The sequence below is a fragment of the Anopheles coustani genome, chromosome 2, assembly GCF_943734705.1.
Source record: "Anopheles coustani chromosome 2, idAnoCousDA_361_x.2, whole genome shotgun sequence".
In the NCBI taxonomy this organism is placed as follows: Eukaryota; Metazoa; Arthropoda; class Insecta; order Diptera; family Culicidae; genus Anopheles; species Anopheles coustani.
The window spans coordinates 64,355,818-64,416,765 of NC_071289.1; the positions used below are offsets into that span (position 1 = coordinate 64,355,818).

The 60,948-nt window shown below is 45.6% G+C and overlaps 2 protein-coding genes across 2 annotated transcripts in view; one reads left to right on the top strand and one right to left on the bottom strand.

Annotated features, from left to right (window-relative positions):
- LOC131266427 (RING finger protein 212B-like) overlaps nt 1–980 on the top strand; it is a 1,919-nt gene extending 939 nt beyond the window's left edge. Inside the window, exons 4-6 of the mRNA XM_058268945.1 lie at nt 1–178; nt 244–414; nt 478–980. The exon at nt 1–178 is cut by the window's left edge and continues 128 nt beyond it. Coding sequence (XP_058124928.1) covers nt 1–178; nt 244–414; nt 478–720 — 592 coding nt within the window. The 3' untranslated portion in view covers nt 721–980. The remainder of the gene's footprint in view (nt 179–243; nt 415–477) is intronic.
- A 1,317-nt stretch (nt 981–2,297) lies between these two features.
- On the bottom strand, nt 2,298–59,929 carry LOC131264831 (uncharacterized). Its single transcript, XM_058267097.1, has 11 exons — nt 59,734–59,929; nt 56,754–57,789; nt 28,359–28,471; nt 13,232–13,383; nt 11,288–11,437; nt 6,690–6,860; nt 6,421–6,600; nt 4,270–6,318; nt 4,068–4,190; nt 3,849–3,984; nt 2,298–3,766 (listed from the first exon to the last, which is right to left on the bottom strand). The coding sequence occupies exons 1-11, from the start codon at nt 59,927–59,929 to the stop codon at nt 2,751–2,753; spliced, it is 5,322 nt and encodes a 1,773-aa protein (XP_058123080.1). The 3' UTR covers nt 2,298–2,750.
- Between the last annotated feature and the right edge of the window lie 1,019 nt (nt 59,930–60,948).

The window sequence follows — 60,948 nt, forward strand, 5'->3', positions numbered from 1 at the left end:
CCCGGCATATGGGACTCCCCGGGCGATCCGGGCACCCATTGTCCGTCAGCCTCCAACGTCACTGTCCATTCGTGCGAGCGAACGGGACAGTCGTAGTCAGCTGTTGACACCGACTTCCGGTAGGGATAGGCCATCGATACTCGGGAGTGGTGGATTCGTCCGTGCCTCCGGAATTAGTGTGAGTAGTTATTTGTTTTAGTTTAATAGAGCTAAACTTAACATTGTCATCTCCACGCGCACCAGGCATACCCAACCCCTCTTCATCACAGTACCAGCACGCCGAAGTATGGCCAACCAATTACACCCGGCAGTGAGATAGCACACAACAAGTTCATTGCCGGCATGCAAACCTCTGTTTCGAGCATAAGTTCCCAGCTCAGCGATGATTTTTTACCTGCCCCCGGTAGTAGTAGTGTGAGTATTTTCTAACTTGAATTTTGATCGGTTTGGCAATGTTATCATATCCGCCCGCACCAGGTGTACCAGACGTACCCTCATCCCAGCACCGGTGCTGTGTCGAGGTGTGCCCCATCGAAAGTACCTGGTAGTGGCACGTTTCCAAACGACTCGGGCATTTCCGGCATGCGAACCCCTGCATCCACCGTTGGCTCTAGGTTCAGCGGAAGCCGAGGCCCATCGTTTCCAATGACGCCTACCCTCGCTAAGCGACCGCACCTTTTCCACTACGAACAGATGCCATCCAAAATCGCACGTCGCTGAGGCAGCCATGCGGAAGAGATAAGCAATCCGGCATGTTCCAATTACCGAATCGTTAGTTGTTTTACGCTGAACTAAATTAAGCAATCTAAAAACACAAAGGGAAGTGAATGACACATTTAAGGGGTTTTCTGTATATAACCATAGAGTTGTTTATCTCTTTATTGTGATTTTTAGGCTTAGGCTACCTCTTAAATCCTTCCGCTAGGCAACAAACTATTGTGACATTGTAAAATATACATCTTGGCTATGCTCGCACAACACTCTTTGTTTTCCTTTACCTCCTTCTGTCTCTACAGCTCTCTGAACACTTCGTTTATGCATGTTGCGTCTACTAACCGTTCCCATCATTACCTTTTTCCTGCTTTCCTTCTTTCACAATGGTGTTACTTTGTCGTTGGCCCCTACTCCGCCACAGGACCAAAATCATCCCGAACTAAATGTTTATCGTTCTTCAATGTCTTCTCTGCGGGGTTTTTGTTTTAACGTTGAAAAATGAATCTATTCCCCTCCAAACAGTTCCTTCATGGTTTCCATGCTCAAGACGAGCGGGGATTCTGGTTTCTAGTTTTCCGGTTAAATGTGCTGAAGCGAAATGTGTAATTATTTTCAACGGTCCAGGGTGATATGCACGCAAGGAGCGCGGAAAAATGTCATTGGGTGTGCGAAGTGGAAAATCCCTACAGTGCACAAAGTGAATCATGAAACGAATGTGGGAAGACAGAAAAGATTACTATCAAAATATGAGAAAATTAAGAGTCTATAGTGCGGGATAGGAAGTTATATTTGAATGAATGTACGATAGAACGCATTGTGTAGGAGCGTTTCAAGAATCAAGAAAACAAATAATAGAGGTTTTCCCGAGATTTCCACACCTTCATCGACAATGCCTACCGTAAAGAAATGACGTTGAAGAATTTATGGACTTTCTGCAGCGGTGACAAAACCAATATTTTTCTCTACAAAAAAAGTGAAATCCGTTTCTACATTCGGTCCAAGAGTGATGAAGTTCCGTGAAGAAGTAGCAGATGGTTAGTTTAGCAGCAACAGTCAATAGTAATGGGGTGATAGTAGTAGAAGCAGTAGTGTGTGGTAGTAGCAATTTGTTTTACTTCATTTTTTTAATTGTTCAAGATCACATCCGTTTCCCTTCGTTACAGTCCATCAGTTTGTGTGTGTTTTTTTTACTCATCTAACATTGTTGTTTTGCCTTTGGAAAAATTATACCTTTTCTTTCTAAATATGATCCTTCCGTAGGAATCGAACACAAGTAAGAACACCTAAAACGTAAGGGAAAAAATTATGTGTGTTGATTAATATCTAACAAGTCTGGTACTTAAATGTGCATAGTTTTCTTTCTACAATGGGTTTTTCGCTCTCTCTCTATTTCCTTTCTTTTTCTTCTTTATCGCGCAATATCTTTTTTCCTCTGGAAGCTTTAGGCTACTCCGAACTGAACATCAAAATAAAGTCATCAATAACAGACGGCATAATCGTGCTCGCTCACTCTCTCTTTACATACTACACACCTTATCGCAAGGATATACCTAAACAAAACAAAAAAAAAAAAATGAAAGAAGAAACACCATTCAAACATGTAGCAAGCAGGAATAGGAGTAGAAGGAATTACTCATTTTATCCCTCCTAAAGTTAACAAAAAAACGAATTAATTTCAAGTTCTTTAAATTCCTCCTCTTTTCTCTCTCTCCCTCTCTTTTGCTACTCTGCTGCTGCTCCTTCCGTCATGTCTGTCTGTGTCTTACTTTTTCGGTGGTCGATAGAATGAATGTTTTAGCTTTCTGCTCTTCATTACTCCTTTCGGTCCTTTCCTCTTGTTATGTTACTTTTCTTGAATTCCTATTGTTTTTCTAGGCGATTATACGAATTGCTAACGTTCACTTTTTCCCCTCGCTTCGCTGATCGTCAAACCCAGTTGGTAGCAGAAATCATCGAGCAGCAGAGCCTCCTACTTCTGTACGTGCACCCACCACTTTAATGAGTGCGCTCTGTTTGTTTTGTGCCCTCTATTCCTACTACTTCTTGCCTTTGGAACGCCTTCGGAAGAAGTTATCCTTCATCTTGGGCGATGTGGTGGTGGTCGTTGGAGTGGTGTTGGTGGTGGTGATGGCGGCGGTGCTGCTAATGCTGGTGTCCGTTATGCCATCTCCAGCAGTTTTCTTGCCCTTCGCCGTTGTTGGTGAAGCACCATCGCCACTTTCTCCATTGACGACGAGGTGTTCGGGAAAATCTTGTGCACTTCCGGCCGATGGAACCACCTGGCTGCTGCTGCTGGTGGTGGTGTTGGGCGACGACGTCGTGCTGTTACTGCTACTACTGTTGCCATTGTTACCGTCTTCTACTTCCGCGGACCTTTGCTCGTTGTTCGTAACGGACACCTCCGCCTCGTGCTGCTTCTTCTCTCCTTCTGAGGGACTGGACAGTGCCGGCACTGGAAGCGTACCGACCGATGGCGTTGAGGCAGCTGACGATTCCATCTCGGAGCAGTAGGCAGCATCATCGTCGGTGGACATGGAAGAGGTCGGTTGTTCGATTGCCTCCTCACCGCACTCCTCTTCATCGTCACCGTCGTCGTCGCCTTCTTCCTCCACTTCGTGCTCTTCCTCGGTATCATCTCGAGCCGTTTCGACGAGATGCACCTCCTGATCGTGCTGTTCTTCCTGGTTGCCACCATCGTTGCGCTTGAGGATGCGCATCACGCCGGCCAACTGAACGTGGTGATCGTCCAGCGCGAGGGAAGACATGGCCGATCCGAGGTAACCGCTCGTGACCTCCGCGTAGGACAGGTGCGACGAAACGGGCTCGGAAGAGAACGATGACGAGGACGATCCAACAGCAGTTCCTCCTCCATCGGCACCACCACCACCGCCAAAGGCAGCATTAAAACCACCACTGGCTGCAGCGGCCGCCTCGGCCGCCATCTCTTCCTCCATGCTCTGGTAGCCGTCCACATGCCCCCGCACGTCACAGTCCTTATCGTTGCGCAGCTTCTGCAGCGCTGGTTCCAATTGCGGATCGTTAGCAAATTTCGCTGTGGAAAAGAAAAGCATTTATGAGAACTGGATTTTAAAATCCTTGCAACAAGGGTCGACAGGGTAAAACATTATACTTACGATGAGGGGCAATTGTTTGCTTGAGGCACTTGGCGACTTGTATTCTAACGTTCGGCACCGAATCGCTGGCCAATTTGAGTACATTGTTGAACACATGTTTGCGGAAGATTTTTACCTCGACACGATCAGTCTCGAGCTGAAGGGAACAAAGAGTAGCAATCAATAAAATATGTCTTCTATTCCGTAAAGAAAATTAGCATGCTGGTTATCGATTCTTACCATTTTTCCGGCCGCTATCACATACGTCTGCCGGCGACGCCAGTCGCTGTAGAAGGCAAAGTGTTTGTTGAGGAACTCAAACACCTTATCATTTTGCTGAAACTCATGGCTACATTCCACAAACTACAGGAAGAATAAGAAGATATTAGTGACGGTTTTCGTAGTTCGTAGGGTTGTTGTTGTTTGGGGAAATCGCACTTACCGCATCAATACCCGCCTTGCGGACGCTATCGTACTTGTCTAGCATTAGGCGCAGCGAAAGCCCGGTCAGGAAGAGCAGACAATTTTCCTTCCGGATCTTCGTGTGCATGCGCGCCAGCTCGACGATCTGCTGGCCAGCCAGCTCACGGAATCGCCAGTTCATCATGCTGAGCGGAGGCTGTAGGCACATGCCGAGGTGGTTCATCAGCGTCTCGTGCTCACAGCTATCGATCACCTTCAGGAACTCGGCCAGCGTGCGCACCACCTCGAACTTGATGTCGTCCGAGTCGAGCAGAAACTCGGTGTACGACTGGACGAGGTCGCGCGTCGCCTGCTCGCGACCAATGATCAGCGCCACCTTGCTGATCGAGGCAGCCATCGTGCGCCGCACCGAGTCCTGTACGTCGGCGCACAGGTCGAAGAAATAGCGGCTGAGGATGGGCCAGAACTTGTCGCCGAACGTTAGCACCACCGCCGGGAAGTTGTACGCGCAGTCGAGGCACAGCTCCTTATTGACGTTCTTCATGTGCAGGAAGTCCTCCAGCAGGTTCCACTCGACCTCCTCGTTCTCCCAGCGGATCATCGTTTTGAGCTGCTCGGCCGCTCGGATGCGCTCCACTGTGGTCATGGTCGGTGTGGCAGTGCTGCTACTGCTACCGCCCGCACCACCGGACGTACCACCGCCGCCGCCTCCACCACTGCCGGCTGAATTGGATCCACCACCAGAACTGTTAGTAACCGCTGGCCCGCCGCTTCCACCGGACGAAGATGAAGACCCTGCGGCGGCGGCCATCGATGACGACTGCGTTTTCGGCATCAACAGATCGTCGTACATGTAGAGTAGCTTGTTTTCCGATTCGTTGTTGTTGATACTGCCATAGCTTGAATCACTATCGTTCTGGTTCTCGTTGTCCTCCACTACCATGGCCGAAGAGGACGAGGAACTGCTGTTGGCTGCGCCTGCACGTTGCGTGAGGTTATTGTTGCGGGTATCATCCTCCTCCAACCGAACGCCACCACTGCCGCCACCGGTCGATCCGGCGGCTTTCTGTGTTGCATCACCACCATCAGCCGACGACGAACGGTTGTTGTTATTGCTTGCATCCGTACCACTTCCATCCGCAGCATCCGTGTCGATAAACTCCAAATCGAGAGCCAGCCCCGGACTGATGTACCAGAACTGGTGCGAATTGAAGCACTCGTCGATCGTGTTTTCATCCTCCTCGGTCGACTCCATGATAAAGTCCGGCCCGGCGCCGTTGGCTGCCGCCGCGTCGTGCTTTGGGTTGTCGCTATCGAAGATCACATCGCTCGTGCCAGGGTCATCGTCCGGCCCGCCCAGGCCGGCATTTTCCATACCCAGGCTCAGGTCGGGCAGGTGGTGCGACGCGAAATTATCATCCTCCGAGTCCCAGTGGCCGTGGTTGTCGAACGCATCGCTGCCGCCCCCTTGATCACCCCCATCGCTGCCGGTCGGATTACCGAACGAATGTTCAAAGTTGTTCTTCAGCGGCGAGCAGTAGCGCATGAAGCGATTGAGCGGATTCTTCTCGTCGTAGCTCTGGTTGGCCCGGTACAGCGGCGACGGTGTCGGCGAGGTGGACGCAATGGACGAGCTGGACGAGAGCGACTTGTGGCGCACGTAGTAGAAGTCGGCTAGCTTCGAGATGCCGCCACCGTCGTCCGACGTCGAGCCGGTCGATTGACGCTGCACCATGTTCTCCTCGACGAACACGACCGACGACAGGTACGCCTCGACGTTGATGCTGCGGTCCTCGCTGCGCGACTTCCACGGCTCCTCGTCGGACTTGACCAGCGAGAGCAGCGCGTGCCGTTGGATCGAGTCCTTGAAGCGCTTCTCGTAGCTCGCAAAGTTCTTCAACAGCACGCTGGACGCCGGCTGGCTGCAGTAGGTTAGCTGGCGCGCGTTTTCCATCAGCTCCTCGAACGCCTCGTCCGCCGCGTTTACGATGGACAGCTCCAGGTTCTGGTTGTACGCTAGGCCGAGTATCTGCAGCGGCGCGAAGGTGGCCATGAATCGGCCCAAGTTCTGTGGGAGTAAACCAAAGTGCAAGCACCGACAAAACTGTGTAAGCTACCGACCAACTTTTGACCAACGACGAAATCTCTGCAGTGATCTTCCTTGCCCTACCTTTAATGCCGCCTTGATCACCCACAGACTAGTATCGAACATGAACTTCTTGTAGATCGGCACCAGCACCTTACGCCGCTTTTCCAGCGTGCAAAGGAGCGCGATGAACGGCATCACTTCGGCGCAAGCTTTCCGCACGGTCCATATGACGTCTTCGCACAGCTTCATGAATATTGGCAGCTGGTTAGGGGGACGGGGGGGAAAATAAGTATTGCTAACACGATGTTCACACGTTGATTTTCTACATCACATGTGTCACGAATTCTTACCAAATTTTTCTCAAACACTTCGTTGCCTAGCACCTCGCACATCACCGGAAAGGCGGTGGCGCACTCCTTGCGCACAAAGTTGATCTGGCAGGTACACATTTTCACGAAGCGGGCATACAGTAGTTCCTGGGTCTTGGCGCTTCCAACCAGCGGAGCTATCTTTACCATTAACTGTTAGACGTGTACAAAACCCAATGAAAACACACATCGCCATCGTCATTTGGAGAAACGCGAAAAAAGAAAGGAGAAAAAAAATAAAATAAAGAATTAATTGCAATCTCTCTCTCTCTCAAACTTATGCATATTTATTTAGCCTAGAATAAACATGGAATGTGTTGTGCAACGAAGAAAGACGCGCTGGATATCCAGACACATAAACTACCGGTACACGTACACGGTTTCCTAGGACGAACGCTGTCGCACACAGCCTAGCTCATCAAAGCTGGCTGTGATATGGCAATTAATAGCACCATTTCACAGCCACTTTGAGAGGGAGGACATGCCTAAATTTCGCCGTTGTTAAACTTCATTTATACATTTCCACAGTGCACCACCAATAATGATAAATTCCACATAAGTTGCTGTTATTTATTTTCATCACCCCACAAATCACTCTTACTCGCTGCGGACATAATTTCACCAATCCAACCGTATTTGCTGAAACACCGCCACCGTGACGCTCTTCAAAGCTGGCTGTGATATGGAAACCGATGGACAACGCATTTCACAGCCACTTTGAGAGGGACACAGTAACCAGCTCAATTCAACTTGAGGCTTCCCTACCCTACGGTAAATAAAATGTATACTTCCAGACGAAGCCGCAACTGTTCTATTCCATGCAGTCAAACTCGTCAAAATGGCTGTGATATGAACTTTCGCAAATCAGCACGGCACAACCATTTTTACGACCTGACCACCTGGATACACCTTAGCAGGCTGACCGGTCTCCCTTCATTTGAACACACTCATGCACATCTGTTTGTGTTACTCCTGAAACGATTAATAGTCCGTCGTGGTAGTGGTGGTGGTGAATAAAGTTTAGATTAATTGTGCACTTTTTTAAATTTTGCCATGTTCACTCTGTTCTTACAATTGTCTTTGAAAACTTTCACCCGCCTTCCGCCAGCCAAAAATTGAGGTTATAATATTTCAAAGGAAAATATAACTAGCAACAAGAAGAAGAAAAACAAACGAACAGTTAGCACCAAATATTTTAACCCCAAAATTAAACCAAGAGTACTAGAAGCTAGGACCAGATGTGTTTCATCACCCGACCGAGCTCATCAAAATGGCTGTGATATGAAAGTGAATTGCGGAAAACGAGTCCGGTTTATTTGGCGATAAACACATAGCCACAACCAATTGATGAGCCCAGTCCGTTGTGTGTTTGGTTTCGTTTGGATAGCATCCTTCCTAACAACCTTTTCGCGCGCGCTGCTCTCGATCTATCCATCTCAACACCTCTGCACAGCTTTCTGCTTCGTTCGCTCACGCGCCTAGTTCCTTTTCGCTAAACCCTGGTTGTTTTGGCCGGTTATGCTGGCACCTCTTTTTATTTCATATTCCATATCAAGATCCTGTCTTTCAATCTTATTCTATAACAAGTGATTTGATGGACATTTAATATTAATTCATGAGCAATAGAGAAAACCGTTAAAAAGAAATTTCAGTGCGGAAGGCAGCACAACAGCAGCGAACAATTACGCTTGGGCCAAAATCGGGAGACGTGTAAATGCACTTTTTGGTATTCAACGCAAATGAAAGAAATGAGGAAAAATCTACGAAAAAAAATCAACAGCCGGTGATGATTTGGTACACTTTCTTTTGTCACGTTCGTTAGGTTGCGTTTGAGTGACGCATTGCTCATCAAAGCTGGCTGTGATAGCATTTTGAAATCACGCTAAAACAACCAGGTTTGATGCCAACGCAGTTGCACTCAGTAGTAGTGTTGGCTGCAAAGTTGTTGCACTTTTATAATAAAAAAAAACACTTTGTGGAAGGCGGGAGGAATAATCGACCGGTTTAAAAGAAACGCTTAGAATATGTATTGCACTAAATTCACATGCTTAGCAAAGAAGAATGTAGAACATAATATAGTAATAAATAATACAATGTAACAAATCCTTACTATTAAAAAAGAACAACAAAAAGATATAGAAACATATAAGTAGAAAAACTAAAGTAACACCCATAAGCATCGTTAAACTATTAGTAGTAAAGAAATAACAAAACAAAACACAAATAAACATAAGAAATTGACCACCACCACCACCATAACACTTATTCGATAATATACTTAGAAGATTTTTTAGATTACATTTTAGATAACACAAGCCTTAGCTTTAACACACCACACACCACACACCACCACCGCAAATCAAATTGGATATACACACAAAAAAACACCCAAACACCAGAAGGAAGGGAAACAAGCGAAGAATAGCCGGGGGGTTGGCGTCGAAATACACACGGCCAGGTTAAACGGTATTACTATTTTGTATTTATCAACATGAAAGACAAGGTAGTGAGATCTACCAGTACAAAACTGGCGCCACAGCAGCAAGTCGGGGCGCCACTATCTCACTACCCATGTCTTTCTTGCAGACCAAATACTTGGTTGTTGCTGCTGCCCGGGAAGGCGCAATCCGATGCTACTTAGAGTTGTCAAACCATCACCAATTAAATACAGAGGCGCGCGCACACACACACACACACACATACAAAACACGCAATATCAAAGCAAGAGAGTAAGAATCCTAGAATTGATCGTAATTATGGCGGGTTGGAGGCGACTCCGTACTGAAATGAAATTGACCGACAAATCGTTTTTCCAAACGTGATCTACACTAGAGACGCTGTGTGTGTAGAGTGGATTCTACTATCAAACTACTATTATTTCAAGATCCAACTTTTATAGTTATCATTTTCAAATACTTCCACCAAATTACACTATTCATGATTACAATTCTCAAGTATAAGCAAGTTACTTGTAAAAACACTATGATAACCACAAATTGATTGACTCATGATTTGTTTCGGTAAACTAGTAAAAGGAGATTTTACAGTAACGCTAGAACACAAGTCTTCACCCCGACGACCCTGTAGAGGAAAAGTGTGCGCTAGCAATAGGATGTGGTGACATGGACAGGCATCTGACAGAGTAACACAAAAACGAACAAGAACAGAAACTAAGCTGTTATCCACCCCTCCTATGTTCACACAAATGCAAGTCCGGGACACCACCTCATGACTCCATCATCTCTCGCTGTTGTCGAGTGTTCTTGCACAACATGAAATATGTCAAATGTGTAACATCTTAACGTTGTCGAAGAACGAACGAAAAAATAAAAACGTTTCTTTAGACGACGTCGCGGCAAACGACGAAGCAGTACCCGAGAGCATTCCAGGCAGACACTCTCTATCGTCCATATCCTTGCGTTTATTACTGTTATGATCATCATTCCTTTTTTCTTTACTTGCGACATTCATGCTTCTACACACGACACAGCATAAGATGCATTCGCGCTGTCATGTTGGCAGGAAAGTCTCTTCTGCAGGGACACCATACGAACAGCAGGATTGTTCCAGTAGGAGGAGCGGAGCGGGGAGAGGTGTGAAGACAGCAGTTGCATTTGGGGCGATAACAATATCACCCGAGAACCCAATACCAAACTTCAGCTCAGGGGGCTCGTTGTGCGGAGAAAGGACATGGATGATGATGTCGGGTGGTGTCCCTTGGAGCTAGAGAATATAATGCTCTTACCAAGAGTCGTTGATTTAAAAAAAAAAAAAAGAAACTCTAGTATCGAAACCAGATGGAATGTCTATATTATCGTGGTGCAACGGAATCCCAGTGTGATGCCCCATCTGAGCTATAATCGTAGAATTGTATTGCGACTCCATTTACTGCCGACGATAAAACACGTCGTTCAGTGCGCGCACGTAAACTATTACGGTATTCCAGGGGAAATTGATATTCTTGCCGACGAAAGAGAGCGGAGCTTGAGATGAGAGAAAAAACAAAGCAAAACTAGCGCACACGGTCCTTAACATGATCCTGAAGACGCGTAACGGTACGTCCGCATTGAAGCATTGCATTAGGCAAACTTTGGGGAGATCATTTGCTTCTGTGTTAAGACTAAAAAACTAAAGCATTGGTTACCTTTGTAAAATTCTTATTAAGAGCGTTTCTAGCGTGTAGCCTTTTGATAGTTTTCGATATTTTTACCCTCCTACAACGCTTATCACCACAATGTTGCTGCTGCTGCAATGTTTCACTTCGATTCGCTTCACGAACCTGCCCGAATTAGAAGAAGACGGTTAATCACAAACACACACAGCCACACACACTTGTTTTGTTGTTGGAGTAACCACGGGAAACACACTCGGAACGATCGCGATCCGAGAAGATCCTAACAATAAACTATAAGCCAGCAACTCGATTATTAAACGTCCACAATAAGAGCACCAACACATTTGGAGCAAAGTTTAATGGAAAGGCCTTAGTCCTTAAGCTACTGGAAATGTGGGCAGAATGTCTATCTCTCTGCCCGTACGGAATTGATGATGCTGGTGGAGGAGCGCGATTGGATACTTACATGGATGTAGTTGGTGCACATGTCCATGAACTGTTCGTTGATCGGCTTGCTGACCAGCTCCTCGACGATGTTCAGCTTGATCGTGGTGTCCCGGTCCAGGTAGCCCTTCTCGATCAGATACGTCAGTGATTCGAATGTCGCTGCGCGAACCTAAAACATACAACAAAAAAGAGGAGGGAAGTTAATGAAGTGTTCATTTCCCTACAGTATGAAGAAGCACTTGCAAAGGGTGGAGGACATCATTTAGCTTTGAAGAGCGCGCTTTGGAGATGTGCTTTTCACATTTTCCATACCCCTTACGGAGATTTTCACAACTCCTCTTAAAACAAGTGGCCCTCGTGGGGGGAAAGGCTTGTGTGTGGGCGTTTCTGGCACTATGCAAATGCGCCACTTCCATTCGGTCATAAGCGTTGCATCGGGATTTAGTGTTGCGCTCTAAATGAGCATTTGGAGTTCATCGTCACTTTGTCCCCGCACGTCGGGGAACTTATAGTTGTCAAGAGACTCAACTTGACATCTACAAAAAAAAAAACAACAAGAATGCCTTCAACACGGCATCAACAATTAGTGCGCTCTCTCATTATTGTCAACTAAACATCTCCCAAGCTTTTCGTGCATTTATAATCGAGGAGTTAAGGATCGTAAGGATGTGGTGCCGGCTTCGCTTTTGCTTCCCAGCAGAATCAACAAGTCGGTGACACTGGTGTGGCGCTGTAGTATGTCGTTGTGCATAACCACAAGGCACACGTCCGGCTTTTTCACCCCCTCACGATAACACACAACACGCGTCATTGAAAAGCTTCAAAAACAACCCCGGAACACCTGTTCCTTCTACATTCTAAAATCAGTGTTCCACCCCAGTTTCGTGTAGTTATGGCGCAGCAGCGGGTGAATAGAGTTATGTAATGCAAACACACACACACACACACACACGCCCTACCGGGGAATGTCCCAGTCAGTGCTTCTGCCATTCCCACACTACACACAACAGGACACGCGCGCCAAAAAGGGGGGCTTCACATGGGGGGAGGAGGAGGGGAAACACATAAATAACCGTCACAAAACTGTAATCACAAAAGGAGCAGCACCTTCTACTACCATACGGGATTGGTGGAGGTGGAATAGCTTTTCCAGGGCCAAAATGGGCTAACGAACGAAGGAATATAATATCGACCGTAGAGTGCAGAAATTGGATGCTTCTTCGAGACCGACGACGACGACCATGGGGCTTGACTCGAGAAACTTTCCCTCGAAGCACACGGGGGGAAAAATATGCTCCCCGGTCGAATGCATACGACACACTTCACGCGACTTCTTCCGGCGACGAAGGGGCGTGAACTTCTGGTACGTGCGCGGAAAAACTAACAACGTTAACGAAACGTGATGATATCCTTTTGGCGCAATATGCGCGATTCCGCCTCGGAAAGGAGCCTTACGACAATGGAAAACCGAAGAAAAAAAACCAAACCCGTCGACGTTGATGATTTCAATGAAGACGACGACGACACACACACCACCGACGAGAAGAAATAAGGGGGGCAAAACAAAAAAAAAAAGCTCGCAAAAGGATTGCAAAACAAGGAGCTGTTGTGGGGGGGAGGGTGGTGGTGTTGGTTGTGAAACGTCATTTTTATTGGGCGTAAAAATGAGTGTTGATTACCGCGCGTCGTCCCCGGTTTTACGAGCGGTGTTGTGTGCTGGTCATGGTGGTGCCGGCTCGATTGATCCGGAGCGAGAGAACTCCACCAGGCGCGTCAAAAACCGGACGACCTAGTTCTTCTTGATTGTTATTCACACAAGAGCTTTACACCTTATAAATGTAAGCCCCCTAACGCTGAAAGCGACGTGAAGAAGGGACGATCGATCACTCGTCATTTGGTCCGGGGTACACGGTTTAATGAAACTTTATTTTTCCCTTTCAGCAACTGAGCATGCGATACTTACATTCGGCTCGTCTGTTAGGTAACGGACGATAATCTGCAGGATCTTCTCGAGGAAGGCTTTGCTGAATATGCTCTGCTGGTCCTGATCGCGGTTGAACCAGCTGGCACAGTATTTCTGCAACCAGCAGGCCAGGTACAACCGCACGGATTCATCTGCAATGGACAATGGAAAGAGAGGGTAAAAGAAGGTTAAGGTTAGCTTTACATACAACTGAAGAACCTACAAACAAAGTCCTTGGTGGACCGCTTTTCACAAGAAACCAAACCGAAATATATGCATCGTATTAAACAAGTCCAGTTGAATAGAACATTGTACGTTCGAAGGAGGACGAAAAAAAGCTTTAAACAAATCATCCCACCTTCATCTCCCCCTTCTTCTTCCAACCTTTCTCCTTATCCCTGCCTTCGCCTGCAAAAGATAACTGTGGGATGAAAGTTATCTAGTTTCGTTTCATCTCCACCGACCAGTGAGTGGGGAAGGAGGGAGGAAGCGTGCGTTAGAGGTTACTGTTTGCATTTAATTTTGAGTTAATTTTCAGAAAACTCTCCTCTCATCTTGTTAGGGTGCGGATACACACATACACACTCATACTTGGTGGTGATAGGGGTTTGGGTTTGGGAAATTAATTTCCCAGGGCGTCGTCAAATGACGAGCTTTGAAGTTAAAAGGTAGGATATGTAAAGGTATGAGAGAGGTGGTATACCTATCTTCGTAACGGGGAAATTTACGTGACTTATTCTAATTCGAACTAATAGTAAGCTTTGACGTTTGACAATGGCGCTAAAGACAAATTTTGATATTATTTATACTAGTAGCATAGGGCGCCTTCAGCAGTTCTGGGTAATTTATGAATTATTGAGTGTTTATGTAGCCTCATTTCCTTTGATCCTTCGACCACATAAATAACGATCGAGCGGGTTGTGTTGGGCCCTCTTTCCCTCAAAAGATGGTGGTAACCACCGCAAGCCTTCGGACGCACAAATTAGACACTCTTGGACACGGGCGGGTCGAGCGCAGACATCAAGAAGAAATGTCAAACTAATTCCCACAAAACCACGGTCACGTAAAAAGGTATGGACCCCCCACACACAAATACACCCAAAACCGACGACCAGTAATGGCTGGAAAGGAAGGGTAGATGAAAATTACTGAAAATCCTTACTGCAGCACCCTCCTTCTGGGAGTCTTTTAAGATGAAATTTTCCTGTTTCCCAAAATGTTCCTCATCACACAGCGTATCCACGCCCAGTTCCAACGTTGCACACAGTGGTGACATTGGGTGTGCCTTTGGTGGCGAAAAATAACATCGTGGGTAAGAAAGGGCATGCTGCTCTAGACTATGCTGCAACAGCTGTGTCGGATTCGGATGATGTACCCCCGGTATGGGAGAAGCTGATTTGCAAAAAACATATGCAACATGGACAATAGTGCCATGAACAATGTGAAAAATTTGTCAAAAGTTAAGCAAGTTTGGAAACCCCGGCTGGCTCTACGATGTGTGCGCTGTTTCGTTTGTTGTTGGCCGGGAATTGGCTAAAACAACCGCACCATAACCACCACCATCATTCCCTACCACCCATTTCGGCAAAGAAAAAGCTATCCCCCCCCCCCCCCCCCCCCCCTCTTACCGCACACTACTGCTTACAAACTCACGCCATCACCTCGCCCTTTATGGTTTAAAATAACAAATCAAAGTTTTCCACGTGAACTCGACCATTATCCTACTCTGCATCATATCATAATGTGTTCATGTTGCCCACGGCCAAAACGCCACAAGACCGCAACACGCACAACCTCCCAAACCCTCCGCTGCTATTAAATAACCCCTCCACCACTCCCGGGGGACTTCAACCGGGGGGGCCCAGCCAAACGACAAATATTTGATAAAAGTTTCAAACCACCGACCCCCAACCTACCCGATGATGCCTATTTCCAAATTTCCATCGCTTTTCCTTCCTTGCGGTGCATTGTGTGTGTGTTGTTGTATTTTGATGGGTTATATATCGCGAAACCCACATTGATGATGGATGGGCGCGGCGCGACCCACCACTATCATCATTTCGGGGAGGAGATTTGCATACAGGTTGTTGAACAAAAACAAAACCACGCTCGGGTGGACTACTCCGATACATAATATCATCAGGACGGACCTTCGATTCCCGGTTGACGCAGTTATTGAGAAAGGGAATGATCGAAAGTTATGACCTTAACATAACTATGAGGAACAAAATACTCAAATAACAAAAACATGTTAAAAGAGAAAAAATAGAGTAAAAATTTAATAATTTAGTTTGACGATAGTTAGACAGTAATGCGTTGATTACCAGGAATGATACACCTTCCAACCAGCAACCAAGTCCATTCCGCCGGAAGGCTAACATTACCAACCGCGAAAAGCTTCTCGTCCTCAAGGATCCACCGGAAGGGATTTCAAGGGGAGAGGATAGAAGCAACTCCCCACCCGAACATCTACTACTGGAGAGAAGTTGTGCAGCATCCTTCTGTCGGCGCACCAAAACACACAATCACCACTCGCGAGCATCCTTACATCCATCCACCACGAAGAATACAAAATGTTCTCACGTTTTCATCTCTTTCTCTCTCTCTCTCACAGACCATTATCCTAGTGGAAATACTGGGGAACGTACTCCTTGGTGGTGGGAGGTTTGCAGATGGGCGTGGGAGTGAACGAATCACGAGCACAACACCAATATGGTTTGTTGTGGTGAGCGCGTCCTGGAGATCTTTTCCTGCCCCAAAAAAACGTTTTTCATGGGAAAAGTTTTCCACCATCCGGAGAAAATATTGTCGGCTAAGATGATACGAGAGTTCTATTACGCCAGAGAGGAGAAAAATCGTAGAAAAATAGAGAGAGAGAGAAAGAGAGTACATATAGTAGACACTACACCCTAAATTGAGGTTATGTCACGTCCACTTCTGACAGAAGGGAGCAACCACCTACGGCATGTACGTACCTTCATCCACCCACAACAGATGGGTGAGAAAAAAAAGGGAACAATTTTCCGGCATCATCGAATGGGAAAATGTCCTTATGGTTGAAATTTCGCTCACTGCTGGGTGTGTTTACCACTGCCAGTTGATTACCTGAATTTGAAGTTGTATGCCCAAAACAGTGCTGCCGATTTGTGATGAAAGATGTGTGCACTATAAAATTTGATCACTGTTAACCCTAACTAACACTTTCGTCACTCGCTACCTGACGTCAATGTGGACGGCTTTAAGAAGAAAAAGCACCTTTGCTCACACGCCCTTAAGGATGATTCGGACACACTAGGAAAAGTAAGTCTTTCCGGTGGGAAATATATCACGACATCACCGCAAACCGGGTCTTCGAAACGATTGCCTTCAGAAGCTGCAGCTGTTGGAGCACGAATTATCTGGGATAGGTGAAATACCGCACGAGAACTGTTTGGACGCTCCTCCTTATCCTTATCACTAGAGTATCTATTGCCGCCCAAGCAGCAGCGGCCAGATGACGTCTATAGGTAGAAATAACCACTGAGAACCGATTGGACCGATGTAGATGATGGTGCTGCTACTGCTTGCTTGCGCCAGAGTTCCCGATCGGATCGGTGTGCATCTGTGTTTCTTTATAGCAACAGCTAAATACGCCATCAAGCTCTTCGCTGCGCCGCTCGACGACTACGGGGCACAAGGATAATGTGCAATGGTGTTGGTGGTGGTGGTGGTGGTTGTGGCCCCGTTGGTATGTGCTACCGAGAGCATCTACTACTTATACTCTGCAGGCACCAGCATCCATTCCATATCCCGGAACGCTTGAAGCGTATTAGAGCGAACCGTACACACCGAAAGCTGGAGGACAACGTGCACACGCCCGTGGTGTAAAGCCCAGCACATCCACAAGGATACGTGCACCCACACAAACAACAAGTCCTCCTCCACAGCTAGGATCCACCATCACCAACCAACAAGCAGCCGGGTGAGCAGCGAAAACGCGTGGTTTTAGGAGAGCTAGCGTACAAAATTGTGCTCACAAATCTCATACTCGCGGGCTTCAACACTTCAAGGATCCTTGTTCACGATTCACCCACACACACAAGGATGTGGTGTGGCCCCCGAAACGACTCCAGCTTCGCCAACGGACGAGATGGATGGTCGGATTTTAAAACGGTGTAGCCGTATAGATTCTCCCAAACCAGCGATCGGCAGTAAATTTGAGAACTTGATTACGAAACCACTCCTTGGCGCTTTTGCTCTCCAGTCGCACTCTCTGTTTGGTCATTGATAAGAGATAAGACGGGCCGGATCTGATAGTACACTCCAGGGGATCCTTATATGCTCACGAACTCCAAAAGCTTAGGTGTAATACATAATACCGTACACCACCCTGCTCTGCTGGTTGTTTTTTTTTCATGGGTGATGAACGTGAGTTTATGTATGTGCTTACGACAAGAGCCTAAAAAATCTGTACCAAGTTGTTCTCACATTGGGTGGTCGGTGTTTTAAATGATTATTCACGTTATTAATGCGAATTACATTTGGGTGCTCACTCTAAAGGAGAGGATTGAAATAAAATATAATCGTTGTTAAATACTGTCGGTCACAAAAAAAACTCATCATATAACCATTCTGGTGTGCTTTAACAACAATAGATGTCCTTTGCCCCATACTCAAACGCCAACTGTACCATCGGAAAAGCTTCAGATTCTGTCATATTCCTTGGTCTTGAAGAGGTTGACGGGGAGGACAGTGGAAAAAATTCTAATTCTTTTGCGCTGTCTCATCTTCGCTGAAGAAATTTCCAACATCGTTTCGAAGTGCATAATTTTTCTTCAGTGCTGCTCTCTGTTGTTGTTTACTCCCATAAAATTGTAGTGCCCCACACCACTGCTAACCAACGGGTCGGGCGAGTATGGAGAGAAAGAAAAGCTCTCGAGATTGATTTCACCATGACGACGACGACGATCATTTGAGCTGCCTCTGAAGACGGAGAAGCTCCGATGACAGCATCTTCGGGTGGTGGGTGCACTTCGTTAGTTCCTCTGCACGATAACCTTTCTTATTATCCGTGTGATAGTGAGGAAGAAAAAGCATCTCAACCTACAACGAGAGGACGACGTATCTTCCCGGAGAGTATTCCAAGCAATATTTGATGGATTGTTACGTAAAGGAGGAACACGACTTGTGGAAATCTTGATGAAGTTTAGAATTTTTTAGCTCCTAGAGAGCTTTTTTTATATAGCATACAAAGAATTTGTTGATGTTTTGGTTAAATGATTCAATCAAATAAATACAAATCGAAGTAAATGTAACTTGAAGAATATCACAAAAATCGAAAAGACGAGATTTTTAATTTCATTCTCAATTGAAAAAGGACATTCTCTCCATGTCTGTACAAATTACATTTTAACCTACTGCTCACCACATACCGCTCTCATTAGGACCTTAGTCGATGGATAGATGTTGAACGCTCCACAAAAAAATACTACGTGCGTACAAAAACTGGACAACATTTCGCCCGCAAATTCCCCGGTGAAAATAAGATGGTAGCTGACGCTCTTCTTCGACCCATTGCTCGGGCACATTCTCTCGCTCCAAAGCTCCACACCACCGAAGAGCACACCTTGGAATCTCAGCGCTTCCCTCCCTACCACACCACACAACCAACAAACCAGAGCACAACCGGGGTACATCGTACTCGCGAAAAGGACACAACTTCGGCCAGGATCAACAAGACGTCCGTTCCAGCAAACGGCAGCTGACGCCCACGGCGATGTAATGTAGGAGCGAAAAGGGCGCGCCTGATGATTTTGGCCAGGTCAGCAGCCATACCAGGCGACACGGCAGCAGAACGAAGCATATAGTGTTGGTGGTTTGGTGAAGACCTTGATTTTGTACTATCAATTTTAAGTGCCTTAGGTTTTTTATGAAGACACCTTTACGTATCATATCACGAACGGTCCACTACCATCTAGACATGATTATGTGGTTTCTACTAACATGTTCTGGTAATAGAAAAGATTGTGAAATGTTAGTCGCAGGAAGAAACGTGGGGAGCAACGCATTTTTCACAACAACAGTAAGGTTAATTCGGCCACGAAGGGTCCGCGCTTCGGTTACTTGAATAAGCTTTTAAGTAGGGTTGTGTCTTATGAATCTTTTGGCGAGATTTATTCATATGAATCTTTCACCTAACATTGATTCAGATGGGTTCATGAATCTTTTGGGATTCAAATCTTCAAACGAAATTTCTATGATTCTTTCATTGGTGTGGAACATGCGACCAAAACAAAAAACAAGAGTCCCTTGACCCATCTGTTGCTCATCACCTTTCATCAGTTCATGTTTCTTTGGGATTCATGAATCTTTAATCAAAAGATTCCTCAATCTTTAAAACGCAAAGTGCCATTCAGATTCATGAATGTGAATCTGAATTACACAACTCTACTTGTAAGTTATATGTCCGTATTTTAACTCAAGATGAAATTTAAAATCAGGACCATTGGGAGAGCTTATAAAACATTGTAAATAAAGCACATCCATTTTATTTAGATACAAACACTAAAACTTTGAAACAAAATCTGTACAGATTCTATAGCAATGTCATACAACTCCATGTACGGCGGGGGCAAGGAAAACGTTGTCTCCTGCAATTTACAAGGGAAACAATTACCTCTCACGTCCTGATTTGGCTTAACAGCGGCGGGTGACATTTTACCCATCTGTGTCGGTGGGTGTATGTGCACCGGTCGCGTGTAATTGTGCGCAGCCGACAACGGACATAAGCTGACGGACGGACGGGCAGCAGCAAAAACCGTAATCTTGGCGGCCCCTCGTTTTGTTCCGTTTCCCGCGCGAGGAGATTTACAGGTTCACCACAGGCGCAATACGAACGATGTTTCCTAGAAACAATCGAGGAAGGACATCCCAAGCCAAGTGTGGTGGTTGCATTGGAGGAAAAGTACAAGCGGGAGGAGACACGTTTACCGTCAATTTGACGTAAACGGCAAACAGGATTTATGGTACAATTATCAAGAAAAATGAAAATCAGCTTAACCGGAAGCCCGGTGGCCATTTAGCCCCGCGCTGTAACCCCTAGCACCTACAACACCCCGCGGCTCCGTTGGATTTCTTCATTAAAATGACAACGAGAACGCAACAACGCGGTGGTCAGCCCAGTTCATCAGGGCGCTTGAGAACGCGTCCTTGGGAATTTCCATACGAACCGCTTGATCCCCGGACTTTGACGCTTATGTTTTAGTCCCTGAGTTATTCTTCGAACGACAATGACGCGCCGTAATATCGACCGCTTAACTTGAAATATTGCCATAGAATAGAACAACTGTTTAACTGCTGTGTTTCCATACTTCCGCTTTGCTTTAAAAGTAAGAAGGAAACGTCTGTATACCAAAATTGTTATGAAAATGGAAAAGTTTAAAACTAAAGGATATAACCAAGACGTCAACCTAGTCAACGTAACGTAAAACAAACAATTCCAAAATACTATGAGCTCTCATCGGTTATATCGATCAAGATGTCCATTGACCAACTCCAACGACCCTCTCCACAGAAGACCACTCAACATTAAGCCAATGCAATATCAGCGACGGCAACAAATTTATAATTGATTATATGCTCATCCAGCCTAATTCGGGAAAGGCCCTATAAGGGACTGCCTGCACAAAAAAAAAGCTTGATATCTGATTTCTGCGAGGAGAAATGTGCTAAGCCTAGACGAGACCGATTCGGCCTTCCTACTAGGACGCCACACGTGCCCTAGACGCGAAGACCCTCGGCAGTCATCCATCGTCGGCGACATCGACTAATGACCAATTTCTATCTTCAACTCCCCCGTGGGGAGAGAACCTGGCACGAGCTTCGCCATGATAGTCTTTACCGGTGGGAGTTTGTGTGCGGGACCGAAACTCTTCCCCCATCCTAGTGCAGCGTACGTTTTGGTCGGTGCTGAGGAGGCAACCCGACAAGAGTCTGCACTATTTCCGTCCGGATCGCCGATTCCCGCCCCACCTTTTTCATTGCCTCCTCCGACTATGAAGACGTTCGCTCTTTGCAGCGACGGCGACGGCTAGAAAATAAATTAGAGGCAGAACTATTTGCGATTGGAGAGCTGCATGCAAGCAGGCACAGAAGCACCGGAATGCTTTTGGCTATTCGTGTTTCCTCCTAGCTGTCGTTTTCCGGCTTACAAGAGTAGAGCCAGGGCCTGTCAGCAATGCCTGGCGGGTGGTTGCGCTAGCCCCCAACGACCATTTACCCCCTTATAGGCGCGACACCCTAGAACTGCTTCCCGCTCTTATAGCTAAGAATGGATCGCGTGAGTAGGTGTCGCAACCAATTTGCATGAATGAAGCTTCTTCGGCTTGCCGCTGAGGAGACACACCGGAAGCCGACATTTCCACCAACGATCTCTTCTTTTCTTCCAACCCGCCTTTCCGGTCTGAAACTCTTCTGCCAAATCGGAAGTTCCGATTCGCCTTAATGGATGTGGTGGGGGGAACGGTCGTTCCTTCTTCCACCCCTGCTTCTACTTCACTCACCACCCTTTGGGTCGACGACTGAACCCCGACCGCAAAAGAAAAGTGTAAATCTAATCGTAGTAATGGCCACAACAATAAGACATCCACACTCCTCCCCCCCCCCTCAATGGTGCACTGACTTCATACGAGTTGAGTTGTCCATTCTTGTGCCACCCACCCTTCGCCTCTTCTCGTAGGTCAACATTTATGTGTCCTTTGGCTCTACACCATCCGTTCGCGGCGTATGTGCGATTTTAGTGTGTGCGTTGGGGATTGTACCTTCCTTAGAGTGTGCACAACAAATTTCATTATCCACTTTAGCGGCAGGCAGCAGCGCAGAAAGGCGCCACTATCCTCCTCCGCCTGAGAACGCTTGCGAAAAGCTTATACAGTGTGTGTGTCGTATAACTTCTGCGAACAACGAACTCCGCGCGAAAGAAGGCGCAAGAAGGCGTGGGGAACACCATGAAGCAGATTTACCGGACATCCTACTTCCGGGATCAAACGCACATTCTCCCTCACCGGGTCGCCAAATGTGCCTGCCGTTGGTGTTGTTGATGAAGGGGCTTCAAGTGTGCGGACTTTAAGAAAACTGCGACTCATAAAATCGCACACACATGGAAAAATGTGCTCGAACTAAAGCTGGAGTGTGTATGCCGTTTTAGTGGTTGTGGGCTGGAAAAGGTTCATTGTTCAGAATTAAAACTGTTCGTAAGAAGAGTATCATAAATACGTTACCAACCAAATTGATGTATTTTCAATTATCGATGTTTTACTGACCTGAAAAATAAAAAGAGAAATCCATTAAAATCTATGATGTAACTATAATGCTATATTTAAGCTAGAATAAATGTAATAGTTAAAGAATCACTCCCGCAAACTGTGAGTCACACATCGGAAGTTGACCCAAACCCCGGCCTCTGTGTTCCACTAGATGTCCACTGAAATGAAACAAAATCGTCCGCTTCCGGCAAAGGGCTTTTCACTTCTTCTGGTGAATCACTCTTCACTTTCATTTTCGTTTCCATTCTGGCGCGCGGGGAGGGGAGATGAAAGAGTCGCTCGAACAATAATTGCTCCCCAGAGAGCAGCAGCAACACACTTGTATCGATGATTAGCATGAAGTGTCTCACTACACTGCAAATACGATTGCAACTCAACACACGAGCCCTTATTTTTGTCGTTGCGGCTCTTGGGAAAGGCAAGCAAAAAAACAAACCCAATCCCATCGCACAACAGTTCAAGCGCCCACTTCCGCCCCCGGGTACTACTGGTACACAACATGCGCTAATTTTGGCCCCGTGGGTGGAGGAGATATTGGGATGGATGGTGGTGGTGTGTATCAGCTAAGCCGGGGCGAAATCATGTTGTGAATGAAATCAACACAGCATATTGGGTGGACAAACTCGCTCATTCGCTTTCCCTTCTTCTTCCCACACCGCCCCTCCCCCCCCCCCTCCCTCTTCCACGCATAAACTGTTGCTAGTGGGATGACGGAAGGAAGGAAGTTTCAATTTAGTTATCAACGGACATCGAAGCACATGCTCGAAGCGCACGGTGACGTAAAAGGACGGGAGGAGCCAGCAGGAGAGTGTTCTTCAACACGCAACGCTCAAACGTTTTGGTGGTCAGCAAGATTATTACGTAAAACTAACGGAATGGGGCTACAATCCACACACGAATGCAAGAATTTATTGTAACGAAAACATAAATCACATTAAAGAAATATGATATTAGATACTTAGTGTATAATTAAATAGTATGAAGAATTGATTTTTTGAGGAATTAAAATGGTTTCTAGAACAGTCTATTATTGAGTAGATGCAATCCGATTCGGGGAGCCGGAAAGCTTAACGATCCTAACAGTTAACATGTTTCCCTTTTCCCATTCTGACGTTGTTTTTCAGGTCACCACCATTAATCATGTAAATCAGGCAGAGGTAGGTAGAACGCCCGAAGTGTTCCAATTTCTTCAAGTTTTTCCCTCCTTCACTGTAATACTTGGATGGATTTTTGTGTTTTCCATCAGCAAGGCGCTGATACGCCCTAGAACCAAACAAGACCGTTAAACTACACCGAAAGCGAAGGGGCCCCAATCATCAGCCACCCACCCCTTTCAGTTAACATCCACCCCATACACCCGCGGACGAACACAGGAAAACATCGATTCAGTCGATCGTTTGTGTGAGTAGTATTCATTCCTTTGATCCTGTTTGAAACCCTTTTCGTTTCACGAAAAGATTCGCAAATATAGGGCAAGAGCGGGAAAAAGGAAAAACTCCCCCCTTTCCTTTGATTCACCTTCCCAAAGGGTACGCACGCGTGTCATCACCATTCCCTTCCGGAAAACCCCACTGTTAACGTTAACGTTTGCTTTCAACATCCTGCCCAAAAATAGGATATCCTTCCCGTTACTTTCATCGATATTTCAAGTGGTACAATTTTCTCGAACACATGCGCCTTCTTGATAAGACACCGCCGCCGTGTGCACGACTCTCCACGTCACTGCCGAGTTCGAGAAATAAGGCTGTTTTCGGGAGAAATGAGGCAAATTTCGTTATTCCATATCGATGCTATAAATAAAAAAAGGGCTGCTGCTAAAAATAGCACGAAATCGATTGCTGTTAATTGAATAATATTTAACAAACTCCTCCTCGTTAATGCTTCTGGGGCTGCTCGAACTGACTCCAAAACTTTCCGTTTGGTGTTACCGGCCGAGGAAGAAGTATGACCATCTTGGCTTATCCGTTCGTAGTGTACGATATTGTGTAGCACGTCGTATGTATTCGCTTTTCCTGGCGGCTTATACAAAAAGGAAAGCAGCCGTGGAAAGATGGATTTCTTCCGCCAACGAAGTTCGACGTCCTGCGGCGCGCGCTCCAAAAGCAATATGAAAACGATCCAATTTTATGCTTCGTTCCGATCATGGAACAACATACCCTAGGGGCGTTTGTTTTCAACCCAATAGGTTCTATATACTCGGGCAAGGAAAACAATTGTTTTAACACTAGAATCCAGACAGCGGTAATTTTAATCGCAACGCAATTTTAATATCTTGTAACCGATTGAATATTTTTACACAAAAAAAACAGCGTTTCAAATAAATCAGATCCAGACTTTTCTGTATGATCAGTTCCGAGAACCAACTTGACTATCCCTGGAATGATTTTTTGGGGTTATTTTGACCGCTTTTTGTAAAACCGTCTAACTTAGTTGTTTTTGAAGATTTTTCAAATCCGTAAACGAATACTTTTTTTTAGTAATAGAATAGTAAACTGTAAAAAAAAATTGACTTTTCCATCCAAGGAGCGTTTAGAAAAAAAGCAGGAAAAACAACCCGCCGAAGAAATGTTTGACTCTTCTGGAGCGGATATACGCTGGAGAAGTTACGTGATGTTCCCAGCGATCGATAGCATACGCTTAAGCTGGGCTATCTTTAGACCGAAGGCAGCCTGAAGTTTCGAAGGGGACCACGAGAACCGAGTGTAAGAATTCTCCTGAGACCGGAAGTCGCCCGAGCACAACACCCGAAAAAAAAACATATGCTCTCAGTGTGTGCTCGTGTGTGTGTATGTGTCTGTTAGGGTTTGTTTCTTCCTTAGCCGTCATGTGGAGCTGGGGGAAAAGATCGACCTGGGTCTACTCTGTGTCATGCTGTTACCTTCGCTCATGTAGAGGCTCTATTTTCCAACGCTACATCTTGTCGGTGCAGGAAATTGCATTGGGGGTGGGGGTAGGGGGATGCTGGTTGTCTCGAATTTCCACTCTGTCCGCCGCCTCGACAGCGCGCTCGTGCAAGACTACTATCAAAAAGAAAAATCATCTTTTGCCTTGGAATGGTTTGTTGGACGAGGTATACGGTCCCGGGCGAGGGGTGATTACGGACAAATTTTCCCGGGAGGGACGGACGGCCACCAGGATGAATGAGGAACCCGTCTCCGGGAGGGGAGAGTTTTGCAGTCTGTCAAGATCAAGAGAGACGACGACGCCCGAAACCAATAATGCAGCTTTTCCCATCAGAACGCGGCGCGATGCATCTTCCGGAGGGCGGAAATGCATCACCGAAAAAGCACCGGGGGAAGGAAATCTGATGGGAACTCCAAAAATAGAATTCCACCATTCCTTCCGACCCTCTTTTGCGGGCCTTATACGAGCCGGGGTGCGCTCGAGCTGCGTTACCCCTCACTTTCTTAAAGACTGTGCCGCAGCAAACTCTCTGCGCCACCCCCGGTGTGTTTTTTTCTAGCCGGCCGCCGGTTAACACAAAAAAAACAGTAAAAGGCACGCAGCAGAGACAGTCCCCCGCCTCTTGCTTCCTCCGTCGTCTAGAGAAATTACTTGCCTTACTTTTGCCGTCATCTTCGGCCTGCTGGGGGTCTACGTCGACGTCCTCTTCCCTCCCTCTATCGCTCCCTTTATTTTGGAGACATATTTATTTTTAAGGCATCACGCACATTCACAAACCTCCCCCCACCGTCCTCCACTCACGGAGTCGCGTTGAGATAGACAGGATGCAGACGTGCCGCGTGCGCGCGAGTTGATGCTGACGCGACATGACCGACGGACCGCACGCAGCATCCAAACGATCCCTCCCGTTCCTCGTTCCGTCCTTCGCGAAAGGGCTTAGACAACATCCTCCCGCGCGCTGGTCCTTCGCCATCCACTCGTTTCCCCCCTCCCCTCCTAGAGAAATGCGAGACAACGATTAAAAGACCATGACGAAGACGACGACGACGATCGTCGGCTGAAAAACATGGCACGCGCGCGCAACGGTTGCGTTTTATTTTTACTTCCGCCGGCGTTAATGAGTACCCTTGTTCCTGCTCCTGCCTCCTCCTTCCCCTTTTCTTCCCAATTTTTCCATCGACCGATCTCGAGCGACAACGTCCGACGATCCCGTGGTTTTTCCCCCTCGGTACACTATTATACCGGTGTTTTTCTTTTACCTTATTGTGATACATTAATTCGAAATGGCTGTTTCTTGAGCCTGTAAGTTAAGTCGCTCCTCCCCCCTCCCTCCGGCCTTGATGTGCCTTGTGTCTTCATTGCATTGCCTCCGTTCATTATTGTCGCGATGCACTTTTTTTGTTTCGTGGAGAGAAGAAGCGACGAAGGAAGTGGGGGAGGGGGATTGAGTTTGCTGCAGACTGCAACAAAACGGTGGGGTGATTTTGGTGTTGGTGATGTTGGTGACAAACCGAACGACCCCCGACGATCTTTTTCGGGCGAGTATCTATTTTAGGGCAGAGGAAATTAAGAAAATCCCCCCAATGACGATACCACAAAATAAAGACCCAAAACCAGACCCGCTCCCTCTCTCTCTCTCTCTCTCTATTTTACTATGACACCCTGGTTGCTGGTGTAATGTTCTCGGTTAAGCTCGGTCAGGGGGGTGTTGTCCTATTTTTTTTACAAAATAAGATCGATTTTAGGTTAGATTTTATTTTAAGCCAAATGTGATAACATCGTTCCGAGCAACAGTTGCGTGGAGGAGGACGTAATTATCGACACTGCAGTTTCGAAATCAATCATATACCAAAGCTAAACGAGAGCCTGAGGATGGAAATGAGGTCTATTGACCTTTCTTCCTTCTTGGTTCTTGGAAATAAATACATTCTCGATGACTTATATTTTAATTAGGATCTTATATTTGGGATCCAAATTAAAGTGAACCAGCTTGAGGAAGATGCAAAACTCCATTCTTGAGCCTTCGTGCTTTGAGTATTTGACGACCTTCCCGTTCGCTCAACGACCGCTCAAACAAGACGGTTGGGGAAAGAAAGAAAGATCAACACAAAAGCATCTTCAAAGCCATGTGCGGAGAAGACCAACCGAGGTTTGAGACGATGGAAGCAAGTACACCGAGAATAACAGGGCGAGGGAATGTTCAAAACAACAAGTTCAACTGACGAGGCAGGAAAAGAAAGGAAGTGAAAGAAGTTATATCAATTCAAAACAAAACTGCACGACGGTCTCTGCCCGTCGAATGCTAAATTTGGACATCCCAGACGATCGATCATGAATGAAAACGATGTAAACAAAAACACAAACGCAATCTTGAACCAGACTGATAAGAGGGGCGCCCTTTTACGTCAAAACGTTATTTTAAATCTCTAGGAACGATTGAAAGAAAGCAAACATTTTGCACTCTCGCTTTCTTTTTTCGGTGCGAAGATTACACTTCATCCGAAACAAACTCGCTGGACGGATCTGAAATTTACGGATATGTCACTCAAAAAAAACAAAAACCTATCGTTTGTGTGGGATCACGTACTACCTTCGTTCGTTTATGTGCGATCGCATATCTTTGTTGTATAAACGCTATGCATACCTTGTTGTATAAACGATTATTATTCTTTTTAGAAAAATGCTTCGACCGAGATATGTCGCATTTTTATGCCCAACAGAGAACGTAAAACCGACACCTAAATGGAAGTCATGTAAAAGATCATCTTCTCGAACGACCTTTGACCATTTCTGCTGGAGGAAAATGGATAGAAGTATTGCAAAGCTACATTCTTTACAGTTTATCGATCTCAATAAATATGAGGGGGAAATGTTCAACTATTATCGAAAATAAAAATTACCAGATGGTAACTCGCGCTTACCTGGATCGGTGGAGATGACATCGAGCGTGCCAAGGATCTCCTTGTAGTCTCTGCACAGCACTTGCGGTGACTGTGTGTTGATGATGTGCTCCAGAACCCGCGGGTAGCAATCTCTGTGAGTAAAGAAAAAGAACCATTAAATCGATCAGTTTGTAGGAAACTTTGCGAACACACACTTTCGTCGCTTTGCTGGGTGGGATTTTGATCTGTTGAAACGTAAAGCTTAGAACACCAACGTGCACCGACTGAAGAATATTTAGCTGCTAATGTGGTTTGCATACTTTCTTGCACTTTCTAAACCTTTCCTGGAAGCGCGTACGAAAAACCCAACACCGTTCTCGTTGAAATGATCCCACCTTGAGTCCTTTCTTTCTCCTCCCTTCACACCGCGCAGTTGTGCTTCTTCTTCTTCGTGGGGCTGACAAATTCCGATAATTGGAACGGTAAAAAAAAGCTGACATGCTGATGCTGCACGCGGAGCAAAAACAAAACCCGACCCGCGGGTAAAGAGATGGAGAGAAAACAAAATACCACCCAACACAACACAGCAACATTAGAGGGTGTGAGGGGGAACCGACCCACATGCGCAAGGAGGAAGAGCAAAAGAAACGGATCAAACTCGCCGGCGCGAGAAGGAGGGGAAAGGTGCACACCAGGCGGGTGTGGAAAGGGGACGGGTTCTTCGGGTGGACCACACCGAGGGGGAAATAAAATTCATCTCCGCCAAAGGCAAAGAGATCCGCGCCGCGGAAAAGCCGATAGCGTGAATGGGAAAAAGGAATGGAAGGAACGATGGGATGATGCAAGGGGAAGGGAGGTGGCGGCGGCGGGTGGACCACACCGACGAAGTTAAGGGAAAAAAACCGGTCAAAGCTAAAGTAACAAATAAGAAAAAAAAACTAACAAAACAACGCGACGAGGAAAACAAGCCGGCAACAAAAACAGAGAGATGAAACGAGAGAGGAAAAATACAAGATCCAGCAGGAGGTTTGGGAAAGGTGGCACATACGCTCGATGGATGGCCGCGGTGGTCAGCTTCTCCTTCCATCGCTCTTCGCTCCTCACATTTTCTTCTCCCTCCTCGAATGGACCCTTTCTTATATTGTTGTTAAATATGCATAAAAAGCTAACTGTAAAAGTCGCCATCGCGCAAGCTGTGGAATGTGGCAAGTGTTTTATTGGCATACCGCCACCTCTCTCGCTCCGTTGGCCGCCAGACACCCGCTTCCCCCTCCTCTATCCCATTGGATTGGACCCTAACCGTCCACTAACCGGTCAAACGAACCATCAGCGCAACATCGATGTCAGGTTTGGTATTTGCGTCTTTTTTCGCGCACACTTTCTTGATAAGCGCGCGAATATGTGCCTTGATGCCTAACCCTCGACTATCTCTCTCCTCGACAACTTCCGTCACGCACATATTATTGTGCCATTTCGTCCGTCAACGTTTTGTCGTCCCTTCAAAAACCCTTTCTTCTGGAGAGTGTTCTTCTGTCACGTTTTCCTTCCCTTCACTAGTTCCCGATGAAACTTTTCGTTTTGTCCAGTACATCAGCACAGTGTGTTAGTACTTTCTTACAAACCGGGTGGTGCCGGGCGACCGCCGTTAGGTGACATAAATACCTTTGAATGGGGGAAACCGCACAAGAACAAATGTTTCTTTCGTTAGTTCTCTGAAGCGATATAGGAGTTGTAGGACGTATCCTCACAACTTCTTTTGTAATATTTTGTGACGTACAAAAAGAAACAAATAAATGCGCAAAATATTACATCTTAGCGTGCAGGAAAGAAATATTTTCATTATTCACTTTTCAAGTTCATCGAAGTGTAGACATTATTACATTATGACTTATTTACAACATAACATTTTTAGTTATACATTCTGATAAAACATAATTTAATTTTTGTTTAATGTTGTACGACATCCCTTAGGCTGAGTGTCATTGCTTTGCCGCGTCAGGTTTTGACAGGCGAAAATGTATGGGATTTGGTAGCTGTAAGCTGTCCGAGCGCTTTTATCGTACGCATCCGATATAATCCCACCAAAAAAAAAAAAGTACGCATCCGATTTTATCTGTCACCAAAGTTGGATTTTATAAACTCGAAACCGTGGCTTTCATACAGGAAAATTAATAAAAATTGGCGGATCTGACGTTCGATAAAGCAATCACACCAGCCTTAGTGGGACAAGGCCTCTGTCCGGAGAGAGTTTCTGTGACTCGTTAAATTTTTTAGCCTATTTAAATTTCAATTTAAAAAATTAGACAAAAAATCGCCTAAACAAATAGAAATAAATGGATAAATAAACAAAATTTTGTCATAATTATTATATTTTAATTTTCGAAATGAAATTTACGTACGTAAATTAAATCGTGCGAAAACATTGAAAAACGATAGATTCCAATCTAATAAGCGAAAAATATGACCAAACAAGCGAAGGAGGAATGAAACGAAACAGAAGAATGCGAAGTGGTAAGCAGCGGTGGGAAACGGAGCTACTAAGGCACACGCGGGACACAGACGGCGCATTCCAACGGAAGAGATGGGGTGGCTGGGTCCCGTCGTAGCGGGAGGAGAAAGGAAGCTGCTCCTGGAAGAAACGAGAATGGGGGAGAAAAAAGGGAACCACACCACGCCGAGGAACGCAAAATAGGGCTAAGCCAGAAACCGTTCGGTGGATCACCATCGTCATGAACGAAAAGAGTAACGTCGTTCGGATCGATCAACAGCGAGAAACAACATAAGAAAGCAAAACTCGAGTTGTCCTTCCTCTGTCTATCTTTCTGTTCTGCAATTTCGATCGGATTTTTTCTTGCACTCTATTGAATTTTTCCCTCTCGGCCTGTTTTCTGTTTGAGCCATACGATCAGCCGTAAAGTGAGCCAACCCGAACCAAGTCCACAACAGACAGAATGGAACGTGGTGTAACGAGTTTTTCTTTATCGTCTTCTCCTTCACCCCACTTCCCATTCGATCAAATTCTCTTCATCCTGGAACCCACCTCATCCCAAAGGGGAGCCCCAAGGAGCACACGTAGATCCTTCCGAAAAGTTTTCTTAACGCTCCCCCTCCAAAGACGCCACTATCCTGTGCTTTCCCCCAACTACGTCGTTTTGCTTCTCTCAATTACTGTTCCTTCCATGGCGGGAAGACGTGTGTCCACCACCAGGTTCAATGTTCTCGTTGCTGCTGCTGCTGTTGCTGCTGTTCCCGCCTTTTGCTCGTCTCTCTCTCCTTTATTTTGATGCCGCAATGTTCTCAACGTCTTTTGTGGGCTGGCTCCTTCCTCTGCCCGTTCCTCCAATCCGATTGCGTCGGGGAGCATTTTCCTCGAGAACTGGACAACATCGAGGCGAGGTGTGGAAATTGAGACTGGTTTGTTGTTATTTGTTGATATGTTGCTGCTCTTTCTCTCTTTCTCTCTCTCCCATTTTTCTCTTTCTACTAACCCCACATCCATTCCGCCATTCACACTTTCTGTTATCTTCCGCTCATTCTTTTCGTTTCGTCGATCGCCTTTCGGTTATCCTACGGCGAACATGACGATCATGATGATGATGATGATGATGATGATGATCGAGGAGGCCGACAGAGCTAGCGAGAAAGATCTTTTAACGGTCCCCGCGCGCTCTCGCGAAGGAACCATCATCATATCATGCTTTCTTCGGTACACCTTTTCATCGTGTTCTTCTCCGTTTTTTCCAACCCCAGGAGAGGAGGGGTGGGGGGGGAGTTTATGTTATTTGGTCTCCCACCCCAGTGCCGCCCGTCGCCATGCTTCCCCCTGTTTCGCGTGCTCCACACAACATCAACAAGTGACTGGCGCGGCGGCGGTACACTTGTCGGTCATTGACACGCAACCATCAACAACAACATACCCCCGCGCTCGCCCACCCGCCACCCGTAAGAAGTTGTAGCGCAAGCGGTACAAACGAACACACTCGTCCCTCGGGGCATGCAATCCAGACGGAAAGAAGACGGACAAACACAACCATCGATTCGATACACGCCAGCAGTAAAGCAACGCATTCCTCCGTTCGTTTGGTTCGACACCTTTTCTATGCTGCTGCAACTGTTTCTTGTTGGCACAAAAAAGTGGGTGTCTTTCAACGGTGGAGGTCTTTGGAACATAGTTGTTGAATAGTTAATTTAGTTGCAATGCCAAAATGATTAAATTGAAGATCCTTTGAGGAGCCTTAGTCCAAATATGCCACCCCGCTTGAGCTTTGCGGACTTTAATTCCGGGCATTTGTTTCCCTCCCGTATTTCCTTTCTCGCCCGGTACCAAACCTATGGGCTCAACATCCCCCCCTTTCATTGGAATGTTTCACCACACACACGCTCCTTTCTCCTTCCCCTCTTGGCTTTCGTGCTGCTCCCAATCCAAAACACCACATTTGAGACTCGTCCTTAGACCTTTCTTCGTCTTCTTCGTAGTTTCTTAGGGGGTGGAGGTTCGCCTTTCTTCCTCGCTGGCGGTGGGGGGACGGGACTTTTATTATCTTCGGATGCCAATCTATTCGTGCTGGAATGTGGCACGTTCTCCCATGGGATGTGTTTGTTGTTGGTGGGTGAGTGGGGCTCTGTTTCTGTTTTTTTTCTATTTCTTTCACCTTTCCCTCGATCGATTAGTTACGTTCCAGTCTCAATATTCTCACCCCGAGTGGAATTACTAAAATAAGAAATATACTAGGGACAAGAGTGATGGCTTGACCAACAGTTGATTTTTTGGAGAACCCATACATTTAAGGTCGGTGAGTTGCTTAATTATTTCAACCGCACAATTGGACATACTTCAGAGTTTTGAGCAATTGTTAATCAGCTTAAAATAAAAATGATAAAAACCGATTTAATTTTTTATGCGGTTCCAAGCAACTATTGGGATCGCAAACATACAAAAATGCAATACAGACAAGCAGACTGCAGCCAAATGCAGGTAATCCAATTATAAGGGGTTTCGGCCGTTACCACGTGGCATTTTGCTTTGACGACGGTGGTTGTTCAAATTTGCGCTTGTATAATTTGAATCGTGCCCCCGCCTCCACCCTCTCCTTACCGGCTTCGTTCAATTCACATCTTCGGCTGACCATCATCATCATCATCGCATCATCACAGAACCCGCGCACCGACGACACGACGCGTCCGGCAAAATTATACATTGGCTGCAGAGATTCGTTTATTTATGTGTGCCATCGCCGACCTGTAGTGCATTAGCCTGTGCACATACACACACACACATACATACACACACAAAATAAAAACCGAAAAGGGATTGTGGAGAATGGTAGCAGCCCATCCCATCCAACGCGAGGTAAGGGCCAGAAACATGCCACAAAAGAGAGAACATGCACGGGTGTGGATAGATAGCAAAACAAAAAGGTAAAGAATGTTGTGGCGCGAGAAAGACGCTACACAAAACCGACCATCGCGGTTATGGATGGATACCTGATTCAGAAGAGGACCCCCATTTTGGAGTCCATACATTCCATTGCCGGCGGACGAGGGATAAGGGAAAGGGAAATGGTGGATGTCTGCGCGCGTTACCGAGCAAACACCACCCTTTTCGCCTCCCCCGGAGGGTGGGAGGGGGTACGGCCGAAGACGATGTTGCAGCAGAGTGCACTTTTTATTCACCCAATCCTTCTTCTTTCCTGCACGTCGGAGATGCTAACGGCGTACGTTGAAGAAAGACGATCGTGGTGTGGTAGTAGTGGTGGGTAACTTTTTGTTTAAATTTTTCCCTTTTGTTTCAAAGGGTGCGATGCCCTCCGTTCAGTTACCGACTATTGCGCGGAACTCTAAATACGGCAGAAGCATATCCACAAGCCCATTTTTTATATATTCCTGGCTCATTTGTATCAATTAAATGGGGAATTTGGCAAACAAAAAAAAACACAAAACAACCGTGGCATAAATGACCACCGGATAATTGAATTTAGGAAGGCATTTAATTGCAAACACTAAAAACAAATACCTTCGCTACACGCTTTGCAACATCACAGTTTAAAACATTAAACAACAAACTGCAATCTTTTTGTTTGGAACCAAAAGTCGCTGAAGGTGGCATTTCCCCTCCGAAAACTGGTCGTTTCTGTTCAACACACTCTGCACCCGCGAAGTTATTTACGGTATTTTTTTTTACTTTATTATTTTTCCCGTTCTGTCCATGACGGTCGGTTTCTGTTGACTTTTCCCACGGATATACCTGGACACTCCGCCAGGTCCGGTCGGCGTTCGCGCGATTGTCGCGGTCGTCACGATCGGATATACCGGTTGTTGTTGGTCGTATCTCGAGGGCGAGACACGCTGGTGTGGAGGGCGGGAAGGAGTTTCGAAACGAACGAACACATACAACACCATACCACATGCACACAAGCACAACAAGCGCAACATGCCAACGACGAGCATCGGCGTGGAATTCGGTTGACCTCCTTCTTTACGGGCCCCGCCGCGCCACACACTGCGATCTGCGTGTTGGACACGGGAAAACACGGGAGAAAGGGAATAACAGTGCCACAGCAAACGATCCACAATTCTCCCCCACTCCCCACATCTAGGGACCCCTCCGTCCTGTTTCGGTGAGGGAGGGAGATCGACGGCGGAGCCTTTTTTTCGTCGTGAACTAAATTTCATTGAACGGAACATTTACTGATACTAGCTGCGATTCACGTTTTTGAACGTAAGAGAATTGACGTGAAAGAGATTAAAAAAAAATTAAAACCATTTTTGGTACCGAACGAAAAACATTAACTTACGTTACTCAGTCAGATCATATTTCTCACCCAAGCCAACCTCAGTGTGATGGTAGTAAACAAAACCACATACCTGGAAAGATAGAGGAGGAAGAAAATAATGATTAAAATTTGCACTGCATATATAAATAATAACTGCATATATTCAACCTCTTTAAGTATTTCTTATTGTTTATCGGTTACCTCGCAATTTTTTTCTATATTGATAACAACATGTTACTTTTTTATATTGATAACAACATGTGAAACAAACTGAATGTACATGTGCTCTAAGGCTCTGGAGTAAAATACCCTTGCTCGTAGGCGAAGCATAAACAAACAAATAAACAAAAAAACAGAACCAAAAAACGATAGGAGAAAAGAAAAAAGCACAACACAGAAACACGAAAGGTTCGAAACAAAGAGCCGCGAAGAGAAGGCAATGGAGGAAGAAAAAAAGAACGAAACAAACAACATCGCGAGTCGTGATCGCGGCGTGTGGAATCATTAATGAATGAAACTTTAAATCCATTGATAAAAAAAAAACGGTCCTCACATTCACAAAGCCAGCATGTGGGGAGACCCGTGACGGGGGGAGGTGGCGCCCTATGGGGTCAGAAACCACGGTGGCAGGCAGCAGCGACCGATCAGTACTACTACTACTACTACTACCACTACTACTACACACAACGCGCTCACACATTCCCGCGATGAGGTTTGCGCCACCACAGCAGCATCATGCTTATTCTGAGGTTTTCTTTTGCGTGCTCTCCCCAACTGGTTTCATCTTTCATTCTCTTGCATACCTCTTCCTCTATCTCAAGCAAAGCGCGTCCCTCCGATGGCCTGCGCCGTCTCTTCCAAGATCACAACACATCTTCCTTACGCCTTATGGTCACAACTTGACGCCTTTTAATTTCTTCCCGGCGCACTCTTCCGACTATCTTTTGTAGCCCACAAGTGCATGTATTTATGTGTGTGTGCTGTTTTAGGGTTTTGGGGTGCAGATTCCCCCCCTTTTGGGTCGGACGAGACATGGTGAGATCAAAAGGGTCGGGGGGGCGGCAGGTAGCTGTATTGCGCGGAAGAGTCCTGCACCGTAACCTCAACCGTTCGCGCTCAACCACACCCCGAAACAGTGCTCCCCCTTCCTTGCCTTCTCTTTCTAACCCATGACTTTTAAATACAGTTGCCCAGACTTTTGCATACGATGCACTTGCGCCCAAAACAGTGGTGCAACGAAGAGGGCCGGCTGCGACACTTTGGACATTCCTTTTGCCGAACCCGACCGAAGCGAGCGGATAGAAGAAGAGATGATAAGAGAAGATATGGAAAAAAAACATAAATAAATGCTTACGACTTGTAGTTTTGTATTTTACAATCTCTCACTTTTTGGCACGGGATTTGGGATTGCTCTCCCAAAAGTTTAGTAGTAACACCACGTGATCGACACATTTTGAGGTTCCAACCCAAAAGCAATACATAATCAATCGTCAATCTGCTGATGATTTAAGATTCTTTAGGCTTTAATGCCTGTGATGAGGTGAGAAATAATTTCGAAGAAAATCACGTATTAGTGAACCAAGAACCAATAGGATGTTATAAAAACAAAAACATTCCCGTGTAGACAATGTAGCATTGGTACCGTGTTAAACAGTAAAAAAAATGAAGTAAATATCACACCACTGATGGAAAGCAAAAAAGCAGTAGCCAGGGCGCTGTGACATGATCGATAGGAACAGGATGGAACGAATGATAAGCCCCCTGAGAGAAACTAGGTCATAAAGCAGATGTGTCTGAGAGATAAGAACACAACAGACAGTGTAGTGTGTGGATGAAAAATATTATCGCTATTCTTAGGAAAGAGAATCTTTGAAAAAAAATATTCTTTAAAAAAGTCGAATATACACCACACTATAAGGTTCCAACGAAGTGGGTTCAGGCCTAACGGAATTGAGGGTATGGATAACTAAGCAACGACGGCCAACTATTTAAAACCTCTTCGTGAGAGTGTGTGTGCTCTTGGAAGATATACTTGACGGAGGTTAATGGCTTAGAGCAGATAGCTGAGAAAAGATGCCTTCCCGAGGGCATACTCGTGGAGACTCGGATCAATGGATGAGCCGTGCGGTGCGCGTTCTTGAACTTTTAATTTTTGGCTGCTGTCACTCGAACAGCATGAATGAACATAGAATTCGAGAGGTTCCTCGACCCCCCCGCTCCGTCAACACCACACGATCCTTCACCGAGTGGGAGCACAAATACTGTGTGCTGCGGAGATAACGTACCCACAACATACGAAAAAAAAACCTGACATGGAACGAAATTTGAAACGATGACCACCAGAAAACCTTTGCCCTGGCCTTTCCTGGCGGGGAACTCGGGATAATGTTTCTCCGTCGCCGTTTTCGTTATTTATTAATTTTTTTTTCTATGATTTCATTCATTCCACACGCCATATGTGCGTGATACTATGCCGCGCGTTGAAGGTGTGTGTGCGTGTGTGTAAGTGTTTTTTTAAAGCGTTCCCATCCCCAATTCGCAGGGGATAATACAAGCCAGAACATCAAACACCGGAAATGACGTAATATGGTTGATATGTCATATCTCTCATCATATTCTCAGATGCTGCTCACTTTTAGCCGGCCGAACTTGATTACGGGGAAGAATTTGTGAGTAAAAGACATCTATCTACAGATACACTACGTAGAGAAGAAAGCCGTATATGATATGAAACAACGTATATTTAAACGAAATATGAAAATCAAACGATGGCTAACAAGAGTGAATCATGAATTTTTAATAAAAAAAGGCTCCTGAGAGAAGCAAAGAGCACCGACGAATCATCCCGCGACGAAAACACTGCTTGGGACTTTATTGCGCAGACGCGCCAACAAGCACGTAGAGAGCAGAAGAAGAAGAAATTAAGGGGCTAAGTGTTTCGCTGGTTGCTCTTTGCAGGCTGTGATATCCTTCCGCCCGGTGCGAGACACATGCCGAAGAATGCAACCGCCGTTTTGCGAAATACAGCCCAAGAAGCTCCACCACATTCCCCTCCTCCAGCAAAGGGAGAGACGATCGAACGTGAGGATCACGGACGGAGGCGAAACATTTCTTACAAGGAATTGGAGCCGCCGCGGACGTGCGTCGTCTCGCTCGTCAGAGGTAATCCCAACGAAACGAGCCGAATGCTGGACCGAAAAGGAAGGTGGAAATTCCACACGGAAGACCCTAGCCAAAGACGACTTCTTTTCCTCCGGCGTCTTGTTGCAGGTGACGCTGGCATACCGGAGAAAGAGAGCTGCAGTAAGGAAAATGCGCATCGCTTCAATTCCTCAGCAATTGAAACGTTTCCCAGTATCATCCGAATCCTTCGTTTAGGTCAAACTGAACAAAAATTCGCAATAATTGTCTACTATTTCTATAAATATTCGAAATAAGATATAAATTCGAAAGAGTAAGATATACAGTTATACAACATATAATAGATAATACAAAAATCGATCGATGGAATGCGATAGACAGTAGAGTTCAGACTACAGAACACCGAGCTGGACATCGCAAGCGAGATGGAAAATAAGAAAAGGGCATGATGATAAACCGGTTGGGTATAGAGAAAAGATAAAAAAAAGAACATTTAAAGAAAAATATCTTTAGCTGGGGCGTTTCTTTCCCACGCTACTTTCTCCATCGTCATCGCGCCAGCATCATCATCATCGTCATTTCGTCAGCGGAATTCGTGCAATGATGTCTATGTATTGGTTGAAAAAACGACGATCTTGAACTCTCCATCTCATTTTCCTTGTGTTGCTTTTGCTTCGCTCTTTTTCTTGCCATCATACCGAATAAGAAAAAAGAGACAGGCGCCATTTGCGGCGGAGAAGCAGAGATACCTCCGAGAAATCCTTTTGGAGCCTTTTATCAGCTTTCGTCGCATTCCACGGTACTCAATGTGACTTGGGGTGCGCTCGACTTAGACGAAAAAAATTAGACCACCAACAATATAGAGAATGGAAGACATGCTGTATTGCATCGAAAATAAAATACATTTAGAAAAATCCGCTCCGAATAAATGAAGGGCATACTAAATGGCAAATATACTAGCAATACATTGTTTAATGAAGTAGTATAAACTAAATTTTACTAATTTTTTTTTCAATGTGAACTCTTAGCCGGAGAGGACCTCGCTGTGTGAGAAAGAGATCAATTGTTGAGAAAAATAGAAACAGCATATCCTTTCCGAACCTGTCGGGTCACCCTGTTGTGTACGAACGGGGAATTTCACACGCCGTTCCACGTAACGTGAGCGAAAGAGCCGGCACCAACCGATCGATCGGCTTGAGCAAGAGCTAGCCAACACAGATGCTCTCCACGCTTATACCTCTCCCTCTCCCACACACATACACCGAACGACATCGGTATGCGATGGCGAAGAGAAAACAGAAGAGCAAAAAAAAAGCACGATGCTCTTCGTTCTCTCGCCCGTGAAGACAACACAAAATGGCGGCCGTACAGACGACTACCAACGCAGCCGAGGAGCTTCGAAAGCAACCTGGACCGATCAGGACGAGAGGCGACGGGGAGCAACAAAATGGGAGAGATTCCGAAACGAAAGCAACGAGATCAAGAAGAGTTGTTCGTTTGCCTATGTGTGCGCTAGGCAGATGAGCAAGCGAGACAGGGTGAGAAATGAGAGGAAAGAACACGTGTGCGTTTACGTGTTCCATGCGCGTGTAAGTCAAAAAGAAACAGCAGAGCGAAATGCGAGGAAATGGGATGAGAAGAGCCTCGCCAGAACTTGCGTTTCTCCTTAGAGCGGCCGAAGTATGGGTGAAGAATTTTTATTCCCTCTTCCAAGCCGTAAAAAAGTAAAGAACAAAATATAGTTCTTCAAGCTGTACGGGACTCAGAAAACACAAAAAAAAATATCGAAATACAAAGTCGTCGCAATGGTTTCCGGTCGCTTCCGTATCGTACGTGTAAAAAAAAATGGTTGGTGCTCACATGCACCAAAATTAGTTCCATATGGTATTCGAAACTGGAAGCAATGTTTCCGGCCAACCGTTTTTTAATGACGCAATCAAAATAATAGAATGGCGCCAAAATTTGCGTAACTTTAAACAACATTGACACAAATACAATTGCACAGAAATGCATGATTAGATAGATAGATTAAACTAAACAAAATAATGTAAGCTTTTCAAACGTGCTGAAATATAACTTCAAAATAAGCTCAACAAAAACGGTTGGGGCCAATTTAAAACATTCTAAAATGACAGTAGTGTGAAAGAGATTAGTAAAATCTTTTGCTTTTAGAATAAAAATGCTGTTCCACTTTGCTTCCCTAAAAGCCTTACAAGCGCGGGATGCGCCTTTTACCCTCCCAAAAACTGAATTTATTTTCCGTTTACCTTAGCCGGATCGGTGGCTGGAATTTATTCTCGCCCCTCTCCGCCTAACCCAACGACCGTCCACCATTGCTCTCACTCTTTCTCTTCCCTTTTGGAGGGACGGAACCAAGAATGGCCCGGAAAAAAGCGAGAATGGAAACAGCGTGCTCGCTCTCTCGCTCGGCGACCGATAATGGTTTTATTTATTCGACGTGCTTCTTCTACTTATTCTTGCTACTACTTCGTCTCGTCAAGTCTTTCTGATTTTCTTCCTCTCAACAAGAGCTCGTCACGATGATGGGTCCAAAGTCGCCCCATCCACCAAGGCCAAGACGAGGATGACGAGTGGTGGGGGTTGGGGGAATGTTCCTCGCCAGAAGCATGGTGATGTAGAGGAAGGAACAAGGAACGTAGAGGAGGAAACACAAGAGCTCAATCATCGCACGCCGCTACACCATGGCGGCAAAAGCAGGAAAAAAGCGCGACGAAGGAGACGGTTCTCCATTTTCTCACTCTCTCTCTTTCCCATCTTTCCGCAATTCCGACATATACAACATTCTATTCTCAAAAAACACGAACCGACCACGCGGGAGCACGAGATAGGGAAAGAGAGAAAGAGACTCACAATCATTCTCATGGCCCGCTCACACACGCTTTTACTAGCCATGCGGTACTATTTTATCATTCTCTATTTTACACGCACAGTGTGCCGCTACGCAAACGGAAGAGAGAGAGGTAAAGGCATATGTGTGGATGTGTGTGTATGGAGAAGTGTACCGAAACGTTCCGCTAGAGCAAGCGTCGTCGTCGCCATTCTATTTCTCTTTTTTTCTTTCGCTACTCCGAAGATATTGCCAGAGTAACTGCGCAAACGCGCCGGTAAAAAAACTACTTTCCCTCACTCCCTCTCGCTCACGCAATCCCAGCAGCCATACAATGTTGTTTGTGATGTGTGTGAGTAACGGCCAAACATACCGACGGAAGAAGAAGACGAGAAAAAAAAGTTATCGGTTTGTGTCGCGCATTTTGGTCCGCGTTCTTCGTTCTTTTCTATTTCTTCGCTTCTACGTTTTCATTTCATCGCCAGCGTATATTGTCTGGGAATTGTGAACGGAAAAAAACTGACCGAATCCCGGTTCGGAAGAACTGCATACGGACGACGGTTTTGGGTTGAACACGTTCGAACATTTGGAATATTCCAACGAAAAAACAACACGACAATGGGATTAATTGGGAAAATCAATCGATGACACCAGCGAAGGCTCCCGAATCGGACGTAATAAGTTAAAACGATGGTCCCGGATGAAAACAGAAAACTCACCTTTGATGATTATCATATTTTGGCTATCGTAACGAGCCAAGATGGCACGTGCACTGCCTGTGTGTTGTTTCGGCTATTTCGCCATCTTCCATCAATGCATGTTCTTCAAAACCACGATGAGCCGCCAAAATTCCAACCGAGAGGATGTTTATTTTGCATTTTATACTTTTCGCATTTTTCTTCATAAACTACACTCTTCTTCGGTGTGATTCGAAGCCCATCGCAAAAAAGGACAGCGCCGCAGGGTGTGTGTATGGGACGGAGGAGAACAAAATGGGCGGACGCGCGCGCGCAAACGCATTTACAACTTTCTTCCCGATACCCGCGTGTGCGTAAACTGGTCGAGGACGGGAAATCGAGAGGACATTTTCCCCCCGGGAGGGCGGACGACGGTTCCTTTTCCCACACACGACTGATCCATTTTTCCCCAAACGCACTTTGCACAAGGATTGTGCGTGTGTATGTATGTATGTGTGTGTGTACACAGCGGTTGGTTTTCATAACGGGGAAAATGTTACATATCCTTTTACGTGTGCGGGAAAAAAGTAAATTCAACCGTGCCAACAAAACGCACGAAACACACGCACGACGGACGCAGGCAGCAGGACGAGGCACACCAAACCGCACCACACACATCCCCATCCCGTGAAGCGACAGCTTTTTTCACTCTCCCTCTCTCTTTCTTGGTCTCCTTTTCACACGCTCTTTACTCCCAGCGGCAGCTGCTACTCCAAGGCCACCCCACCACCCTCCCCAGGCAGACTTCTCTTCACACCGACACACCAACCTAACCACGCGCGCCGCTGAATCCGGAAGTGGCTCGAAAATTCCATCAGGTTGATGAAGATGCTGCCTCGCATGCCGTAGAAAGAGCGAGAAAAAGCATTTATGCCGTTTATCATCCTTCTACCGTGGGGGTACTGAAGCAAACAAAAAAAAGCGCCGTTACACACAAACGCAACCTCACACGGTATTCTCTCGGGCGAATATTCCACCGAATATGTATCTTGGATTTTTTTCCTGCGAACCACTGTGCACACTTTTTCGCCTGAAGCATGGTTAGGATTCATTTCGTGCGATACCGTGTCGTGTAGCACTGAAAACGCGCCGCCATCACAAACCACACACCGGAGCCACAGCACACAGCATGCTGTGTCGAGAACCGTATATTATTCGTAGGCAACCACGCACTAAAACGCTTTCAAGCAGGCTTTGAACTAGCGCGCGCTTTCTCTCACGAGCACTCCGGCGAGCGACGTCGTTTCGGTGATGTTAATCCCCGCGCGACGGTTCCGAGGATCGTACAACGGCGACAATTCATTAGCACTTCTTCTTCGCCATTATCATGGACGATGGACGAGCCGGGGTTAACCGTCGTCACGATGAACCCGGCGGAAATATTGCGCTTCCGCCGGATGACGGCGACCGACGAGCAGAAGCGCCAGCAGCCACGGCGAAGCCACCATCATTGTCGACGGTGTCGTAGCCACCATTTTCTTTTTTCAGAGCTGGCACCACACACCAGGTCCGAATTCGCTAACACGGTGTTTCAGTTGCCACTTTTCCGGGAAAAGGCACGGAAGCGACACAGTTCTTCGAAGCACTATTCGTTCTCGACGCAGGAGCCCTATGCAGTGGCTAAGGGAATTGTTTGAAGGAATCTACCTTCCAGGCACACACTTTAGCTATCACTCCTGCCCACCAGCAACGGCAGTGCATTCGTTGCACGGCCGTTGAACCGTGCACTCACTTCTCGAAATTGCATGCGCAATTTTTAATTACAAAAATACCATAATCCCGCAAAAAAATGCACGCGCCACAACCGCCGCCACTAACGCATCCAGCCAAACTGCGAAGCTTGTGTCTGTGAAAAGGTTTACAGCCGCCACGGGTTCGCTGGCGAGCCGCGTACGGGCGCGTTGGAGTGAGCAGAGCGGCGCATCACTAACGCATCGGCCCAAGGGAGAGACAAAACGTGCGCGCGTGTGTGTGCCTCGGGAAGTGTGAGCGGGACGCAGAATACCGGTTCGCGAACCGGTCGAAACGATTCTGCGCGCTCGCGTTTTGTTCCTGTGAGGGTCGTTCGAGCGGTAACTCAAGGTCGGTGGAGAATTCCCGCGAGAGAAAAAAGCCCTTGACGTACCGTTTCAATGACCGTCGAAGGAGTAAAAAAATCGGTAATTACCGTTCCCGCTCTAGCCAATCAGCTCTCTCCGTGCAACACATACCAGCGGAAGGGTCACGCATACACAATTAGTTCGCGGCAAGTAAAACGCTGGATGGTGCAATTGGTACATAATATAAGGTGTGTCGGGTTTAGAACGAGTTGATTTTGAACTGTATTCAGCCGTGAAAATTTGCAAAATACTTCAACAAAATCAGAAATATCGAAATGATGTTTTGTGCAAACATATTTCATTCAAAGAGTAAATAATTTTATCCCATCTGATGCAAGTGAATCTATTATCATTTTAAATAAGTTTTTGGCAGATGGATGTTCTACTGAACCTGTTACACTTGACTTTTTGTAAACAAAGCATCATTTCGTTTTGAATGTAATAAGTTCAAATCATTTCTTGTTATGATAGTTGATAAATAGATACAATTAAATAAAAAGTTCTTGGATAACCAGAATAATCGTATGTCCCATACTGCAGGCTTTCAAAGCCATTTTACGTAAAAATAGAACTTGAATGCATTGATTTAGAAGATTTTTAGAAGATGTCAAAAAGTGTTTTAAACACGAAAGCTAAAAGAGTAAGTCCAACATGATCGATGAAATATGAAAATTGGATGAGATAATTCAAATGTTCTGAAAGTTGTTGGTTCGTGTAAAATTATGTTTTAAATTATCTCTGACATAATTAAATACGGTAAATCTTTACGAAACAATTGAATAAATCTGGTAATTTGCTAGATCAATTGGTAATTTGCGTACTACGCAACGAATGTTTCTTTTTCAAATGAATTGTTTTTAAACAAGCAATAAAGAAGACCGGAAAGTAGGGAACCGACGAAGGAAACCCGGAGCCAGGCGGTCTGGTCTGGGATCGTAGAGGTGGTGCGTGTGTTTTTCCACCCTGATCGGCAAAAGGGGGCACGTTTTCCGGCACATCGTTTATCAACAAGTTGTAGATGACAATCAACGGTGCGCTGTTGGTATGTTATTAAAATAATTAACCAGAAATGTACCAGCTACTTCATAAATGCCGCCAGCGCGGAGAGTGGCATGAGAAAAGTTACTCTACGTAACATTGACGTTGGCCGAAGAGTTAATCTTTCACACCTTGGATCAATGGGATGTACTCATCGCCTATTTCATTAAGTTTTTCGAATTTAAATGTTTTAAATATGACTTTTACAGAAGTTGCCTTACTTTGAGGGAAAAAAGCAATCCATAGAATTTTAATCAGTGAGATCAATTTTGTGGAAATTTAATGTACACCGATTTTGCTCTCCGCTCTTTTATAGTATAATCTTTACCATCTTACTGTACGAAAGAATGGCTCACTGAAACAGTTAATCAAAACAAGATAAAATGAAAAATAGTTAATTTATTGCATTTGGAAAAGTATAACGCACCTCGCCAGGGAAGAAGTTCAGATTATTCTCTTAATTGCTGTCAGCAAAAGCGAACGGCTGCAGAGTAGTTTGTTAATCCCAGAATTATAAGCGATAATGGGAAAGAAGAAAACGAATCAATCACGAGTCCGAATAGTTCAAAAATGTCTGTAAAACATGAACCATTAGCAGAAGACCTGGCATCTTCAAACGAAGATCCCGCTCCTGGGCTGGAAAGCGTGTGTCAGGAAAATTGAAAACGTAACCATACCGGGAGGAGGGGGGAGGGCATAAATAATTCATTCCATATCTCATGCTCCCCATGTCGTTAGGGTTGGTCCAAGTCCGACGACCGCCGATTGTGACTGGCACCAAGAGGTCTAGGGAAGGCCGGGCACCATTAGACTGGCCACCGCTGTCCACTTAACACTGGCCGACGCTCGGATTGCTCCCGTACCGTACCGCGTTCGGGGTTTGTTTTGTTTTTGCTAATGAATGAATCGTGCAGCGGTTTTAAGATGTTAAACAAGAGATAAAATCCCGACAAACCTCACACATCGCAGGGGGTCATCGGAGGTCAGCCCGGCTGGATCGAGCGGCCAGCGAAAGAGGCCGAGAGTAAACAGAAATCGCAATGAACTACCTGGCCATGGCACACACCCACCCAACCACCTGTGCCATCCCCCATTCGCATCAACCCAGTTTTGCGCCACCCTTGTCGAATCCGCCATTCGTGGCAAATTAGCAAGTTTCGTTTGACGGCGAAAAATGACGGCCGTGCCGATAGGGGAGGGGAGGGGCGATGAAAGGCGTGACCAGGAAATTTCCTCTGTGCAAAGTTTTTTCTGCAAAAGCCAAAAACTGGCAACGGGACAACGAATTCGACAACAACTGTTTACAAGTCCTAATATCTAGAAAGTGGAACATTCGAACCGATTGTGCAACGACAAGAAAGCAATTCTGCATGGGCTGTTGGAAACTATAATTGGATGCATAATTGAATCAAATCATAAATAGATGCATTGATTGATAGAACAAGTAAAATTCATCAGAAAACATATATTACTCTTTTAAAGATCTTTTCTATAGTGACAAAAGTCAATATATAAGGCCTGAAATAGAAACAGCAAGAAAATACTTATAAGGTTTGTGACATTTTACAAGCTGGGATCTTAACTAAATTCATACCAGTATGCTTGTAGGTTTGGTTTGATCAAGCGCATTATGTCGGAAATGTGTGAGGAATATTTTAAAGCAGTTTATAAGCAATCTTCAAAAAAAAAAAAATTTTCCCGGATGTGGGCAGTACATATATCATTACTGCTGTGATTTGACACAGGTGTTATCCATCTTCCCAAATCTACAGGAGGAGAACCAATTTTACACATTTGCTAATCGTTCAGGCCTCTCTTAATCGGTTTCTTTTCTTCACGGTTTTCCCTCACCCTCTCGCGGCCGGGCCGCTTGAGCTTTTCCGCGCCAATTGATTTCCATGACCATCGCATTCTTAAACGCGCCCAGAGCGTGGTCCGAACGGTTGAGCGAAACCGAAACCAACCGGAACAACCATGGCTAGAGAGAGGCTCGAGAAGACAACAAATAGCTTCCAAAAGCGAATGGGAGGGCGGCACGCGAAACCGCCTAGGGACGCGCCCAGCCAGGACAAAGGACGGCACGGACAGGGCGGCAAACCCAAACCAAACACCATCACCCCAGCCCAACACATCAGCAGTCCGCGTCTTTTGAAGTGCGGTGTGTGGGCTCACCATCAGGTGGCCTCCTCTAATGTCATAATCATCTCGGTCACGTGCCGTTGAGTTGCGCTCTGCGGCCACCGTTAGCGTGTTGTTGTAGATGCGTCGCCGAAGGGCTCTCTTCGATACGGGACGCACGGCCCAAATGTAATTCGGATCACAAATTTCCCACCCATTACCACCTACTTGTGGTTGGAGGCTCGTTCCTTCAGGGGGGCGCCCTGGAGCGCTAAACTTTGGCTTGTGACGATCGTTCTAAGCCAACCGTTTGGGTTCTAGCTGGATACTGCAAGCGAGCTTTTTCTTTTCTTACCGTCTGCGTCTGTGAACCTTTTGTTTTCCATTGAACTCCGGACGAATTTACAAAAAATGTATTCAATTCAAATTTAACAATCCCCTAAATGGATATAAAAATAGCATTTGTAAAACTGCTTTTATCCACTCACGGTAATGCACTGCGTAAGCTTTTAAATCTTCGCCCAATTAGCGACGATCAGCATAAGCGATAAAACCATTTAGCCTTAAGTCAACGAACGTGAGTGATTCGATGGTGAAGATTATGCCGAGGCTTTTTGGGAGACTAATTTTCGGAGAACGATTAAACATACAATTACTTCCGATGTTAATTCTTTGTGCCACTACGGTTTGTTGCAACAGAGAAGAAGAAAATAAATAATAAAATTAACGAGGACAGTATTTTTTTACAAAAATATTTCAAATCTGACATGCCTCAATGCTTCGTATGAATGTCTCGTTTTTTTTTTTCAAAAAATATTGTAGTTTAAAAATGAGTTGCCACCAAAAGCCAATATTTTCATAGCGATAAAAAGCCCGCGCAACATAGAAACACACACTCTCAACACAGGCTACGCAATGGGAAAACATAACATTTTGTTATGCTGCTCAGTTTGCTTCGTCCAGTTGCTGAGTTTCATTTCTACTTGAACGAGTCCACAGCAACGTCTTCCAAGTGGCCCAAATTTACGGGTGGAGATTCCCGCTTGCATCAACACCAACAAAGCTTCGGAAAGTGCATCAACGGTATCGCGTGGAGCGGAGAAGCGACAGCGTAAATAATGGTTGAGCTGAGCGACAGAAATGGAAAGAACTTTCATCCTTGAGCTTTGAGCTTCGGAACACTGACCACCGAACGGAGATGACCATCAGAGCTGGTGGGAAGAATGTGTTCGAGCATACGTTCGAACGCGGAAGTTTCTTGAGGGATGCATCGACACACTCGTGCACATACACACACAGACACACTTACAAACGACCCGAGACCTTCGAACGGACCAAATTCTAACCCACCAGAACCTACGGAACCAACCCGTGGTTTTTTTTTTTGGTTGTTTCTGTTCGATGCATAAAATTGTCCTGTCCAGCGGTGGTGATTGTGGGGAAAACGAAGGAACTAGTGGCTTCGGGGGAAAGGCCGAAGGAGACGACGGTAAACAAGAGGACGCACACAGACGCGCGACGACGCACAAGCAACCATTCCTGCCGGCAAACACAGGCATCGCTTCGCTTCGGATAAAATTCTCGGAAGGATCATGTTGCCCCGCTGCACTGAAAAATTACCTGCTGACGGCGGGTGTCTCGAAAATGAGGCTCGGGGTGGTCGGTATAACGACCCACCCGAGGGACAGACGTTGGGGGGCGGACGAGGTGCACAGGAAGGAAACATAAACAACCACAAGAAAACAAAATGCAAGAAAAATCGAGGCTTCACCAGGGGTTTGTGGGTGCGTGCGCTGGTTTTTTGTGTGCGTGTGTGTATGAGTGGCGATCGACCGGGAATGCAGTTCAGATGCGGAACCGTAAACGTTCAAGGTTGTCTCCGTTGAGGAAGGCAACGAAATACAGAATGACAGAAGCACGGAAATGGAAGCATAAAGCCGAGAAAATGCACACATTTTTAGAAGCATCACGAGGTTTAGATATTGTGATCCAATTAAACAAAATGAAAAAAGGTCATTCAGTAACAATTTTTTGGTAGCCATCAGAAAGATTGTGCAATTATGATATTCTTCTCTTAGGGCTTCCGTTTAATACTTCTATCTAGAAAATATCTAGATATTTAAATATTGATGTAGCTTGCAGCTATCACTTAAAACCCATCTTTTGCAGCAATAAATGCTAACAACCTATAGACATACGTTGGACTTCAACACATATAAAAAGCTTCAAAGAATCAAAATAGACTCATTTTCAAAGATATAACATTCATACCCAGGTTCCGAATACCACAGCGAAGCATCTTCGAATTTTAACACTTACCTGTAAAGAGAAGGAAAGATAAACATTAATTAACTATTTATCGCTGGCTCACACAAAGTGGATAGTAATTATGTAGAAACAAATGAAAAGTTATGAAACAGTGATACAATTAGAAAAATTTAAGAACATTATTTAAAGTCTAAATGTGCACGTCTCGTCTTAAATTTGCGAAACGATCGCATCTGTTTAGAACCTAGTTTAAATATTTTTTTTTTAAATTAGCACGCCAAACTTCTGTCTCAATAAAAATGTTAATAAAAAGCAACGGTCCAATTTCCATGCTTTAAGCCAATGGCCAAGGAAAGGCCATTTTTCCCTTTAGTTGCTGGAACCGTTCAGCCCTCTGCTTGGCGCTGCCTCGATCGAGGAAATCATTGCCATTTGCCTTGGGGGCGTTGTTTTCCATTAGCAGTTCATTTTCCCAGCGGAAGATAGCATCCGGCGGAAACAGGGAGTCGACGAAACTCCGTACCAGGTCGCCCGTCAGGGACGCGTCCGACGTGAGTGAATGCAGCCGCCGAGCGCAACAGGGCGACACGATTGGTGGATTGACGGAAAATGCGCGATAATTACATTTCTTTCGAGTGAATTGTGAAATGCTCGCACCGGGAGAGGAGGCGGTGGAGGAAAGTCATGAAAATATAGAGCACACTGGCTCCGGCTCTGGCTGGGGCTGCCTGCCGTAACACAAGTTTATCACTCACACGCTTTGCAACGAACTACGAAAGGAGTCGGTGATAGGGATACGCGCAAGTGAAGCCGAAGACGAAAGTCCGGGAAAAGGGTTACACCAGTGGAAATAGTTAACAGTATCCTTACTGTCGAAGGACGGACCAGGAATCTTATTACCAGCACGTTTGTACGTTGACGCCCTGGAGGAGATTGCGCAGAATAGCGACACACACGCTTCTCTGCTGGGGAAACTCAACAGGATCCAAAGCAGGAAGCAATGATGAGGGTTTTTTCAAACGTCTCAAAGTGCGGCAGGGCCCTTCATATCTGATCAAGTGACAAATTCATCTCTATCGTATGAAAATGAAATTGATACGCCATTCAAAACGCTTGATGGTTCAGACGCACACAAACTTACTGACTATGACTTTTAAGAAAAACCTACGACCAACGGGGGCCAAACATTTTAACAACACTGGCTGGCCATTATACTCGCTATCCTAGATCGCTCAACGTGGTGCGACACCAGATCTTTCACCTTCCCACCGGTGTATTGGTCAGAAATATTTCAAATATTTCAACTATTCCCTTTCGCGCCAACACTCTGCGGGAAACCCCAAAAAGATCCGGCCTAACGACCGCGGAGCGCCACCAAACTAGTTCCTAGCAGGGCACGGTAACGAACGAAGCAGCTACCAAAGGGAGGGAGAAACAAAGCAGCTATGCTTTTAAGCCTCGAAGCAAGCGAAGGAAACAAGACCGATCAGAAGTGTAAGACTTCACACCGCACGACTTTGCCACGCATTTTTAATACGGTTTTATAGTGTTTAACCGATGTTTTTGTGATTACAGATCAGAGATCTACATTTTTGTGATTATAGAGCTGAGATACAGCTAGAGATTTGTTTAAGAATGCTTTAAAGTGCAAACATTGACTATTTTACAGATACCTCAATCAATGGAGAATCAATGCAGAGTCAATCAGCACTAAGGAGCATTTGGATTACAAACTCATGACTTGTTGGAAATTGGTTAATTGAAAAAAAAATTAAGGTTATCTATTAAATTTCATTTATTCAGATTAATAAACGTGGATCAGAACACAAAACCTCAAACACCAAAAAAACTAGAGTACTTTCCGTACCCTAAAATTAAATGGTTTAAACACACCAGACACTATCGTAGTGCACGGTTATATCTACGAACTACCAAGCGCCTCCATGGCATATGCGTGTGGTAATTGTTGTACACCATAGTATTCCCATTTAAGCTCGTGTTGTGTAATTCTGAAAGCGTGCCAATCACATAAATTATCGCTATAATTTTTCTTTAGTAACATAAAACTAAATATCTGTAAAAAAAACAACTTAACGAAACTCGACGGACGAAACATATCGAAGAAAAGAATATGAAAATACATAAACCAAATGATGATTTAGCAAAACCGAAAAGGAAAAAAAAACAATAGAATGTATTGTGCAAATTAGTCATCGATGGTGAAACAGAGCGTTAGCAACCCATAATCCACCGGGAGTTGGAAGCTTGCTTGTGGGGAGGACATTGGAGATCAAAATAAAATCTGGTTGGCCAGAGTGTCTAGCAGCAGAGCATCACCCCATCCAAGTATTTAATCGTTGCGGCGCCACCGATCATCAGCATACGCATGAAGGAGAGCACTTTAGGGCTCACTGACAGGATTGTGAAGTTCGCAGAACGGCGTTTAGTAGCAGGAACAGGTTAATCCGTATTTACGATTCGATTTGCAAAGTCTGGGTGTTACTAGGAACAATGAAAAACATTTTTTTTAATCCCGAAAAGTGTTTTGAATAACTGAGAAAGATTGAAAGCAAAGTATTGATCCTTGAAATTGTTGCATGGTAAGAATTGTTTTCTAATGTGGAAAAATATTCACATTGCTTATTTCGTCCTATGTATAACATTTTCGAGCTAAAAATTCGTGTCCTAAAGTGGGTTTTGAGAACCCTCATGCGTAGGGCGCCTCAGGTTACCGGGCATTCCGTGAGCGATACGGAACAGCCCTTCGCCGCGGACGTGGTTCCATGCTTGTTATCAAACATTTTTGGAAACATGATGCTTCCTCCTTTCAGGGAACTTTGCAATCAATACACCAATCACAACTGCTCTCCCCACCGTTTGCCGAGTTTCACCGACGAAACTGTTCGGCAGTTAGCGCACAAACGGACATTCATACATACACACACACACACACACACAAGCACGGCTCCCCGGGTCCGCTGGCTTTTGGTGAGTTTGTGGTGTAGCTGCGTTTGGTTCGCGGCGTCGTGCGCGACAGATTCTCAATTTGATTTCGGTGGCCGCTTGCCTGTCGGTGGTTAGTGTTCTTCTATTTTGTTAATGTTTTTTTTTTTTGGTTGCTGTTGGTTCACTCCGCTCAATTTTTGTTGATTTTTTTTTTATTTTCGCGCTCAACGCCAAAAGTTCAACGAACTGCCCGAGCCGCCACAAGGTCATCGCCGCGCACGCCGTGCGTTGCGTACCGAAAAAGCAAATGTAAGCAGCACAAAGAAAAAATCAACAAAGTCCACATAAAAATTCACACACACACAAACATTTGGACCAACAGGGCGGGAGATCTTGAGAGAGAGAGAAAGAAAGAGCGAAACGTTCTTTTGCGTGCGTTGTTGTGTTGTGATCCGCGCTCCGTGCCGCCGAATCAAGTGTACCTTACGGCGAACGAAACGTCTAAGGAACACACAAGCATAGCAAGAAGCTTACGGTGGTGGTTTGCGAGAGATCGGAAGCTACTATAGTAGCGGTAGTAGTAGAATGTCGCATCGTTGGGGGTTGCAAAAGGGGTGGCCAAGCGAAATTCGCGCCGAGCTGCGGATGGCGTAGGGCTCATCGTGCAACATGCTGCTGCTGGGTGATACGCGAGGTCGAGAGATCGTGCGTGAATGGGTTCGCTGTGGGATTTCGGACGGAAAAGGATGGACGGAGGCTCGTTTTTTCGGCTGTGCGTAACTTATAGAAATGAACACGTTTTTAAAAAACTTATTTCCATTTCTGTTTTTTATACCAAATTTATGAAAGGAATTTCGAAATTCAAGAAAAAGAAACAGTTCAGCCCGACACATGATACCTGTTCGCGAAGGCAAAGGTCTACCAAAGAACAAACGCAAAACACGGAGGATTTTCATGGGAACTGCACGATTTTAGATCTATTGAATGATAAGGAGCAATCTGAATTAAAACATCATTAAACACATATGGAAGGTTCCAAAATCACATCGATCTTCATGTCATATTTCCGTTTTATTCTAAAATATCTAAATCCCCAGTAAGATGCATTTCTTCCCTCGTGTGCAGGCATCAACTAAAGCCGAGGATGGCAAATGTCGAGGAAACGCAAAAAACTCAGCATTTTTCCCGTGTATCCTTAGATAATCGTTCGTGCTGCCAGCATCCACTGCGCCACGCCCATTGAGGAGGATAAAAACCTTAAAACCTCAGTTTGCGGTGGCGATAACCGTACAGACAAGTCCGGTGAGGAGGTGGGAAGTACGTGGTAGTAGGTGAGGATACCCGGTGCCCAAAATGATTACTTGCGAATCGCACCGCGCCGAATGTATTTTCGAACTCAAAAGTATAAGTTTCAATTTATTCAGCAAAAGCAAATTCAATGCTATTGCTTGGTGATTTTACAATAAACGAACAAAACACATCAATACAACAAAAGTATGTTATTTGACAAGTGAAATATCAAATGATTACAAAATTGCATTAAGAAAAAACATAGAAGAATAAAAAAGATATACAACGGCAATAGGAAGTACAAAGATGTGTATCAAAAGAATATACACAATTATCTCTGCCAACTAATTTGTAAACATGGTGCTTGCTAAACTGAATTAGTTTTGAACCAGTTAATTTGATTCGTTTTACATTTTGAGGACTAAGTGGGATTCTACAAATCATAATAATTGAAGAAAACAGAATAAAATGTTTCGATTTGTGACTTATGGATCTTTCATTCGCGATTCATTTTAATCGATCCATGAATCCTTTTGGATTAATTAACCTTGAAAGAATTATTGCTCTCTAAATATTCATAAAAATTAATGTTTAGTCAAATATTCATGAATGGAATGGAAATGGAACATGAACAAGTTTCATAAAAACCTTCATTCGAAGATTAGAATTGGTTTATTCAGTTTAAATGAGAGTACAACACTTTAAAAGTTAAAGTCCTAATGGTGAGTGTGATTCTCAATCACCCAACTCCAAAAGTTTTACAATATTTCAAAAGAACTTGAAGAACTCTTTATTAAAAACTCAACTCAAAACAATAGCTATCAAGTGGCAATCAGTAAACAACTATAAACAGCTTTCATCCTTTTTTCCTTTTACCAAACAGCGAACATAAAAACAATTTCATGCATTACATAGGATGCATCGTCGATGGCCAGATTGCAAATTAAATCTGTGATGCAAATTGAAATAAGAGTTTTCGGTAGCGACACCTCCACCAGCGCAACCCCAGATCCGGTCGGGGAGTGATTTGCGCTTGGCGGGCGGCAATCAAGCGAGAAACCGCACTGGACCATCGCCTTCCTTCGGTTCGGAAGCATGAGAAACGTCCCAGGAGAATCTTTTCTGCTCGACGATCTCCGAGCCCCGCGCCGCTCGATGCCATATTATTGCCCTTTGTCGCACGTCAGAGTCCATCGCCAACGACCGTGAAGAAAAGTGGTCCGTTTCAATTCACACCCGCCCGCACGCGGGACACCCACCCTTTGTTGGGTGGATTAACTTTCCTGGCCATTTGCAAATGACTGCTTGTCGGGCGAAGAAAGCTTCGCCGGTTGGAACAACATGATGTGGCTCTGGTGGCAAATTAGAATGCTGCGGTTAGAAAGGGATGGAGACTGACCTGGGAAATGGGGGAGTGGGCAATCGAGGGAAGGGAAGCAGTTTAATATATTATCAATTTTATACTCGTGGGAAAGCGGGCAGCTGCATTCCGCCGAACGCCATCTTTGACTCATGTTCCAAGGAGTGAGAGGAGGGAGGGGGGGGGGGGGGGGGAATAGGATGTTCGATGCAGGCGGATGGTGGGTGTCATTGCTTGTGGTATCGGTGGTGAAATGAGTTATTATTTAGCTTTCATCAGTCGGTCCCGGCCACGGACCATGGGATGCTCTTCGCAGACAAGAAGAACCTAGGAATAGTGTGGAGATCTCGAGGATACTTAACACAGAAGCGAGATCGATTGTGGTTCGATTGAACTAACCACGCTGCTAGGAGAAGTCCAACTACCGTTGTACACGGTGGTGTGTCAACAAACTTCTCGCCAGAGCGCCCCCTCTTCCCATACGAAGCGCGTGATATTATTCCGGTTTCCCTCAAAAGTCGTCCCTTGCTAGCAGCAGAAGAAGAAAACGAGGATAGAATTGGAAAATCCCGCTCACAGCAAGGCACCGAGGGACACATGAAGCGGAGGAGGGGCGGGGGGAGGGGATGCCTAGCGACGCGCACGGGACAATCGGCCGCGCTATTATGAGGCGAAAACTAGTTCTCGCTATTTCTGGGCGCTTTGGAAACGAATTGGAATTCCACAGTGCCCGGGTGAGGGCGGGTGCGGTTGGGGGGGAAACAACGAAATTCTTTACGTCATGAACTCCAGACGAAGGTGCTACAGAGCACTCCATAGTTGGGGATATTAAATCGGACATTAAAAAAGGACCTCACTTTCCAGTGGTGCAATGCATGGGAAACGGGGAAAACAAATAATTTTCGCTGGTTTTCCAAAAATATTCGCTGATTTTGCGTGTTTAATACCAGTGAAAACTATCAAAGGCTTAATTATATTCCATGTACCATTTGGTTGATGCCAAATGTGTATGTAATTCATTATTTTCGGATCAGGTTTCTATCGGAACAATTCTTTTTTTACCAGCACACAGGCGCATTTCATCGCCGTTTACAGCATCATCACCCATACAAATCACCCTTTTTTAAATGAAACCTATTTTTGGTTGATTAAGGAATATTTTCACTCCAAGAGATGAGGAAAATGTTCACAGCTAGGGAATACCATAACAACACTACGGAGCCCTTTTGTATATCATAATATTGTTTTACAGAAGTTCACAACAGTGTACGACAATTTTAATTTAACCTATTGTGGACAATTATAATACATAGATGGAGATAGAAAACAAAATATTTGTATTCATAGGAGTAAACATAAAAGTAAAAGTATTCATAAAAGTAAAAGAAACCGACAGTCATCACAGCATTTGGGAGGTTAATTTTTAGACATTTTTCGCCTAAATGAATGAAAATGTCTCCAAAGTGACTGTATTTAGACCCCATTTGCAATCGCAACTTTCTTCTTATTGATTTAAATGTTCGCTGCATTGATACAAACTTTGAATTGAAAGAGTAGGACAAATTCAAGTCGTTGAAAATAAAGATGGCGACGTTATCTATTACGAAAATCGTTTTCTTCCTTTCAGTGAACACAATAAAAAGCATAAACACAACATAAACAAAAAATAAATGGTAAAAACAACAATGGCCAAGCAATCATTCAAAGAAGAACTAACTAAAGGATGTTGTAAATGCAACCTTAAGTGAAACAAAAAGCATTTTTCTTTAAACGTAGCTTCTAAAGCAAAACAAAAAGCCACTGGGTAGAAGCTTACTTGTTCGCTTTCATCTTGCTGCCGTCCAGCAGCAGCAGATCGACGCTGCTGGTGACCAGCTCCGGCCGGTGGTCGATCGTCCGCTTGACGTAGATCTGTCCGTTCACCGTGAACACGCTCTTGAGCTTGCCGTCGCGCTTCAGCCGCATCGCCTCGGCTTTGAGCGTCAGGTTGCAGCGGGTCAGGTTTTCGTTGACGTACACTCGGCCCGGGCCTTCGTAGCCAAGTTCGCCCAGCTCCAGGCAGGTGCCGGTCTTGCCCCGCTCCAGGTAGCGCCGGTAGAACTCGTTGCGTGCGTTCCGGAACACGAACAGCACCTGAACGGCGGGCGCAGGAGCGGTGACCGGTTTGCGTCCACCCGTCGTCGTCGACTTTCTGCCCGGCCGAAGCAGATTGTCGAGCACGGCCGGATTGTAGTGGGTCGGTCGGGGTCGGGCCGGATGGCCGGGAGGAGTTCCGGACGACCCTGACGACGGTGGGCCGAGGAGTCCGGTGGCCAACCGCTTGATGTGCACCATCGGGATCTCGCTCTCGGCGTACCCGAGCCGGCGAGCGATGCGCACGAAGCACTCGCGCAGGTTCTCGCCCTCGTGGGCCGGAATGCCGACGAGCAGCAGGTCGCCCGCCTTCGACGACCGATTGCCGTAGTCCTGGTGGGTCAGAAACAGCCGGTTCGTCTGCGCGAGGCGTCGGTTGAGCGTTTCGATGCGATCGCCGATCTGATCGCGCAGTCCGTTCACCTCCGTCAGCAGCCGGTTGAACTTGTGGTCGAGGCTCTTGCTGTCGGAAGTGGTCCCACCGCCGCCACGACGCTTTCCCGGTGAACAGGACCGCTTGCACAGGTTTCCACTGTTGCGCTCGTTCCGGCGCTCGATTTCGGTTTGCGCGCGGTTCGCCAGCACTCTCGAGCACGAGTCATCGTCCTCCTCACCATCGGTGTCCGACGTGTCCCCCAACAACCGCTTGGCGTGGTCAGCTTCGTTGACCGTATCATCGCCATCGTCTTCTGAGACGATCCCCACCATCGACGATATTCCTCTTTTGCGTACAGGCGACATGTTTGTTCCGAGTTTTATTAAACTCAAGACATAAACTTGATTATATGTTTGGCACTTTTCAACAACTTCTGATTGCTTGCGTTTACGGACGTGTACTAGTCCGCTTTGGCACACACTTTGAAGGCTCCGGTTGTTGTTCTTTGGTCGGTTGATTTTTGGTGTTTCGGTTGCAGTGCAATTATACTATAGTTCTTAACACTAAAAAATCAGTCTTTGATCACTGAAACGTCGCGGTAAAAGATCAGTTGAGCAGTTACAAGTAGTAAAAGTATAAAGTAATCAATAGAGCAAATTAATGAAAATAAAAATAACTTAAATTACAACTAAATAACATATCAGTGTAAGAAAAACATAGAAAAATGTACCCAAAACATTACAATATATTTCAATTGCTTGCCAAGATTGCCGCAAGAATAAATTCAAGCTATTGGCACTATTGGCATTTACAGTCCAACATTCATATCGTGTGCCGATCTTGCAGGAGCTGCATTCGAAAACGTCCGACGAAACCTAATTGTCTCTAGTGAAACATTGTAGAAAAACTTGAGCCAACCTCGTGCCTTGGGTTGAAATTCAGAGCCAAGGCCAAAAGTCGATGAATCCGTTATGGGTTCGTGCTGTTACTCATGTTTCCGACCAGGCGTACGGTCGCATCCCTCTCCTGCTCTCACGATGTTCTCTTTCGTGAAAACAAAAGAAACAACACCCACGCCAGGGCGTCGAGGAAAAGCAGGGACCAAAGGATTTGACACCGATGTCGGAAGGAAAGGTAACGCAAAAGCAAGATAAAAAAAGGTTAAGAGAAGGATACGTTACCACCCAACTCGAGCGCAACCAGGTAAAAATAGCCTCCGAAGTTCATTGCAGCCCTCGGTTTAGCTAATTCTACGGCATCCTAATATAGGCGCGTTCACCATCCGTTCACCGAAAAACAACTCCCCCGGTAACGCACACTAGCGCGAACCAAAGCACCAGACCACAACACACAGCGAATGCAGGATCAAGGGCGTGTTGCTTGGGTTGTTGGGTGAGCCTTGGTGTGTGTGTGTGTGTGTGCGCTATGTCCTGATTCACTTGAACTTCCCCCGTTTCCGCCCGGCGGAAGGTAGGAAAATTTGGAAACCTTCGCTTTCCTCTTCGTTGAACACGCTTCCTTCGGGGGAGGGAATAGCTCATGTGCGTGGGAGTACCGGTCCTAGCAACGGCAATGGTAGTGGCGAACAACTACACACCACCAAGCGGATATCCTTACGACATTGAAAGACGCACACCATGAAAACCAGATGCCGGAAGGCAGCACGAGAGAGAGAGAGTGAGCATTTTCCCGCAGGACGTGAGCGACTTTTCTGATACAATTTGGGTGCGTTCCATCACATATACTTTGTAGGTGGAAGATTTTCATCGAACCGAGCAAAGACATGAGAAATACGAACGATATCCATCTTAGTGGAGAGTTGCTGAATTCCCTTCCGAAGGTTTATAAGTAAATTAAGGCTTAACAAATGACCTCAATAGAAGTAGATCTGATTCTATACTGTCTTTTAGACACACGTAGGACTGATTCCAAAATATTTCTTGCCTACGCTGGTTCTTTTTATAGCCCCCGAATTTTCCGATTCCCTTTTTCATTTAAGAACCCTCGTTTTCTGTCCTCTCGTATAGCAAAACAAGCAGCAGTGAGAGCTGCACCTTCGACTCCAGGGCAAAATATCAAGTTGCACCACACCCTTTCTTTTAATCCTCCTTTTTTTGGGTGTACCCCAGAGCTGATCCGGGCGCCCTCTTGTTTTGGTCCTTCCATACTGATCTGAGTTTTCCCCCTTACCCTGCTACCCACAAATCCATCCAGGAGTGCGTTTCGGTTTCCATATCCAACCAATTGAACACGGATCGGGGTGAACAAACGGAAAATTATCGATTACGTACACAGGTCGTCGTCGCCACTACCAACCACCACCCGCCGCTGGTGAAGTCGCCGCCGATTCCTTCGTCAGCGTCGCAAAATTTGCTGCTCATTTCCACAACAAGACACACTTTGTGTGTTTTTTCACCTTCTCCATTATGGAAGGAAAACTGTACTGTTTTTCTTCTCTCCCGCTCTTGGCATCGTAGGACCATTTCTTAAGGGGGTAGAGAAAATTCCAGTGAGAGAAATATTAATGTCGCTGAGTCGGTTTGAAGGTTTTTTTTACCGTTTGTAAGGACGATTTGTGGAGAGGTTGGGGAACAACAACAGCGCAACGGCAGGTGAAAAGTGAACTTCCCCATTAGGTATTTTTGTATACAAAACTTTCCTTTCGATTTGCCGTGTTAACCCGGATCCAGAAAAGAGTGACGAAAATATATTTCAAAACATATAAAGTACCAACGAAATCGAAAGAAAATATTTAAAAAACAATAACATAAATAAAACCACCATCGATTATGTAACAAATTGAGGAACATGTCTGCAAACAACGTAACATAGCGTTAAACGGGGAACATGGTTCAATGTTTTTAAACATTTCACACCGATGCTCGTAATAATTGATACAGAAAATGATTCAACTTCACAGCGCACATTGAATTTTTTGTCCGGGAAAAACTACCAGCGAAGTCGTAAATTTATACACATTACTTTTAAACAACAGTGTTAGCATTGAAGGTAAATTCACTACACTCGTATTTCAGCTGGCGACTTTGCTCAACACATTTTCCACGTGCTTGTTCTTTCAGGTTTTTGTTTTGTTTTTTAAACGCCATAATAGGGAAAATGTTTCTAGGAGAATTGTAGCCAGTCCCGTGTCAAAAACAATACCACTGGCACTGTCACCTTGCATCCTCACGCTTCTCCGTTGGCCCTTTTGCCATGGAGATGTGAGGCAACGCTTGCTTTCTCTCTTTCGCTCCAATTTCACCGATTAACGCATCGTTGTCGTGCGATTACCGGAAACTCATCGTCCTCGCTGGCGGATTGTTCTCGCGCACTGCATCGATTGATGCAGGAACCGGGTCCATTTTCACCAGATGACGGATTTGTACGGTGTCAAACACAACAAGATACACGACGAGCAAGATGGATAATGGAAAACAAGTTCAATTTCTTGCAAACACACCCCTATCACTCACGGTTGGGAGCTAGGAAAAACTGGAGGGAA

Coding starts and splice junctions, on each gene's coding strand:
- LOC131264831 (XM_058267097.1), bottom strand. CDS start 59,929: ATGGTCCTACGATGCCAAGAGCGGGAGAGAAGAAAAACAGTACAGTTT. Junction 6,319..6,420: donor TGATCAAGGCGGCATTAAAG/GTAGGGCAAGGA, acceptor TTACTCCCACAG/AACTTGGGCCGATTCATGGC. Junction 3,767..3,848: donor GCAAACAATTGCCCCTCATC/GTAAGTATAATG, acceptor TCTTTTCCACAG/CGAAATTTGCTAACGATCCG.